General features: G+C 41.3%; 1 protein-coding gene across 4 annotated transcripts; it reads right to left on the reverse strand.

Annotated features, from left to right (window-relative positions):
- Positions 1-2,177: 2,177 nt before the first annotated feature.
- On the reverse strand, positions 2,178-55,586 carry ACSM1 (acyl-CoA synthetase medium chain family member 1). Of its 4 annotated transcripts, none has more exons than XM_046665857.1 (16): positions 55,504-55,586; positions 50,849-52,678; positions 45,773-46,015; positions 38,148-38,358; positions 35,632-35,839; positions 33,649-33,789; positions 31,246-31,405; positions 27,813-27,892; positions 25,369-25,492; positions 22,965-23,045; positions 22,350-22,451; positions 10,055-10,182; positions 8,883-8,982; positions 7,888-8,007; positions 6,309-6,429; positions 2,178-2,328 (listed from the first exon to the last, which is right to left on the reverse strand). In XM_046665857.1, the coding sequence occupies exons 3-15, from the start codon at positions 45,962-45,964 to the stop codon at positions 6,343-6,345; spliced, it is 1,734 nt and encodes a 577-aa protein (XP_046521813.1). In that variant the 5' UTR covers positions 45,965-46,015; positions 50,849-52,678; positions 55,504-55,586; the 3' UTR covers positions 2,178-2,328; positions 6,309-6,342. The 4 variants fall into 4 exon arrangements, with proteins under 4 accessions (XP_046521813.1, XP_046521812.1, XP_046521810.1 ...); XM_046665856.1 differs by lacking the exon at positions 2,178-2,328 and adding an exon at positions 6,083-6,190; XM_046665854.1 differs by lacking the exon at positions 2,178-2,328 and having other exon boundaries at positions 6,083-6,429; positions 45,773-46,011; positions 55,504-55,585.
- Positions 55,587-71,166: the final 15,580 nt, after the last annotated feature.

Raw genomic sequence — 71,166 nt, forward strand, 5'->3', positions numbered from 1 at the left:
AAAAGAACAAATCTGAAAGGATAAGAGACTGTATTTGAACTGAATGAGAAGAGGTCAATAAAATATGTCTCTGTCTGGCCTAGGCATTCCATTTTGTGGGACAAGATGGTATGGTCTCAGAAACACCCCTTAGAATCTAGAAATTTGAATACCTTAAACAAGAGTGGATAAATCTTCTCTCTGCCACTCTACTACCTGCTTCTGTGGGCTTAAAATTATGTACATAAAAGGGAACAAAAGACAAGTTGACTTTCATGATTGATCTCCCAGGGATCTCTAAGAAACCCATAAATTTTGAGAGAAATTTCTTCAGCTTCTCTCCTGTTAGACTCAGGGACAATACCTACAGTTCTTGGCGGGACCAGGAGTTACAAGTGGTTGGGTCCCTCATAAGGTGACTCTGAGACCAGGATGTGAGGGCAAGTAGTTTATCTGGGAAAGGCCTTCAGGAGGCATCTGTTGGAGTTGGGGACATGAGGCAGAGGAAGAGCCAACACCTGATACAGGGTGTTAGTGGGAAGGTCACTGCTGTCGGCAACCGTGGCTCAGTCCCACGGGGAACCTCCCCAAGACTGTGCAGAACAGCCTTAGAGTCAGCCCCTCCAAGTGTGGGAAGTGACACCAATTCCTGTCCTTCACAAATTGAGGGCTCCCATGGACATTAATTCCCTGACAGGAGAGCTCACTGCCAGGGCCAGAGGAAGCCCTCAGGTAGAGAGCTGCAGATGGTTGCAGGAAAGTCACTGTAAAACAGCAGGGAGTGCCAAGGAGAAGACCAGGGTACCAAGACAATCCTCCCCCACCTCAATTCTAATAACACGGCCCAAGATATCTAGATCATTGAGAAACTGGTGTAGTACTGAGACATCAGAAGTAAAGAGACTGACATGTTTCCTAGCCTAAGACATTATCATTCACAGTCCAACACTGTCACCTTTTAAATACAATGTCTTCCTTCCAGTGACCACCCCAATCACAGTTTCACTCTGGAGGCTTCAATTCAAGCCAACTCCAATGTAAGCACTCTTCAAAACTCGCCAGGGACAAAGACCCACTCCTTTATGGCACTGCCTAGGGTGCACGACTTGTACATAGAGGAATGAAGAGTTTCTTCCCTCAGGAAAAAAATGCCCACTCCTTGGAGTTTCAGAAACCACTGGATCTAAAGCTTAGAAGTGCTGAATGTCCTCGAAGTCAGTGTTAATGAGTCCACTTCTTCAAACTTCACAGTAATTGAGAATTTGTTTCAAAGACAGTACATTAACTCTAAGACAGTACATTAAACAAACAGAAGTATTCATTCAAAAGAACATAGTCAGCAGGTCAGTGGGACACAGGACAGGTGAAGTGGACTCTCAGGAGCAGCTGGAGGAGACGAGCCTCCTCTGAGCCTTCTCCTGTTGGGTGCGGCCTTAGCAACACAGATGCTTTATACAGTAGTGCCCCTTATCCACGGTTTCACTTTCCTCGGTTTCAGTTACTTGTGGCCCAAAAATATTAAATAGTAGATTCCAGAAATAAACAATTCATAGGTTGTAAATTGTGCACTGTTTCGAGTGGCGTGATGAACTCTCTCAACATCCTAATCTGTCTTGCCCAGGACATGAATCATCCCTTTGTTGGATCCCCAACCATCAACATAGTCTGCTCCTGACATCAAACCATTGATATGGTCATGGCTTAATGATCCTCCTCCTGAGTATGATCAGAAGGTCAATACAGCCTAACGTCATGTCACAATGCCTATGGCATTCACCTCACTTCATCTCATCAGGTAGGCATTGTATCATCTCACATCATCACAAGAAGAAGAAGGGCGAGTGCAGTACAATAAGATACTTTGAGGGAGAAACCACATTCACATAACTTTTATTACAGTACACTGTTGTAATCATTCTATTTTATTATTAGTGATGGTTGTTAATCTCTTACTGGCCCCAATTTATAAATTAAACTTTATCACAGGTATGCATGCATAGGAAAGAACATAGAGTATATAGGGTTTGGTACTATCCACAGTTTCAGGCATCCCCTGGGGGTCTTAGAACGTCTCCCCCTCAGATAAGTGGGGACTGTGGTACTCTCTCTTGACCAATCTCCTGCCTTCCCCCGTTCCATCACAGTGGACCCCATGTGACCTCATTTTTAGAACACCCCTCCCTGACCTGATGCCCCACCATACCCGAGCCTAACGACAGTTCCTCTCTGGAACCTTCCAAGACCTTGTGATTCTGGTCCTTCCCACTCAACCTCCTTCTTTCTGGAACACTGCAGGTTTCCCCATAGTCAGTCTCGGCTGCAAACCATATAAAACAAACGATGGCGGAACTGCAAAAAGAATCAAATACACAAGCAGAGTAGGAGATTGTTACCCTCCCTCTCAGCAATTCACAGACTAAGCAGATAGAACATCAGTAGGGATGGAGAAGATTAGAACAGCAAAGCATCTTAGCCTGATAGAAATATATACAGAGAGAAATTATTACACCAAACAACTGTGGAGTATACATTATTTTCAAGCGCATGTGGTACATTTACAAAAATTAAATAAAAATTAAACCCATTTGGATATAAAGCAAATCTCAGTATATTTCAGAGGAATGAAATGACACAGAGCATGTTCTGAGATCATAAAGTAATTGTGCTGGAAATCCATGATAAAAACATAGACTAGAAATTTCCGTAAGTTTGGGAATTGAAAAGTAACCCTAAGAATAAGAGTCAAAGACTATATTAGTACTGAATGATAATGATCATAATAATATAGCAATAAAATACATCTCCATCTGCCCTGGGAATTCCACTCTGTGACAAGAGTGTATGGTCTCAAAATCACCCCCAATTAAACAGACAGGTTCACACCTGAAACAGTGGTGAACATGTCACTTATCTGTCACCCTGCTGCCTGTTAGCATGGGCTTTACATTATGAACCTCAGTGGGGAAAATCCAAGCTCACTCTCTCATAATTGATCTCTGGGGATCTCCAGAAAAGTGAGAATTTTAAGAGAGAACGGTCACCAGCTTCTCTCCTGGGGGGACCTGGGGACAACACCCAGGGAGCTTGGCAGCACCAGGAGTGTTGGGTGTGAAAAGCCAAGCAGGTAGAAGGGGCCCAAGGACCCAGGTGACTAGGACAAACCCCACTGGAGATCATCTCTCCTGGGCCCCGTCCTGAGGCGCTGTTCCCTAAAGCACTGTTCTGCATGATTGCACACAGTGTTTCCCCAACTTGTTCAGGCCCATGGCAGCTTAAAATCATTGCTTTAAATCCCACCACTTTTTATTATTATGTAAATCTATAGCAAACAGGAAACATTCCATCACTGTTATAATGGAAAATCAATGTCTAATACCATAAATATAAGGAAACCATAAAAACAAGCAAAACACAAACAAAACAAGGACAACAAAACAACAGTGTGTATGAAATTCCGTTTAGATGCTGTTGGCTGCCTAAAGAGCCCCAGAGGTGGGCCGTCTTGGTTATACAAGGAGGCACCAGTACAGAAGGCGTGGAAGTCGGACCAGCCCAGAAGAGAACAGGAGAGAGGTCCAGTCTGTAAGGGACCGGGGAATTCCATTAAGGATGCCAAGGTCATCCTCATCAGCGCTGCAGTAGGGTTGAGGGGGAGAAGGAGAAGTGACAGAGGTTTGGGGCCTGGAACAGGGGAGATCATTCCTGCAACTGAGGAAGCGCTCGCTCCCCAAAGCCAGTGTCAGCCTCCCATGGAGGGGAGCCCTTCGTGGCCCCTGGAAGGCAGGCCAGGAGCCTTGGGCTCGAGACCCAGCTGTGCTGCTTTCCAGCTGTGTGACCCTGAGCAGGTTTCCTTCATTAAAATGGAAGCGTCCATGCCTGCATCCAAAGACTGTTATAAGGACAAGAAGAAGTCACGTTCTGAACCCCTGTGCACATCAGCAGCATCATCTCCCAGGGGAATCTGTCCTCCCAGAACTGGTGCCTTGAAGGTGTGCAGCCATTAAAGGCATCAGTGACAACCAAAGGCCCCTCTTGTGGGCCTGTGCTAAGCACTGCACTGTGCAGGCGTCATCTCATGGGATCCGGAGGTCGGTACCATCTCTATCCACCTTGCACACATGGGGAATCAGGTTGAGTGCGGGCAGGGAAAGGGCTGTACCCAGACTGAGAAAAGGGTCAGAGGGGACTTTGGTCTGGGAGGTGATTTTGGGAGAGGGGGAGGCTGAGGCCTGGAGACCACAGAGGGAGAAGGGGCCAATGAGAAGCTTTGCCCAGGGCCCAGCTTTGCTTGGGGTCTGCCCTGCTCAGACGATGAGGCCAAACCAGCCAGCTATGGTCACACCCCTTGCTCTTCGACCTGAGACTGACTGGTGGTGATGATAATATTGTCATATAATAGTCCTGATGATGGCATTATTGTTATTGTCAATATCGTCAATATTGTGGGAGAGTCCACTCTGAGGCATGGCAGGGTCCTGGGGAGGTTTGCCTCTCTTCCTCTCTTCTCCTTGGGATCTGCTAAGCCCCATCCAAAACACTGTGCACACTGTCAGGGTCCCTGTCCCTACCCTGGGCCCCTGTCCCCAGAGCAACCCTGCCCTGGTCACTACTCTCTGGCATCTCAGGACGCAGGCACAGCCATCCAGAAGGCCCTGGCGTGAGGCAGATCCCCAGCCCTTGCTTTGGAATCAGGAAAACGCCCCCTTTCATGACAGCTTAGGTGGGGCAGGTCATGCCGGGGTCTATTCATCCTGTCTGCCTGCGGTGGCCTCCATTGAGTGCCAGGGTTGTCTGTCTGTCTTGTGGGCTGGGATAGGGGATGAGGGTCGGGAGTGTGTGTGTGTTTGTGCATGTGTGTTTGGCTGTGTAATTCTGCATTATGGACCTGAGAGTCTGAGTTTCTGTGTCTGTGAGTATATTGACTGTGGACATGAGTTTTCTGCTGTGTGACACTCTCTGTGTCTCTGTGTATTTCTTTATGCATTTGTGTGTCTGTATCTCTAAATGAGTGTGTGTCAGTTGTGCAAATCTCTGTGTGTGTCTCTGGGCATGTGTGTCCCTGCTGGAGCATCTGTGTCTGTATTTTATATCTGTGTGTGTTGGTTGTGTGTGTGAATTTGCTGCCCCTTTGGGTGTTCTTGATTGTATCTAAGTGTGTGTCTGTGTTCTCTGTGTGTGTGTCCAATGTGTGTAGGGTTTGCCCTATAGGGCTGTCTCATGTGGCCCTAAGTGTGTGTGTCTGTGCGTGCATATGTTCTCCTCAAGGGTTGTTGCCTGTGTCTGCAGTGTGGGTCTGTGTGTGAGCCTGTCCCTGAGCCCTATGCCTGAGTCCCCAGGTGAGGATGGAGGTGATTCCATGCCTGTGCTTGTGATGTCTTATTTCCCTAGGAGTGTGTGTGTCTGTGCACCCCAGAAAAGGGCAGCTGCAGAGGGGATTTCTCCAAGGGTGACCCTAATGGTGGGTGAGAAGGAGACAGTATGTGCTTCTCCCACCCGCAGCCTCGGCCCCTTCTGCCTCTGCTCCTCCCAGCCTCTGCTTTTCCCCCTAGTGGTCCCATCTCAGTCTCCAAGGATGGACAGAGTGAAGGATCAGTTCACAGAACCACAGGCCAGGGGGGCAGGAGGGCTCTGAATGTCAGGAGGGTGTTATAGAGTGTGAGGGGAAGGATGTGGGGGAGGATACTGGACCCCTGGGAAGGGCTGGGGGATACCTGGGCCTTTGGAAGAGATGAGTGGGTGGGTACATATCGGGGAAAGCTGAGGGGCAAAAGCTCCTGGGTATGACTGAAGGACTGGGTACCTCTGGAGAGGTCTGGAAGAGTCCTACAGGACTCCTGGGTTCCCAGAGAGCAGGTCCCTCACTCACCCATGTGGGACCTAGGCTGGGACCTAGGAGAGACTGGTGTCTGGGGCTCTTCGGAGCATCTCTCCTGGACCTCTGTGTCCTGGACATCTGCTGGGTGCACAGGGCCACCCAGGAAGCTGGGGCCAGCAGGGAGAATCAGGCCCCGGGCTCTCTCTGATGGGGATTGGGGCCAATTACAGAGGGACCAGATTTAGCATAAGTTCATCAATAGAATGAATGCACAACACAGGGGCACCGTTGATGTTCATATTCATATTTTATTACCTCCAGCCCCAATCTGTGTGCTCATCTGGGCAATCCAGAAGGAAGAGGAGACTTGGAGGAAAAAGAGTGACTGATATTAATCTGAAAGAAACAAAAATGCTGAAATATTGGCACTCCTGATACTCTTCCAAGTCAACTCTCTCAACACCCCCATCCTCACCCTCGCCATATGGGGAAACTGAGGTGGCCAGGGATTTACCCAGTCACGCAGTGGTTTCTGAGTTTATTGACGATTACAGCTGACCAAACTCCTTTTTCCGAAGTTCATTCCTTTTAATCTTGCCAGTGATGGTTTTGGGCAGCTCTGGGACAAACTCCACCTGGTTGAGGAGAAAGCAAATCCACCCTGACTTAGTCCCGCTGTCATTTCCTACCAATCCCCCCTCCCCTCCTTTGCTCCTGCATAGTGCCCCAGACTGCACAGTCCCCCTGAAGGGGGATGCAGCCCTGGGACAGGCTTTGATCGAAGAAACGTGAGTGGGAGTGAAGTGTGCCACCTCTAACAGAAGAGTTGGGAACCACTGAGCCTGGCCACCCTCTCTGTCCATCTCTTATAGCACCTGGCAGATACCTGCATGGTGGCTGCTCCTTTATCCTGGTCCCAGGAGAGCCTGGACATGGTGGACATGTGACATGAGCAAGGAAGATGCCTTCCTTGTTATAAGCCACTGAGACTTTGGGGGCTATTTGTTCCCCACAATAACATCTAGCCCATCCTGCCTGCTTTGTGCCCTCTGTTCTCTCTGGGAGGCAGCAGAGCCTGATGTTAGAAGCATGAACTCTGTTGTCAGGTACACACGGGTCTGAGTTCAGCTCTGCTTTTTATTAACTCTAATCTCTGGCAACGTACTGTGAGTCTCTGAGCCTCAGTTTCCTCTCTGTGAAGCAGTATGATTAGAACATCTCGGGTTGTGGAGATGATTAAATAAAATAGCAATGCATGTGAAGCACTGAGTCCAGGGCCTGGCCCACATGCTACACGTTCAATAGATGTTAGCTCTTTATTTCTAGTCTGTATTGTCAACATTCAGACAATGAAGCGAAGTACGATTACAGAGGAAGAAAATGTGAACTTTTGGCATATGTATCCTTTCAAACTTTGCTTTTAAAGCAAATAAATAGGATAATATCATGTATATTCTTTCATTTCCTGCTTTTTTCTCTTAATAATATATTGTTGTGATATTTTAATATTAAAAATAAAAGATTTGCAATATCATTTTGAATTACAGGATAATATTAAACTTCATGAATAACTTAATCGTTTCTCTATTGTTGGACATTTTTGGAGTTTGCATGCAGCATTTAAAACAAAAGAAGTAGAATAAAGAATATCAGAATACATTGCATGTTGTAAGGATAAACATTATTTTGTTAATTTTTGTTATGTACGTATATATGTATTGAGCTGCAATATAGAATGTATTTCTTAGCATGAATTATGTTTAAAAACAGTTTGGAAGCTGCTGATTTGGATTTCTTTCTGAAATTTTGAAAGATTTTAAACAACCTTCTTGGATAGCGTTGGGCACTTGTCTGATTTTTTCCTTTAGGTTAACGTGCCAGTGATGGATTCTTCTTTGGTTTCTGACACAGGATAGAGGTTCCATTGGATTAAGTTGACTCCACCCCACCCCTACGCCAATTGTCTCTTCTGAAGAGAAAAATGCTAGTCCCATTGGCTGTTTAAGGTTCACCCCAGCCACCCTCTGAGACTTGGGGCAGCGAAGCGGCAGGAACGGCTCGGGGGACCAGCCCGTCCGTCTGCCCTCACTCACCTTCCTCGGGTACTTGTACGGAGCCGTCACTGACTTCACGTGCTCCTGCAGCTCCTTGGTGAGCTGGTCCCTGTCCCGGGACAGAAACTGTGGGGTCAGGACAACAAACGCCTTCACCACCTGCAGTGCAGAACCAGATGGGAGGCTCAAGGTGAGTGCCAACCAACTGAATAGTTTAAAAAAGTAAATATTTACTTAATGAACAAAAAAACCAAGTTGACATTTGAGCCTTTGGAACAGGACAGGACCAGGTTCTACTGCCAATACTTCCAGTCTCCACTCTACGCCTCGCAAAGTTACTTAACCTCTGGTACCCTCACTTTCCTTCTCCGTGGAATGGGGACAGTACAGGTTCATTCCTCGCTGGGTTTATGTAAAGATTCCACAAGATAATACATGTAAAACATGAAGCTAGTTTAACTTTATTATTATTCCTATCAGCATTATCATCCTCATCATTTTTGCTATTGTTGTATGTATACTTCTGTGCCTGGAACCTTGTGGGCATTTAATAATTGTGGTAATTTATTATTCTTATGTTATTATTTATGGACAGGGCCTTGTACATAGCAGGTGCTCAGTAAACACCTGCTGAATCAAGGAAGGCATGCTCTGGAGCCAGACTGCTTAGATTCTCATTCTGCTCCACCACTGTGTGATCTGGGCACGTTGTTTAACTTCTTTAGGCCTCTGTCTCCTTATGTATAAAAAGGGTATAATAAGTGTCCTGAACTCACTAGGTTGTTGTGAGGAATAGATGAGTGAGCACATAATAAGAGCTCATTAAAATATTAGACGTCAGCAGCAGTGGCAGCATTTTCAGTCACACATGAGGCCACAGTGCCCCCGGTGACCACACAGTGTAAGTGCACACGCACACCAACTGCGCCCTCCCTCCAGCCTAGGTCCTGGGTAGATATGGCCTGGAAGTTTCCCCTGCACCTGCTTTCCCAGCGCCCACACAGACACGATGCCCTCCGTGTCCTCTTCCTCACCTCCCCTCGAATCGGGTCCGGGCTGCTCACCACAGCTGCCTCAGCCACTGCTGGATGCTCGGCCAGGGCATTCTCCACCTCTGCTGGCCCGATGCGATACCTGCAGGATCGATGGTTCCTTCTCTGGTTCTGAGCAGACACCAGGGCTGGGGTGACCCAGGCCCTCGAATCTCATGTTCTGGGGGCTCATATCTCCCCTTGGCACAGAGGGTAACTGTCACAGGGAGTCAGAGGCCTGCGAAAGGCTGTGTAGCGGGACCACTACAGGAGACCTGGACGTTCCATGCTAAGAAACACGAGGCACAGATGCTCTTCAGGGCGTCTGACCTCGCTGCTTCTGAGAGGGAGGAGAGTGGAAGCTCCGTCCTCCTAGAGCTCTGCAGCTCGGCTTAAGGAGCCTCCTCCAGCATGGAACCTCTTGGAAGCCTCAAACTTTATCTTAAACATTCATGAAAGTTCTCCATCCCATTCCCCACTACATCAGCATTTGTTTTAGAAATTAAAAAATAAAACAATCTCAATTTCCGTGAAATAATCAAGAGAGCTTTTTACTTGTGTCATTTTCCCCCCTAGATCACGTAAGGGTTGGGACAACACGTTGGGAGACACCCTACCTTGGTTTGAATCTGGTCTGCAAACTGTACTGTCTTTGAAACTTTAGACAACTTACTTCACTGGTCAGTGACTCAGTTTTCTCATGTGTAAAATGAGCATAATAATTGCATCTACTGGGTTATACAAAACACTGAGGAGAGTGCTTTCACATAGTAAGTACTCCATAATGCTTAGCTGCGATGATGATGATGATGATGATGATGATGATGATTTTCTGTGACATGTGCCCATCAGAGGAGCACGGAGAACAATCTCCTCCCACCAATAGGAGCCAAAACAAGTCTCTCTTCCCGTGCCATCCCTTCTCTTTAAATTGCGTGATGTCTTATTATGGTTTTTCTTCCAGACCTTCTTGAACTTCGTTTTGATTGATTCTTCTGGATGCAGGGGTTGGGGGAAGTGCACAGATACCCCAGGGCCAGGGCCCCATAGAGGTGGCTCTGTTCAGAATTAGGCTGAGGGTCCCATGCCCAATGCATGGAGGAATGTCTGGGAAAGCTAGACCCCACCAGGCATGTGAGGGTGATCCCTCCTGGCTCAGGGTCAGCCACACCTACCCAGAGGCATTGATGACATCATCACTCCTCCCCAGGAACCAGATGTAGCCCTCTGCATCCATGGTCGCTCTGTCCCCAGTGTTGTAAAAGTCCCCACACTCCGTTTCTGCTGTCTTCACAGGGTCATCCTGTAAACAGAACAGCACCCCTTTATGGAGAAGGCAGCGAGTTTAGAGATGAAGAACTGCAACCTGGGGCTCAGATCTGGGTTCAAATCCTCTTTCTCGCTCTACCTGGCACCTGGTCAAGTCTCATCACCTTTCTGAGTCTATTTTCTTTACATGCAAACACTCAATGCATGCTACTGCTCCATTAGTGGGCAATATTAAGCCAATTTTAAAGATAATTTTTCAAAATAACACCTCACTTTTGTGTGGCACTCCAGTAGAAGACAATGTCCACTGGAACATGAACTTGTGTATTTGGTTCACTGTGAGAAGATCAGCCTTCACACAGGGCCTGGGCAGACAGGAGGTGTCAATAAACATTTGCTCAATGAGTTTTCTTCCCAAAACACTACCTCATCTGATCCTCACAGAAAGTCTATGAGGCTGGTATTATCTTAATTAAACTTTTAATTTTAAGACAATGGTAGATTTGCATGCAAGCTGTAAGAAATAATACAGAGAGTGCCTGTGTGCCCTTTATCGAGTTTCTCCCAATGGTAACATCTTGCAAAACTTAGTTTAATGTCACAACCAGGATATTGACATATATGCAATCCACTGAACTTATCCAGATTTCCCCAGATTCTTACTTGTACTCAATTGTGTGTGTCTGTTTGTGTGTGTGTGAGTGTATTTAGTACAATGCAATTTTATCACATGTCAGCTTGTGTGTCCACCACCAGAGTCAAGAGACAGAACAGTCCCGTCATCACTAGGAGCTCTCATGTGGCTTTTATATCCACGTCCACCTCCCTCCTCTTCCTTCTTCTACCTCACTCTCCATCGCTAACCCCTTGGTAATGACTAGTCTGTTCTCCATTTTTATAATTTTGTCATTTTAAGAATGTTCCCTAAGTGTGTAATATGGAAGCTTTGGGACTGGCTCTTCTTTATTTTCTCATTCAATGTAGTTCCCTAGAGATTCATCCAAGTTGTTGTATTCATCAGTATAGTTTGATCCTATTTATTGCTGAACAGTATTTCATGTTTTGAATGAACCACAGTTTGTTTAACCATTCACCCCTTGAAGGTCGTCTGGGGTGTTTCCAGTTTTTAGCTATTGTAAATAAAGCCGCTATGAACAGTTGTGTACAGGTTTTGTGTGAGGCTGGCATTTTTTATAGCCCACGTTACAGAAGAGGAAACATGCTCAGAGAGGCACAATCACTTGCTCAAAGTCACTCAGCTGGTCAGTGGAAGGGTTGGTATTTGAATTTAATTTTTGGTCTACAGACTGTGCACTTGGCCCCTGAGCCAGTGTGTTGGCATCTTCCTTGTTGTGGAACGTGACATGATTTTAAGAAGTTCCAGAAAAAAACATTTTAAAAACGTTGAATCACCCCTCTTTTTAGATTTCCTTGCAATTGTTCTGATTTGGCTCTGACATGTTTTTAAAAGCTCTGGAACTACCAAGAGGAAAGTATGTTTCAAGATTAGAACTTTTAGCAGGAACAGGATGTAGCTAAAATTTAAGAAAGTTATTTTGTTTGTATTATTGTTATGGTTATAATTGCCTTCTGCTTTTGGCAAGTGACGCTGTTTAACACTTGTGATACGAGATCAACTTTTTTTTAAAACAAATGTTTTAAAGTAAAATAATAAGTGGATTTAGAGGGAAAAATTAAGTGATAATATAGATGGTGCACAGACAAGGTAAAAAATAGTGGATGTGGACACAGATGACTGAAATTTAGAAAGCACTGCATCAGGGGGTACAGCAAAGTCCCACCCCCATTCATGTGCCACTTGAACTGCTGTCCAACTCAGTGTGCTGTGTTTTGATACAGCTGACCTGACACACCGCTGTGGACAGGTTTTCCATGGGAATGAACTTTCTTCATGCCGGTTATTGAGGTAGGGTCAGAGACTGAAATCTGGATGATGGGACTCACACATCCAGGGAAGGAATGATGCTCTTAAGGCCAAAGAAAAGCTCCTGAATGGTAGGGGGACAGTATCCCATCTACCACACAGATGTGGGCAGAGTCCACAAAGACACCCAAGTGGGTTCTTAACCGTGCCTGCTTTTAAAAAATGCTATGGGGAGTGATGTAAAAAAAATGGCCTACTAGGAAGCTCTAAGCTCTTAATCCCCAAAAAACATCAAAAACAAACAAACAAACAAACTATCAGGGTCTGTCTGAGCTGACTTTGTCCAGGAGCTCTGGAAAAGTGTCAAAGGTTTACAGCAACCATGCAAAGACTCAATCAAGAAAAAGCCATCTTCAAAATGATAGGAAAGTTTCATGCCATTTTTATTCAGTCTTGTCCCCCCTTTCCCCAGCATGGCAGATTTGGTCTTGAGTAGACAGTAGCCAGGTTCCCAGTCCCCCTGCTCCAACCAGAGAAAGCAGAGCAGATCTTATTTGAAAATTATTGTGTACATCTGTTCTAACTTGTCGGGGGGGACACCTGAAGGACTGATGCAAGGCACTCATTTCACACAATTCAGAATACAGATGGGAAGAGCAGCAGGAACTGCTCATAAAAGCTACAAGGCAGACTATGAAACTAAAGATGCCTGAGCTAAGAGATTATGGGTGGAGATATACAGTAGACCATCAAGATCTGGAGGAGAAGCTAGGGAGAGATTTTCTGGGAAATTAAGACATTCAAGACAGCTGTGAACATGGGGGAATTTTTAAGGTCATCACATCCCCAGGCAGGACGCATGCTCAGAAAGTCCTAAGAAGACATGAAGCTTTCACATCAGGCTGATCCCTAGGCTCAGAGCAAGCTTGGCTAAGTGGTGGAGGGGTGCCTCACACAGAGCGCACTGATCTTGGAAGAAGAATAGATGAACACAGTGAGAACTTCAACAGAGAACTGGAAAATATAAAAAAGAACCAATCAGAACTGAAGAATATTATACAATAATAGAAATGAAAAATTCACTAGAGGGAATCAACAGCAGAGTAGATGACACAGAAGGATGGATCAGTGACCTGGAGGAAAGAACAGAAGAAATCACTGAACAGAAAAAAGAAAAAATAATTTAAAAGATGAGGACAGTCTAAGGGCACTCTGGGCCAACATCAAGCATACTAACATCCATATCATCAGTGTCCCAGAGGAGAAGAGAGAGACAAAGGGGCAGAGAACCTATTTGAAGAAATAGTCACTGAAAACTTTCCTAACTTAAGGAAATAAACAGATATGCAGGTATAGGAAGCACAGAGAGCACCAAACAAGATGAACCCAAAGAGGCCAACACCAAGACACATTTTAATTAAAATGTCAAGAATTAAAGATAAAAAGAGAATCCTAAAAGCTGCAAGAGAAAGGCAACAAGTTACATGCAAAAGAAACCCTAAAAGGCTATTAGCTGACTTCTCAGCAGAAACCTTACAGGCTAGAAGGGAGTGCCATGACATTTCAAAGTGCTGAAAGGAAAAAACTGACAGCCAAGAATACTCTACCCAGCAAGGTTATCATTCAGAATGGAAGGAGTGATAAATAGTTTTCCAGAAAAGCACAAACTAAAGGAGGTTATCTCTAAGAAACCAGCCTTACAAGAAATGTTAAAGGAACTTATTTAAGTGGAAAAGAAAAGACCACAAATAGGAATAAGAAAATTATCAAGGAAAAACCGTCACTGGTAAAGGCAAATATGCAGTAAATGTAGCAGATCATATAAAGCTAATATGAAGGTCAAAAGACAAAAGTACTAAAATTATCTATTTCCATAAGAAGTTAAGGGATACACCCACACACAAAAAGAGGTTAAATATGATATCAAACACATAAAATGTGGGGGGAGTGAGTAAAAGTGTAGGGCTTTTAGTAAGACGTCAAACTTAAGAGACCATCAACTTAACATAGATTGCTATTTACGTATGTTATTATATATGAACCTCATGGTAATCACAAACCAGAAACCTATAATAAATACACAAAAAATTAAGAGAAATAAACCCAAACATAATACTAAAGAAAGCCACCAAATCACAAGGGAAGAGAGCAAGAGAAGAACAGAGAAAAACTACTAAAACACCTGGAAAAAAGTAACAAAATAGCAATAACTACGTACTTATCAACAGCTACTTTAAATTTCAATGGACTAAATGCTCTAATCAAAAGACATAGGGTGGCTGAATGGATAAAATAACAAGACCCATATGTGCTGCACACAAGAGACACACTTCAAACCTAAAGCACTCACAAACTGAAAGTCAAGGGATGGGAAGAGGTACTTCATGCAAATGGCAATGAAGAGAAAGCTGGGATACCAATACTTATATCAGACAAAATAGACTTTAAAACAAAAACTGTGACAAGAGACAAAGAAGGGCACTACATAATGATAAAGAGAACAATCCAACAGGAGGATATAATACATGTAAATATCCATGCATCCAACATAGGTGCACCTAAATATAGAAAGCAACTATTAACAGACATAAAAAGAGAAATAGACAGTAACATAATAATACTAGGGGACGTCAACTCTCCACTTACATCAATGGATAGATCATCCAAACAGAAGATCAATACAGAAACAATGGCCTTAAATGACACATTAAACCAGATAGACTTAGTAGATATGTGCAGAACACCATCCAAAAACCACAAAATACACATTATTTTCAAATGCACACAGAATATTCTCCAGGATAGATCACATATTAGGCCACAAAACACGTCTCAATAAACAGACAATACAAGAAGATTGAAATACTACCAAGCATCTTTTCTGATCACAATCATATGAAACTAGAAATCGACTACAAGAAGAAAACTAGAAACGTCAAAAATATGTGGAGATTAAACAAAATGCTACTGAACAACTATTGGGTCAATGAAGACACCAAAGAAGAAATCAAAAAATACCTGGAGACACATGACAATGAAAATATGACATACCAAAATTTATTGGATACAGCAAAAGCAGTACTAAGAGGGAAGTTTACAGTAACACAGACCTACCTCAAAAAACAAGCAAAATCTCAAATAAACAATCTAACAGTGCACCTACAGGAACTAGAAAAAGAAGAACAAACAGAGCCCAAAATCAGCAGAAGGAAGGAAATAATAAAAATCAGAAGGGAAATAAATGAAATAGAGACCCCAAAAAATAGAAAAAAAAATCAATGAAACTAAAAGCTGGTTCTTTGAAAAGATAAGCAAAATTGACGAACCTTTAGCTAGACTCACCAAGAAAAAAAGAGAACACTCAAATAAAATCAGAAACGAAAGAGGAGAAATTACAATGGACATTTCAGAAATACGAAAGATTATAAGAGAATACCACAAAAAGCTATATGCCAACAAATTGGACAATCTAGAAAACATGGACAAATTCTTAGAAAAATACAACCTTCCAAAAGTGAATCAAGAAGAAATAGAGAATTTGAATAGACCAATCACCAGTAAGGAGATCAAAACAGTAATCAAAAACCTCCCAAAAAACAAAAGTGCAGGACCAGACGGCTTCCCTGGCAAGTTCTACCAAATATTCAAAGAAGACTTAATACCTCTACTTCTCAAACTCTTCCAAAAAATTGAAGAGGAAGGGAAGCTTCCTAACTCATTCTACGAGGCCAACATTACCCTGATACCAAAACCAGGCAAGGACAACACACAAAAAAGAAAATTACAGGCCAATATTACTGATGAACATCAATGCAAAAATCCTCAACAAAATACAAGCCAATTGAATACAAAAATACATTAAAAAGATCATACAGCATGATCAAGTGGGATTTATTCCAGGGATGCAGGGATCATTCAACATCCACAAATCAATCAATATGATACACCACATTAACAAAATGAAGAATAAAAATCACACAATCATCTCAACAGATACAGAGAAAGAATTCAACAAGATAAGGCATCCATTTATGATAAAAACTCTGAATAAAACAGGTGTAGAAGGAAACTACCTTAACATAAGAAAGGCCACATATGACAAACTCACAGCTAATATACTCAATGGTGAAAAACTGAAAGCTATCCCTTAAAGACATGAAGCAGACAAGGATGCCCACTTTCACCATTCTTACTTAACATAGTATTGAGTATTGGAAGTCCTAGCCAGAGCAATCAGGCAAGAAAAAGAAATAAAAGGGATCCCAATTGGAAAAGAAGAAGTAAAACTGTCACTATTTGCAGATGAAATGATTTTATATAGAGAAAACTCTAAAAAAATACACAAAAAAACTATTAGAAATAATAAATGAATTCAGTAAAGTTGCAGAGTACAGAATCAACATAGAAAAATCAGTTGCATTTCTACACATTAACAATGAAATAGCAGAAAGAGAAATTAAGAATACAATCCCATTTACAATCACAACAAAAAGAATAAAATATCTTGGAATAAATTTAACTAAAGAGGTGAAAGAACTATACACTGAAAACTAGAAAATATTGTTGAGAGAAATCAAAGAAGACACTAAGATATGGAAAGATATTCCATGTTCTTGGCTTGGAAGAATCAAACAGTTAAAATGTGCGTACTTACTAAAGCAATCAACAGACTCAATGCAATCCCTATCAAAGTTCCAGTGACATTTTTCATAGAAATAGAACAAAAAATCCTAAAATTTATATGGAACAATAAAAGACCCCATATAGCCAAAGAAATCCGGAGAAAAAAGAACAAAGCTGGAAGTATCACACTCCCTGATTTCAAAATATACTACAAACCTATGGTGTTCGAAACTGCATGGTACTGGCACAAAAAGATACACGCAGATCAGTGGAACAGAATCAAGATCCTGGAAATAAACCCACACATCTATGGACAGGTCATTTTCGACGAGGGAGCCAGGAACATACAGTAGAGAAAGAAAACTCTCTTCAATAAACAGTGTTGGGAAAACTGGACAGCCACAAGCAAAAGAAGGAAAGTAGACCATTCTCTTACACCATATGCAAAAACTAACTCAAAGTGGATTAAAGACTTGAATGTAAGACCTGAAACCATAAAACTTCTAGAAGAAAACATAGGCAGTATGCTCTTTGACATCAGTCTTAGCAGCATCTTTTCAAATACTGTGTCTTACCAGACAAGGGAAACAAAAGAAAAAATAAACAAATGGGACTACATCAGACTAAAAGGTTTCTGCACAGCAAAGGAAACCATCAACAAAATGAAAAGACAACCTAACAATTGGGAGAAGATATTTGCAAACCATACGTCTGATAAGGGGTTAATATCCAAAATATATAAAGAACTCATACATCTCAACAACAAAGAAACAAACAACCCAATTAGAAAATGGGCAAATGATATGAACAGACATTTTTCCAAAGAAGATATACAGATGGCCAATAGGCACATGAAAAGATGTTCAACATCAGTAATTATTAGGGAAATGCAAATCAAAACCACAATGAGATACCACCTCATGCCCATTAGAATGGCTATAATTAACAAGACAAGAAATAAATAGTGTTGGAGAAGATGTAGGGAAAAGGGAACTCTCATACACTGTGGTAGGAATGTAAACTTGTGCAGCTACTATGGAAAGGAGTGTGGAGATTCCTCAAAAAATTAAGAATAGAACTGCTATATGATCCAGATATTCCACTTCTGGGTATTTATCCAAAAAACACAAAACCACAAAAGTGTAAAGATAGATGCAACCCTATGTTCATTGCAGCATTATTCACAATAGCTAAGACTTGGAAACAACCTAAGTGCTCATGAAGAGATGAATGGATAAAGAAGATGTGGTATATATACACCGTGGAATACTACTCTGCTATAAAAAAGATGAAATCTTACCATTTGCAGCAATATGCATGGACCTTGAGGGTATCATACTAAGCAAAATAAGTCAGATGGAGAAAGTCAAATACTGCACGGTTTCACTCGTAAGTAGAAGATAAAAACAACAACAAACACATAGACATGGAGATTAAATTGGTGGTTACCAGAGGGGAGGGGAGAGGAAGGGGGGCAAAAGAGGTGGTAGGGCACATGCGTATGATGATGGATGGCAATTAGTCTTTGGGTAGTGAACATGATGTAGTCCACACAGAAACCAAAATATAATGATGTACACCTGAAATTTATATAGTGTTATAAACCAATGTTACTCAATAAAAAAGAAATAAAGTAAATAGATATGAAGAACAAAGAAGCTACCTGCAAGCTTCTTTGAGAAGTGTTCTTTTTTTGAATGCTGGAAATATCTGTCTTGTAATATATGTAGTGAAGTGTTTACCAAGACTTGTAATAGCAAAGTTTCTAACAAGCTATATGAAAACTGCATTCAGGAAAGTGCTCTTTCAGTGAATGTAGTGCTACCCATTCTGTACTGCATGCAGGGAAGGGTTTAACAAGATGTAATAAAGATGTTTCTAACAAAGGTACTTGCAAACTGAGTTCAGGACACTTTTTTCAATAAATGGACATAATACTGGTTCTTGTAACACATATAGTGAGGTGACTAAGACTTGTAATACAGATTTTTCTAACAAACTGAAAACAAAACAAAAAACCAGTAACTGAATATAAGCTAAAAGAACAGAAACTTCAGTGATCACACATGACAAACAACAGTCTTTGCAAAAAAGAATTTGGAAAAATCTCAACACAAAGAACTACCATAGCCTTCAAGAGTTAAAAACAAAAAACTGAGCAACTTCTTCCCCTCGAGAAGTGGGAGAATCGGATTTCCAGAATTACCACATTATAATAGTGAAAGGCCCAGTTTTCAACTAAAAAATCACAAGGCAAAACATGGCTCATTCAAAGGAATGAAACTGATTGATAGAAACCATCCCTGAGAAAGCTCACACATCAGACCTACTAGGCAAATAATTTAATCAAATGTTTTAAATAATGTCAAATGGCTCAGGAAAAAAATGGACAAAACTAAAGGAAGTCAGGAAAATGACATGTGGACAAAATGAAAATATTAACAAAGAGAAAGAAACTATAAAAAGGAACCAAATAAAAATTCTGGAGCTGAAGAGTACAATAACTGAAATTAGAAATTCACAAGTGGGTTTCAACAACATATTTGAACTGGTGTAAGAAAGAATCAGAGAATATAAGATAGAACAATTGAAATTATTGAGTCTGAGGAGCAAAAAGAAGAAAAATGAATGGAGTCTAATGGACTTCTGTGACACTATCAAGCAGACCAACATATGCATTATGAGAGAAGGAAAAAGAGAGAGAGAAAGAGGCAGAAATATTATTTGAAAAAATAATGACCAAAAACTTCCTAAATGTGATGAAACTCTTGAACCTACAAATTCAAGAAACTCAAAAAAATCCAAGTATGATAAATCCGAGAGACCTACACCAAGACACATTATAATCAAACTCTTGGAAACCAGAGAAAGAGAGAATCTTGAAGGCAGCAAGAGAGGAGTGAGTCATCACACACAAGGAATTCTCAATAAGATTATCAGCTGATTCTCATCAGAAACTTTGAAGGCCAGAGGTGGCAAGATTACATACAGTTATATGTCCACTGGCAACAGGGATATGTTCTGAGAAATGTGTCATTAGGTGACTTCGTCATTGTGTGAACATCACAGAGTGTACTGAAGGGGAACAAAATTTGCCACCCCAAAATGTATCTCTTTAACATGAGGATTATTTTAGGCTGATTATTTTTAAGAAATAAAAGACTCAGAAAGTGTTTCTTGTTACCTTCTCTTTAACTGCATAAAAGAATTCAGGTTAAAAAACCTGTCTCAACAAGCAAACTATCACCTTAACATAATATGAACTAGGTGGTAGACAGAGAAGAATCTAGACAAGCCTGTTCGTTGGGCTCCCCTCTGTGTTATTCTGTTTCTGTGTGGTCAAACACTTGTTTTCCAAACATTTGCTCCTTTTCATCTACCTGTGAATTGCCTTCTTTCCCTTTGCAGACCCTGACTTTCCCCACCTGCAACATCTTCTTTTGTCTGTAGCTGAGGATGGTATTTAAGGTGAAGGCTTCAGCTATTTTGGTGAGTTACTCGGTTTTCCTGGGTTTCTTCCATCTAAATGTGTTATTAAAGTTTTGTTTGTTTTTTTTTTCCTGTTAATCTGTCTCATGTCAATTTAATTCTTAGACTAGCCAGAAGAACCTAGAAAGGTAGAGGAAAATTTCTTCCTCCCCTACTGTACTTACACAAACCTAGATGGTATAACCCACTACACATCTAGGCTATATGGTACTAATCTCATGTGACCACTGTCGTATATGAGGTCCATCATTGACAAAAACGTCATTATGTGGTGCATGACATTGAAGAGCTCCTATAACTCAACAACAACAACAAAAATCCAATTTAAAAATGAGCAAAAGACTTGAATAGACAATTCTCCAGAGAATATCTACAAATGGCCAATATGAACATGAAAAGATGCTCAACATCAGTAGTCATTAGGGAAAAGCAAATTAAAGCCACACTGAAATAGCACTTCACACCAGTTAAGATGGCTATTATCAAAAAATCAGAAAATAACAATCTTGGCGAGGATATGGAGAAGTTGAAACCCTCGTCCATTGCTGATGGGAATGTAAAATGGTGCAGCCACTTTGGGAAACAGTTCCTCAAAAAGTTAAACATAGAATTACCATAAGATCCCAAACAGCAGAAATAACCAAATGGCCATCAAGAAACTACTGAATATACCAAATGTGCTACATACATACAATGGAAAACTATTCAGTCTTTAAAAAGAATGACATTTTGTTACATGTTACAATGTGGACGAACCTTGAAAACATTGGGCTAAATGAAATAAGCCAGACACACAAAAGGGCAAATGTTGTATGATTCCCCTTATATGAGGTACCTAAAACAGGCAAATTCATAAAGACAAAAAGTAGATTAGAGGTTTCCAGGTGCTGGGGAGAGAAGGAGAGGGAAGTTCTTGTTTAATCAGATCTGAGTTTCTGTTTGAGATGCTGGAAATTTTCTGCAGATGCATAGTGGTGATGGTTGCACAATATTGTGAATTGACTCAGTGCCGCCGAATTGTATGCTCAAACGGTGAAAACAGTAAGTTTTATGTTATATATATTTTATGTCAATAAAAAGGAAAGAGGAAAGCAAACAAATCTCAATGGAACAGTATCATCATCTCATTGTCCTGAGAGCATTGTGAAATGGGAGACATAGGTGTGGGCATATGTGAGGACATCTTTGCAAAATAAAATATATCATGTCCAATAGAAAAAAGTCATTGCTCTATCACTCCAGTTCAATTTAACCAGAATCACTGTGGTTGGATCTAAGAACTAACATATTTTTTAAAAATCTCCTCAGATGATTCTAACATTGCAGGTATGGTTGGGAACCACTATCTATCCACATGTAACTCTGTGCTTATTTTCTCTTTTATACAAACAAAGTTGTGCTGCTGAGAATTAAGGCTAAGGCCTTCATGTTTGCTTTTGAAGAATAGTACCACAAGAGGCCCCATCAAGGCCATTGTGTGAGGACAACAGTGGCACCAAGAGAACCTCCAGTGGCTGTGACTTTGGAGAAAGGAGATGGAGTCTGAGATCAATTACAGGGTCTGTCCACCCTTCCATGGCCAATCTTGGGAGCTAAGAATTTCCTCTTACTGGTCAGTACTGACCTGGGAGGGCTAGGGTTTGTATGATTAAGAGTTTCAGCAGGATACCTTATAGCCTATAGCAGTTTCCTATACTGCCTGGATTTCTCATGTAGAGTTTGGAGCCAAAACCCCTAATTCATTGGTTTGAATCTTAGACCTGCCATTTACTTGACATGGGGAAGACACCACTTCCAATCTGCAGTTTCTTTCTCTGTAAAGTGGAGACAATGGCACCTCATGGAGGCTCAGTGAGGTTAACAGATTTGTTCACACCCTGTTGGTAAGTGGGATGATAGGATTTGAACCCAGTCAAAGCCTGCATTCTTAACCACAGGAGATCACTGGACCCCAAGTCTGGTGGTTCTGAAGCTGGTTTTCTTTCCACCCCATCAGTCAGCCCATAAGTGCCAGATGGGTTAGGAGAGAAGGAATGTGGGAACAGACTATGAACTTGGAGATTAACTAGAACAGTCTTCACTGAGTTAGAGCGAATAAAGAGGTAAAGTCTCAGGATGCAGAGTTGAGTCCACTCCCTTATCACCTGCACAGCTCCCTGCAGGGATTCTCTTGGCCTGGCTGAGGGCAGATGGGGTGCCCTTACCTGGTAGCACATGAAGAGGCCTATGGGCTTGGTGGGCTTGATCCTGATGCCAATGTTTCCTTCGGTGTTGGGCGGTAGGACGTCACCTTTGTCGTCAATGATCTAGAGCAATAGGCCTGTGAATACCAAGCTGCAGGGCTCCCCCAACACTCCTGCCCCACCCCAACATTCCTGGCTTATTCACTTGACACCAGTGGGGATAACTGTGGGAGAAGCCCTGTCAGAAAATAGAATAAAACTGTCAAAAGTTTTGAAATCAGCAAATGGTGAAACTCAAGTCATGGGTCTGTTTGTCTCATGGATATATAGACATAGCAAAAGTGCCTTCCAGTTAGAAAACGTGAGTAAGGAAAAACTAAAGCACCAGCTGGTGGAGAGAGCTGCCCGTGCTACCTCCAGGTACTTTTTTCCCACCCACTGTGTGGGGCTCTAGCTGTCATGGTGAGCTGCATTCATGCCCAGAATACCACAGTTCTCAAATGAGACACCCACAGGAAACTGGAGGAAAAAACAGGAGGAGAGGAGGAAGGACAACTGGTGGGCACCACTGGTGTCACATAACGGTCCAAGCTGAGCCCTAACTGCTCCCTGCCAACAATGCCTTTAGGATCAGACCTGGACGTCAAAGGGTGGGATGGCCTTCCCCATGGAACCCGGCTTGATCTTCATTCCCCGGAGAATGCCACAAGTTATTCCCTGTTCACAAAGGAAAGAGAACTGGGGTTGGCCAAAGAGTCCAGGCTGATCACAAGGTAGCAAGAATCACACGCAGCATCATCTTTGCTCACAGATATCATCTGATGCTGCACAAAGAGCCCCTGTGGGGAAACTAGAAGATCTGGATTCTAGACTCAAGGCACTGACCCAACTCTATTCAGCAGACATTCACTGTGCCCATCATGGGTTGGGCCTGTGCTAGGTGCTGGGGCTACAGAGTCCAGTAGGCGAGGCCAAGAGAGAAGCAAAGGGCTGAACCAGGGGTTGTGGGCATGGAATGTGGGGTCTGGAGTGCCTTCTCTTTGCCAGGCACGTGTCCATTTGCCAGGGGAAGGCCACAAGTCCACTTAACAAACATTTCCTTGGGACTGTTGAACAGTGATAGAATGTTGCCTCAACTACTCCTCAGAGCTGCGTTGAGATTATTCAGATTGTCATGGTGTCCCCTCTGCCCCCATAGCCCCATGCCCATTTATCCTCCCGATGAACGTTATTCCTCCTTTACGGTTCTTTGAAATATCATTCTTTCTAAAGCTAACTGATTTACAGTCAGACCGTGGTTTGAATCTTGACTCCAACACTCACCACCTATGTGCCAATCAAACTCCCTTGATCTCCCCCTCTGTCTAAGTGGGGTAATTATAACACTGACCTCTCAGAGTACTTGTGAGTGCATGGGAAATCCTTCACACAGTGCCGGGTGCACACCAAGTTAGTTCAGTAAATGACTACTACTAGCTATTACTCAGGCCCCAGAAAAGTCATTGGGAGATTCTCCTTCTGTAGTATTTCCCCCCATACTTCTATTGTAGCCAACCAGGACACTATATTTATTCTTGCTTGTCTGTTCCCTCTGTGGATAGCGAGCATTCTAAGAATAGAGATTGCCCCATCCATCTCTGCACTCCCAGCATCTAGCACAGCACCTACCTGAAAACAGCAAAGGCAACAGTAGCTGCAATGTGAGCATATACTAGGGGTTGGACACTATGGCCAGAGCTTTATATACTTCCTGTCAGTTACTTGATCACAACCCAGCAAGATTGGCACTGTGGTTTCCATTTTGGAGATAGGGACGCTAAGACTCTGGAAGGTTCAATGATACGCTACAGTCTTGAAGCCTGTAATTGACAAGGCTGAGACTTGAACTGGGGTCTAAGCTCCTGGGAGAGGAAGCTCTTGCCCCTCTGCTGTGTCACTGCTTAACAGACAGGAAAACGTTGCACAGATGAGTGAGTAGGTGTGAAAGTGCTTTGAGAAATAAAGCACCATCTGGGTATAAAGGAGTATTCTATTGTTGCAAATAGTTAATGCAAAGGGACTGGGGCCATGAACATAGTATAATTCATAGGTGAGTGTAATTCTCGCCCCACTCTCCTCCTTGTCCAACTATAAACTGTGAGCCATACAAGGACAGGCCCAGAGTCTTAATATATCTCAGGCCTGGAAGCAGACCAATTAACTGCTTACTTAAAATTTTTTTGCAGAAAAATTACAGACAGGTATGTGAATTGAAACTAAAACATCATTTTGCTACAGGTCCTGAGATGGCAGTCATCCCTCTGTCAGCCAAAGGGATGATGGGCAGGTGGGGAAAGTGGCTCTGTCCAGCTTCAGAAATGGATGGGGAATGTGTTGGAAGAGAGATACCCACCCACACTGTCACTGATAAAGTTCTTGAGGTTCAAGACACGCATGATTCTCTGGATGCCCCACCCACCTGGCTCTCAGTGATGCCCTTTGGGATCACACTCTGTGTGTGTCTGTGTGCGTGTGTGTGCACGCATGCACATGTGCACACACAGAAAGTTCCTGCTACCTCCTCCACTCCTGCTAGTGTCCTACAATCAAACCTGTGTGCTGTCCTCATAAGCACCCAGAAATGAACTTCTGGAGCCAGCTCTGCCTGCCCCTGTGGTTTATGCCTTAGGACAGGATGGTGAAGTACACAAGACTTGTGGGTGGTGGCTTCCAAGTTGCTAGAGAGACTCTTCTATCCTCTCACTCCTCCTGGGCTCCTCTGAGCTAATAATCACAGGGTCTGTGACACCAAGTCCTTAGATCCCTTTTTAAGTTTTTGTCCAATAGTTTTCAGCACATTGGTCTCCTGACAAATCGAGGAGCTGTGAATTGTCTCTCCACAGATCAATTTGGGGCAAATTAGCCTAGACCCCTGGAGTCTCCCACAGGCTTCCATCAATGCTGTGGGGCCTCTGCACACACTGGTGGTATGATTCAGCCCATCTGATGGGCTCCGTGGCTGAGCGCATCCTGCCTGGCCCGGAAGGGACCATCCACTTACCGTTTCTGACTGTCCATACACCTGGTAGAGCAGAACTCCTGTCTGTCTTCTCCACTGCTCTTGCTCTTCAGGCAGCAGGGCCTCCCCGCCAGCACAGGTGTGCTCCAGGGTGGGGAACCTGAGACTTAGGAGAAGGCAAGGTGTCAACAGAGCCTCAGGTCAGGCCTTGGACCCTCTGCCCCAGGCCCAGGGTGTTAAGAGCTCACAGCGTTGTCATCTGGATCATTCACGCTTCTGCTTCGTCACTTTCTTACTTGCCTTCTGGGCAGTTTACTGATGGTCAAGGCCATCGAGTGAGTGGAAGTCACTCACTTCCTGTTAACTCTTCTGGCAGGGGCTAGATGGTGTTGGTGAGGCTAATGGGTTAAATCAGGGAGTTTCAGATTAAATTTGGATATTGATGTAATAAGAGGGTGAAAAACATGTTTATCAGACCTTGTCTTAGAGAAATGTTCTATGTGGCTAAGAGGGATATTTTTATAAACCATAAAGGGGTGAGGAATAGGGCCCCAAGGACATGCTAGGATGGTAATAGAATGGTACTGCCTTCCATGGAGAGTGGGGTTATGTGAACTGAAGGGCTTTTGTATTCCTGAGTGGAGAATGCAAGTTAGGGGTTGGAAATGAATTGCTCAGGACATCAAGGAAGGTTGGGCTGAGTGGAGGTAAAGAGAGGAGGAGGAGGGACATTGGTAAGAGCCCTAAGGGAAGGAATTTTGGAGAGAACAGAAGGATCTGCTGTGAACATTCTAGCCCTTTGCTAGGTACCTTGTGTGATGTAAATCCTCTCCTGCATTTTCCCCATGAAATTTTCCAGAAACATTATAAAAACAATCACAAAATAATGATGAATTCCCTAAAGGAAATGGAGACAAGTAATTGAGGTCCGAGTAGTGCTGGCATGGGGCTGAGCTGGGCCAGCTCTTGGGGATGAGGGAGGTGGCAGATGTCTGGTTCACCTTTCCACACTTGTCACTCTTTCCTGGTACATACAGGTCAAGGGTGACCGACAGGAGGGCTGGTCTCATTGAGGGTGTCTTTCTTATTCTTCTGGAGCTTTATCCAAAGCAGATAAAGTGGCAGAGTCTCTGATGGAGTCATTAGTTATGCCCTGGGTGGATTTTTACTGAGTTTGGACAAAGGTCACCATCTGAGGAATGTTGCAAAAAGTGGCTGTAAGATGAGCTTTGAAATACAGATGGAAACAGAATCCAGCCAGTTTGAGGCTTCATAAATAAATCAAGTTGTGTTTCAGAGTTAGCTTCGTAAGGGTAATCATTGAACTCCTTGGTATTTTAACTCATGTCTAAAACACGCTAGCTCTGATTTTGGAAGTAGCCATTTCAATTTCACAGTCTCTATAAGATACATAAATTCCCATAAGTTTCAAAGAGCAGATTACAGTTTAGCTAAAAATTAATCCACAAACACAGGGAAATGCAAAAATAAAACCAGAGTAAGATAATACTATACACCCATCAGATTGGCAAAAATTAAAAACTCTGACAATGGCAAATATTGCCAACGATGTGAAACAATGGTAATTCTCCTACCTGCTAGTGAGAGCATAAATTGGTTGAATACTTTGGAAAATAGGGTGCTAGGGTGCAGTGCCAGTGTGACCTAGCAATTCCTCTCCCAGAAAAACTCTACAGAAATGTGTGCTTAGATGTCCCAGCGTGCATGTGCAAGAATTCAGTACAGCATCAATCACCAAAAGTCCAAACTGTAAACTGCACAATTGTCCATTAATGGTAGAAATGATTTAAAAAAAGGTGGTATGTTCATAAAGTGGAATATGATACAGCAATGAGAATTAATTACAGCAATATGCAGCAACAGGGACACATCTCAGAAACCGAATGTTGAAAAAAGAAGCCAGATATTATAGAATAATAAGATTAAATAAAGTTCAAAGGTAAGTAAAATAGAATAATTTGTTTAGGGATAGTTCCTTAGGAGGTTAACTATGAGGGAAGGTAGGGAAACAAACCCATTAAAAACCAAGATATTGGATTTCTTTAGGGGAGATGGAGAGGCGTGAGGAGGTCTCTGGGATGCTGGCAATGTTCTATTTTTGTGACTTGTGTGATTGGTTACATAGGTGTTTTATTTTAAATAATTAATCTGTAAATTTACGTCATGTATTTTTCTATATGTTTATTTCACAATAAAAATGTTTAAAAGAGAATACACCCACAATGATGCAAGCCTCACTGAGTGTTTCACTCAGATTTCTGAGTCTCAACTTAATGAACTAATTAAAATGATAATCCTGATAATTATCACCAACACTTACCACATATGAGCACACGCACACACACACACACGTACACACTACCCTCAAAGAATCAGAATCAAAAACAGTCAGACCACGGTGCACTGGATTCCTTAAAATCCTACCCAAAGATGGTCATTACCAGCTACAGCCACTTCTGCCATACCTGGTGAAATCCTGCTGCAGAATCATTCGAAATACGGATGGTGCAGCAAGGCATTGGGTGATGGGGTATTTGGAGAGTGTCTAAAAAGTGAAGAGAGAAGGAATTTTACTATTGTAGTTAAGATTAAAAATATCATCCAATTATTAGCATTTTAATTCTGATCCCTCCTCTAGGGAAACTCATTTATTCATTTGTTAATTCTTTCAATATACATATATTGAGCATGAATTTTGTACGTGGCATTTGTCAGGTACTCTTGGGGACACCAGGAGAGTAAGATAAAGTCCCAACTCCTATGGAGAGTAGGTAATAATAATAGAGCAGATAAAACAGGACTCAAATGATAAGGCAGAAGTTGGGAGATGTCATAAGAGAAATTTGGAGAAAGTCCTGGGAGAACGTAGGAGAGGGAAATATTCCTTCTGAAGAGGTGGTCCAGAAGCATCACTGGAACAGGTGGCATTTCGTTGGGGCATTTAACAAACGGCTACAGTGTCTACAGGCAAAGAATGGGGGAGATTCTTGAAGATAGAAGGAATAGTTTCAGAAGCTGAAGAAACATTGAAGTAAAGTTAAATAATATGATTTATTTAGACACATAGGTGAGAAATAAGAAGTAAATTTAAGAAGACTGGGGTTAGTTGGAGCCAGATTACTTAGGGTCTAAAATGTCTGGCTTTCAACATTGTTTAGCTGGAGGTGGGAGTCCTTCAGAATTTCAGATCAGGGTGCAGATCTGCTGGGAGAGCCAGGAACACTGAAGGGAAAAGAATGTGGCTTTGGGGGTCTGCCTGGCATGAATTCAAATCCTGTTACTTCATTTCTCTGCAATGCTGTTTCCTCATCTGTAAAGTGGGAGTATCCGTGTCTTCCATGTAGAACCATGATGAGGTATGATGGGCGCTTAGGAGAGCTCTGCCTCCACCCTCTGTCCCTCTCTTTATGAGTCTAATCAGCTTTTAATCTCTGGATTCTATCTCTGCAATATCTCACATTCACATTCTCTTTTCAAAAAATTTTACTTCTCTCCTCACCCCCAGTCTCACTGTTCCTCATGCAAAGAGCACCTCTCCATACTCTCGCTCTAGTCCACTCCAGCCACTGTAACTGGAGTCTCTAACTCCAACCTAGGCACGGAGCATTGGATCAGTATCCTGGTGACAGACAATTGACTTAAACTGGGCCACTCGGCTTCTAGTGGTCTGGCCTGGTCATCTGGACAGAGAGAATATCAACCCAGGAAGGCTGCGGCCACCATGTTTGGCTCCCTGCATGTCAAGAAGCAAAACTAGGTCTGCAGAGAGAAAGAAGGGAGCAGATATACAGAGAAAAGCAGAGGAGACGCAGAAGCTGCCTCTATTCCTGGTGTCTTTCTGGTTCCTATTCCAGACCCTTGTCAGGCTCAGCCTCTCCTCTTCTCTTCCAGCATCCTGGCATGTCTCAATGTCCTCTCTCCGTATAATCCCTTTTTCCATTAAGCTACTTTGAAGTGAGTTTCTGGTACTTGCACCCAAGGGAGCGTTGTTTAGTACATAAGAATTAGAGATAGTATGTGTCATGGGTCTTGCCCAGAGCCTGGTGCTTACTAAGTCCTCACCAAACGTTGGCTCTGGTCGTTATTGTCTAAGTTGTAATTTATGACTCATCTTGCTGCTTTGCAGCTTTTGGTAGGAGTGTGCAGCAGGCAACAGGGGGCTCTTGCAACAGATGTGGCAAGAAAGTGCAAGTTGAGGGGGTGGGCAGAGAGGAAATGGAGGGGAAGTTTTGTTTTGTGAGTTTAAATAGTAAATTTTTAATTTAACATTTTTTATTTTAGTTAATATTGCCCATCTTTCATAAGAGGGACTGAGTAAAATTAAACTAAATTAAAATTTTGTTATTAAAAATTCACAAAAGTAATGAGTGGAAAATAAATCAAAATAACTAAACTTTCAAATGCTGAGTTTGTTTTTCTTTTAGTAAATTAGTAGGATTAATACTTTGAAATAATTTAAGCTTAAAACACGCTAGCACTTTGGGGGCACTCTGTGTAGTGGAGGGAGGATTAGACCTGATAGGGTGGGGTGTGTGGAGGTGGACTCAGTGTTTTCTGTGCAGCTTTAAGCCTCAGGGACTGGCAGAATGTGGGAAGTAATGATGATGGAGAGGCAGATACTGATATGGGGGCAGGGAATGAGAAGTGGGAAGTGCGGTTTGAGGTGCTGCAGGAATGATCAGATGGACTTGACCAACCAGCAGATAAACATGGGAGAATTCGCATGGAGAGAGAAGACCAGACCCAAGGTGCCATTTTGAGAGCTACCTGAACTGATGTGCTTGCTGGAGAAATGGACGTGAAGGAAGAGGAGAAGTGAGAGGAATGGTGAGGGCAGACCCTTGAAGGACTGCAATGTTCTGGAGCAAGCTGGGTGAAGAGCAAGCAGCTGCAGCAAGTGGAGAATGTTCTATGGAGAAGTCCTTAGGTTGATCCAATGTGTACCAGGGTGAAGGGAAAGTATTTTTAGGATGGGAAACTTTGAATATGTTTATGGACTGAGGGAGTAGAGTTAACAAAAGGTGAGAGATTAAAAATACAGGAGAAAAGATTTACTAGATTAAAGATTAATAGGGAGGGGTCCCTAACAGAAGGGCAGGGAAAAGAGCAGAATCCCCAGTGGTTGTGGGGAGAGAGGTAGACTTTGAGAAGTGGAGGGGCAAATCTGCTTCTGAGCAAGGGTGCGAGTGGAGAGGCAAAGAGAATTTTTAGGTGAAGGGAAGTACATTGAAGGAGTTCATGCAGGTGACCTCAATTATCATCGTGATGTTTACCTAGCAATAACAGCAACTGCTACCACTTATTGAGTGTTTTTCTGTGCCAGCCTCAGGGCTAAGCACTTTATATACTTCGCCTGTATCATCTCATTAGTATTCCCAACAATTTTATGAGGTAGTAACTATTAACCAAAACTCCCATTTTACAGATAAGAAAACTGAGGCTGAGAGCGGCAAGTAAACCACTAATAAATGTCAAACGTGGGATAAGAAGCTAGATCTGTCACATTCCAAGGGCTCTGTTTTTAAACACTTCATTAAATAGAGTAAGCACACACACACACACACCCACACCCCAGCTGCCTGGCCCTGGCAAAGCCAGGATCCAGGAGACCTGAGCTTGTTCTGGTTGCTTTAAATTCTCAAAATGTATATTCTGGGTCCCAAGTCCACAAAATTTGATCCACAGGTCTGGGGAAGGGCTTGGAAATGTGTATTTTCTTCAAGGTTACGTCTTGATGTGATTCTGTTACAACAATTGATTCAGTGCTACATACTCTGAGAAACCCAGAATCAGGGTTATATTATGCCATTGGCTTCTTTGCAAAATAAAATATTTCTTAGCAAGGACTAGCTTTTGAGCTTGAAACATGAGTTTCTTCTGGGAGTTTAGTCTTCTTACCTGGACAATGACGTTGGGGTCAAACCGGGGCAAATGATGGATAAAGACCGTAGACCCTGCTGTCCATGCTTCAAACATGGACGCCAAGACAGCCAGAATCCAGCCTGGGTCTGACAGGCACCAGAAGACATCAGACGTCTTCAGCTGCAGCAATTTCCTGCTAACTCCAAAATACAGTGGCCTCAGCTATGTGATCATGGGAGGATGTGACCAAGGGATTCTGGTTTTCGGGGAGAAACCCACCCATTTCACTCTCAGTTCATGTGTTTGGCGTGGAGCTCCAGACCCACTCCTATCCCAGGTCCCCAAAATATGCCAAATCATATTTCCTAGTCACATGTGACTTCAGATGGTTCAGTCATAACGATTCTTAAGGCTTCTTCTGGAAATGCTGGAACAAAGTCTGTTGTTCTTTTCCTCGATTGGAATCTGTTACTGATATAGTCCTGGGTGATGCTGGCAGCCAGTATGGAAAAATAAGGGATGAGCCTTTCTGAGAACAATATCAAAACATAGCAGAAACAGAGCTGATAGATGGAGAGACAAAAACCTAATCCAGAGACTATCTTGCTATGTCTGAAGCCGAACTCTGGAGGGCCCTGCTTCATGATCCAATAAACTCCCTTATTCACTCTTTGGCTTAGTGATGTAGATTGGGCTTTCTGTCATTTGCAACAGAGAAACAGAGAAAGAGAGAGAGAGACGTAGACAGACCTAATTAATACTCCATCTTGGCAAAGGACTGGAAACAATTAGCCAAAAGGCAATAATTGAAAGGTGGAGTAGAGAAGGTCTCTCATTTCTCTACCTACTCTTACTGTTTCCGAGGGACCTCTGAAGGGATAACTCCTTGAGAAAACACAACTTAGCAGACTATGGCTTTGAGGAGCTTTTCTATTAGTAGGAAGTGACTTTGATAAGCCATCCACTCTCCTTCATCTCATCTCTCTTAGGATTGTAGCTCACCCACAGGAAATTACTAACTAGGAAGACCTCTCTTCTGAGCTTCAGACCCAACTACCCACTGACCACCTCTTCTGGGGTGTCTTTCAGGAACCGTCCCCCCTCCACCTGCCCACCCCTGCTGATCCTAATCTCTCCTGCCTCCCTTGTACTAATTCTTTCTCCTCCAGTGTTTCCTGTATTTCAGTGAACATCATTACTCTCCTTGAAATAGTCCAAGCCCAAAATCTGGGAGTCACTATGGACTTTGCGCCTCTTATCTCCCGCATCTAGCCAGAAGATTCTATCTCCTAAAAATCTCAAATGTATTAACTTTCTTCTTGTCTCTAGCATCTTGTCCAAGTCACCGTCATCTTAGATTATTCTAACACCCTCTTACTGGTCTTTATAACTCCATTTTAACTTTTTCTAATCCATTCTCCATCTTGCACGCACAGTGATCTTTTCAAAATACAAATCTGATCAGGTCTCTCACTTGCTAAAAATCTTTCAATACCTCATTGTTTTCTTAATAAACTCCAAATTCTACATCAAGGGCCACAAGCCCCTGAATGATCTGGGCCCTGCTCACTTTCCCAAATCCTTCCACCTGTCCCTCACCCGCCACCCTGAGCACCAGCTATTCCCAAGTCTCTGCAGTTCTACGAATGCTACTTTTGGTATCTTTGTGCCTTTGCCCTTATTTTTCAGACTGCACAGAAAGCCCTCCCCTTCTTTCCACCCCTATTCCTCCAGGGTTTTTCTACTCAATTGTTACCATTAGTGCAAATACCCACTGCCCACAAGAAGCCTTCTCTGCCCCTGGTCTGGTTAATAAGTTAGAAAATATATAGAACTTGGTCTAGTCTAATTATTACTAGTTGGGGGAGGGGCAGAGAAGGTGTTTGGTTTAAAGTTGATTAAATGATTAACCCAGGGCTACAGCTTCAGCCTGTATGATTCCTTGCTCTAGGTTAGGGGCAGGGGCTTGGTGTGGCTTGGTTCCAGGTATGATTTTCCCTAAGAGCTCATGATTGGGAAACTCCAAGTCTGATTTGTCCATAATGGGAGAAAAGAGAGGACCTGTCACCTCAGGTCACAGTGCTAGAACATTCCGTCTTTCCCCACCAAACCCTGCAACCACTGACAGGGACACAATGGCTTGTCATTTGTGTGGTTTGCAGAATTCCTACTGCCTCCACCCTCATTTCCTCCACATCTCCTGTGAACGTGCTCAGGCAGGACCCAAATGTGCGTCCTTTCATTCAGAGGCCTCTGTCAGCAAACACTTAGGATTCCCAGCCTTCACCTCTTAGGCCCTTGGTGGTCTGAACGAGAGCAGAAGGGAGAAACAGGATGGAGTCCATTCTACTTAGAGCCCCTTTCCCAGCACACACACACAGACACCCACACCACCCCAGGTCTGTGGCCCAGCCTCTAAGTCGGTGCCCTCTTTCCTACCATGAAGGGAAGGAGGATCGTAAGGCAAGTCCCTGGTTGTGTTTTGCCATCTTGGGCAAGCCCGAGGTCCCACTGGTGAAGAAGAAGGCCATTGGGTCCATGGTCTTTGACTTAACACAGGTGTGATCTGAGGATGCTGATCTGCAAAGGGATTCAAAAAAGGAGAGAAGTCATGTTTCCTGTTTTTCCATCCTCTAGGGGAGTAAAAGAAACAATATGAGCCTCAGAGTTGAAAACTGGGGGTTTGCAACACTGGAAGAAAGACTGGTTCTCCCAGTGTTAGGCAGCAAATGGAGTTTTTGAGCGACTTGGAAAAGAAGACTGAGATTTCTTCATTCAAAAAATGAGGAGGGGCTGGCCTGGTGGTGTAGTGGTTAAGTTTGTGTCTGTCCGCTTTGGTAGCCCAGGGTTCACAGGTCGGATCCCGGGCATGGACCTAGCACCGCTCATCAAGCCACACTGTGGCAGCATCCCACATAAAATAGAGGAAGACTGGTACAGATGTTAGCTTAGCAAAAATCTTCCTCAAGCAAAAGGTGGAAGATTGGCAACAGGTGTTAGCCCAGGGCCAGTCTTCCTCACACACACACAAAAGATGGGGACAATACATCAGATTATTTTTTAGTTGAGCAAACATTGAAATACCACCAACTATGTTTCAGATAATGCTCTAAATGATTTACAAATAAGAACCCAATCTTCAGAGCAACCCTGAGAAGTGGGTACTGCTCTTATCAAGCCCATTTTGTGGGTGAAGAAATGCAGGCTCAGAGAGCGTAGGTAACTTGCTTGAAGACATATAGTCAGAGAGTGGCAGAGCCAGGGTTCAAACCCAAACAGTCTGATCCCATGGACTGTGCTCTTTATCACACTGCTGTTTGTTTTTTACACAAACCAGCTTTACATGAATTTAACTCCATGACCATGGTGATGAGGGGTGGGGAAGAGAAAGTGAGGGAGAGTGAGAGTGAAAGAAACATATCCAGCACCTGCCCTGGTGTGAGCCTGAGATGACAGATAGAACCTGCAGTTCCCTCAGTCGGCCTGGACTCCTGGGAGCTTCTCCTAGACTGAAAGTCTCTTGGGGCTTCTATGATGGTAAATGTAGGTTTCCTATACTGTTCAATCAAAGAACTACAAATCATATCAGTGCTGGAGGGAACAATAGCTCTACTGGTCTTGCAGAGAAATGGTACCCTACTGACTCTGGGCAATTTAAGGGATTTTTAAAAAGCATTCTTTATTTAACTATTTCATTTAATTCTCTGACTTCAGAATCTAGCATAATTTTTGAATTCACTGTAATACTTGCCTTTTGGGGTTGAAGTAAAGAGCTTTAAAAATGAGAGGTTACCTCAAGAAAGCAGACCCAGAGTCATTTGTCTGCAGGATATGAAAAATGCCTGAAGACTCACAGAGTCAGAGTTTTGGAAGTGGAAGGGGATCTTCCTAACCTTCAATACTTCCCTAACTTTTCCTGCAACATGTCCCTAAAGGCACCCAGCCCCTGGGAGATAGGAAGTGTTCGCTCCCAAAGCTTCCTGCCAGCAACAGCCTCAATGTTTCTTGCAGTCTCCAATATCACCTTAAAAATTCATTTTAATCTTTCATCCAACTCCTTCATATATTTATTTATTATGTAAAAATAATATTTTAGATTTCTCACCTACAAAGAAGACATAACACAATAACCCTCTGACTTTAAACATCTCCTTTGCACAGTCCCAGGGTGATTATACTTTAGTGAGAGAAGCAGAGAAGTTCAATTTCCTTATATTACAGAGAAAGCAACCACAGCCAAGAGAGAGGAAGGAACCAGCCCAGGGTCACACAGCAAGGCAGTGGAATAGCCGAGAAGAGAAGTTTTTTGGTCTCAGACCTGGTGAGCTTCCCACCACTGGCTGCCTGTCTACCAGCACTTGGGAGTGGAGGGTCTTCCCCCACCATTCCTCAGAAAGCACATCTATCAGACCAGAAACTCACTTAATAAGTGATCGGAAGTCCAGCCACCCTTCACGGCTGTGGTCAGATACCAGGAACTTGATTTTCAGAGCAGGACACTCAGAAGCCACAGAGTCCACTTCTGGGGCAAGGGTATCTGTGGTTATGATCCCCTTGGCTTTAGACACCTGTAGTCGGTAGAGAATGTCCTTGGCCTTCATTAGGGTGGTCCCTGGCATGAAAACAATCCCTGGGGATAAGAAAGGAAATTTGTTTCAGTTTCTCTCTCACAACCATGGGCTTCAGGCATGGCTTATCAACATAGAAATCCCCTAACCTCTTGCTTGCAAAGTACAGTCTGCAGGCCAGCATCATCAGCACCGCCTGATACATAGAACATCATGCCCCACCTCAAACCTACTGAATCAGAATCTGCATTTTAACAAGCTGCCCAAGTGATCTCCATGCATGTTAAAATGTGAAAATGCTGCACTAATCTTTTCTACACTAGATGGATCCAGCCGGCAGACAGGTGGATCCTACTTTACACAACTTTACATGGGATCTGGGAATGTAGATGCAAGTAGGACAGTGTCCCTGCATCAGGACTAGCTGCATCACTGCCCCCACCTTTCTCTTCTCACTTCCCTCTCTGTCGGTTCCTTGTTGTAATCTTGAATCTCTTCTCTTTCCTTCATTCCTTATATCCAAATGTAACCTCATTGTCCTTTGAAGTTTCCTCCTTTCCTTTCCATCATCCAACACCAACACTTAGGTCAAGCCTCTGTGTGTTTCTCTCAGATTCTAATCTCTCCACAAGATGCCCTGCTCTGAATCTTCCTACCACCCATCTTTCATATTATCACCTGCTTAAGTTCCATAGAACACTGACTTTTCCCCTCCACATTTCTTCTCTGCACTAACACCTGTGGCCTCTCTCAGGAAAACGCTACATTCCCCATCCTGACATTGAAGGCAGTGCCCACTCTTCACCTTTCTCTCCCACAACTCTATTCTCTATTTCAAAATGACCATTCCTCATTATCTAGGCTGCTCCTGACTCTAAGTCTTTGCATGTGCTATACCCATTCATGGAATTCTCTTCCTTTGCTTCTACTCTTCTTTAATTCTACCCATCCCAGGGGGCTCTGCTCATGTCTTGGATTTCCCATGGGCCATCTCTTAGATCTACAGATGACACAGTTTCTCTATGCTCCCTCTGTCGTTGCTATTAGTTCTTGATTCTACATGATCTTGATGGATTAGCCATTTTATTTGTGAGAGAGTATGAGTCAGAGAGAGAAATATGAGCAGAAGCATGACAGCTTGTTGTATGAACATGCACAGAAGAACTGAAGTGATTAAAAAAAAAAATCCATGAATCCCAGACTGATTCTAAATTATATAGCTAAATAGATAGATAGTTATTTAAAAGGAGAAGGGAAATCTCTACAGAAAAATTCTAACTAATAAATTTAGAGAGAATGATATAAATAGAAAATCCTCATAAAAAACCACCATAATAATAGTAAATTTAGTGAAGAATCATCAATGGATACTCAAACCATAGGGTGAAAGGCTGTTGGGGAAAGGGATATTCACACAGCCTCATAAGTATTACACCACAGATTACGTGTTAATTACAAGGGGAAAAGGTACCTTTACAAAGGTGGATGCCACCTTGCTAGAGTGATAAAACAATATCACTGGTGATAGGACAAACCAACTCATATACCACCTGATGTGATGCACTGAGAAAGACACAACATCGCCCATCTACTACTCCTGCCAAAAATGTTTAACCTGAATATAATCAAAAGCAAGAGTCAGAATTGGAAATTCTGAGGGATGTTCTATAAAACAACTGGTTTAGATACTTCAAAAATGTCATTTTCATCCAGAAAAGCCTAGGAACCATTCTAGATTAGAGACTGAAGAGACATGACAACAAAATGCAATGCATGACCCTTGATTAGATTTTGAATTTAAAGGGAAAAAAAGGCTATAAAGGACATTATCAGGACAATTGAGGAATTTTGACTATGGATGTATATTGGGTAACTATATTGTATCAGTGTTAGATTTCTTGTATGTTAACTCTGTTGTGGTTCTGTGAGGAGAATGTTTTGGATCTTAGCAGATGCATATTCCAGTGTTTATGGGTATTTATCTGGTATTTATGGGTCTCACAATGTCTGCAACCGATTCTTAAATTATTCAGTGGGGAAGGAGGGCTTAAATATGGTAAAATTTGATGAATAACAATTAATTAATATTTTTTAAAAGTAATAGTACCTGAGACGGTGCAAGAGAAAATGTGTGTGTGTATGTTTGTGTATGTGTATGAATGGGAAAGAATTATGATATTGGTTTTGAGAGTGAGTGAGCATGAGGGAGAGAGTGAGTGACAAAGAATAAAAGAATATATGAGGGAATCTGAGAAAGAGAAAGACTGTGAAGAAGAAAGAAGGCAGGGTAAGAGAAAAAACCTAATATTGCAGGACCAATTGACTCTAGGTCAGCCCTAAGGTCTATTGTGGTCTTTCTGAGTCACTGACCTGTTCGGATGCAGCCCACAGTCACCAGCCACCACTCAGGCACTCGAGGCAGAATCAAGGCCAGATGGTCTCCCTGTCGCAGGCCACCGGTTTGCGTAAAGACGTTGGCTGCACGTCGGGTTAAGTCTGTCATCTCTCTGAAACTCCACTTCACTTCATCCCCTTGGTCATTCACCCACCACAGGGCTGGGTTTGGACCTCTCTTGCCCTCCTGGTCAAGATCATACACCATGTTACTTCCTGCTTTGAAGGAAAAGGGCGCTTATCCACTGCCATAGTCATATTCCAGTGTGAGCATAGCTCAAGGACTGAGACCCCATTTTAAAGCATTCAAGAGCCAAGAGAAGTTAGGAGTGGGTGTGATGCAGCCAACTTCTTCTGGCCTAGTGTAGCCACCTTCTCTCAAGTCACATAAAACCATGAATAGCCTTCGTGTCTTCTATTGAAGATTTAAAGCTCCTTTCTCCCAGGAGTCTGAGCTCCATATAGACAGTGGGTTCCCCTCTATGCCTCAGTTTTCTCATCTATGAAATGGCAACAATAATACTACCTAGAAGGTAGTGAATTTTAAATGAGTTATTTAAGTGAATTTAAGTTTATTTAACAGTGTATTTAAATTTATTTAACAGTGTCTGGCCCAAGTAGGTGCTCAATAAATATTACTATTGTTATTATTGCTACATCATAAAATAAAGAAGCTAATTTAGTTCCTGAAGATTTTGGGGAATTTATTTTTAAATAAATTACTTCTAGGGGTGAAATCAGCAAGAAGACAACTCCAGGCCCTCGTTCCTTCAGAGAAACATCAAGTAAGTAAACAACAGATCAAAATGGTTTCGTGGGAGCTCTTAAAATAATCAAGGATCTGCAGCAACCCACAAATGCCCAAACAATAAAAGTCATACTCAAAATGGAAGGAAATTTTGTGATGTTTTTCTCTCTTGCACTACCCCTTCTCTGATGTGGTGCAGCATGGTCAGGAGGAAGCCACCCATTTCCCATCCCCTTTATGGGACAGAAGGAAAAAGAGTGTAACTTATTTGCAACATTCTGGCTTGTCTGGGGGCTGCTTAAGGGATTGGATTCTGTCTCATCTGACTTGGTGCTCAGATGGGAGTGGTGGCATAGTTTGAATATCAGGTTGAAAGCATCTGAAAGCAGTCACAGATGCCATGGTGTGTGAAGACTGTAGCCACTTAGGGGCAAGAAACTACAGACAGAGGAATACAACAGAACATCTAAGGCCCCAAGAAGATGCAAGGATAAGAATTTTATGGAAATTAAGGCATAAACATCAGCCATGTGCATGGGAAAATTGGGGGAAAAAGAACATGCGTGGGCCCAGGAAAGAAACATGGCAGGAAAGACCTGAGAAGGCCTTAAGTTTTCACACTGAGAAAATTCGTAATGGTCTTCTCCTGCATGGAGCCAATCTGCAAAGACTGAGCAGGATGGCTGCTTTTTTTCAAATGTTGAGTTTTCCACAAAAGATCACAAGGTCTACAAATAAACAGGAAAATATGGCCCATTCAAAGGAACAGAATAAATCTCTAGAAACTGACCCTAGAGAAACCCAGGCTTCAGCTACTAGACGAAGACTTTTAAATGACTGTCTTAAATATGCTGAAAGACCTAAAGGAAAACATGAACAAATAACTAACACAAATCAGGAAAATAACATATGAACAAAGTGAGATGATGAACAAAGAGAGAGAAATTACAAAAAAGAACCAAATAGAAATTCTGGAGCTGAAAGATACAACAGCTGAATCAAAAACCTTGCTAGAGGGGTTCCACAGTAGACTCAAATAGGCAGAAGAAAAGATCAGGAAACTAGAAGACAAGTCATTTGAAATTCTTGAGTCTGAGGAGCAAAAAGAGAAAAATGAAGAAAAGTGAATAGAGCCTAAGGGACTTAAGGAACATCAGAAAGTAGACAAATATACATATTATGGGAGTCCTCAAAGAAAAAGAAAGAAAGAAAAAGGGACTGAGAGCTTATTTGAAGAAATAATGGCTGAAAACATCCAAAATTTGAGTAAAGACACGGATATACACATACAAGAGGCTCAATTAACTCTAAGTAGGAAAATCCAAAGAGATCTACACAGAGACACATTATAATCAAATAACAGAAGCCAAAGCGAGACTCTTGAAACAGCAAGAGAAAAGTGATTCATCATGCATAAGAAATGCTTATTAGGATTATCAGTGGATTGCAGGCCATAAGGCAGTGGGATGATATATTTTAAAGTGCTGAGGGGGAAAAAACCTATTAACCAAGAATTCTATATCCAGCAAAATTATCTTTTGAAAATGAGGGAGAAATTAGGACATTCCCAGATAAACAAGTTGAGGGAGCTTATCTCCACTAGACTTTCACTGTAAGAAATGCTATGAGTCCTCAAGTTGAAGTGAAAGGACAGTACAGAGTAACTGAAAGATGAAAATATGAAGCTCTTTGATAAAAGTAAATACATGGACAAATATAAAAACCAGTATTATTGCAATTTTGATTCATAACTCTGCTTTTTATTCTTTCAGAAAATTTAAAAGACAAAGCATAAAAAATAATTATAAATCTATGTTAATGGATACATAATACATAAAGATGTAATTTGTGACATCAATAACATGAAGTGGAGAGGTGAGATGGAACTGAAAAGGAACAGATTTTTGTATGTGAATGAAGCTAAGGTGTTATTAGTTTACAATAGATTGTTGTAGCTTTAGGATATTATATGTAATATACACAATATACAGAATATACAAAAGGAAATGAGAATAACACCAAAACGCATCACTAAAAAAAAATCCAGCAAGCACAAAGGAAGGCAGTAAAAGAAGGAATAAGGGACCAAAAGCTATGACATCAAGAAAACAATTAACAATATGGCAATAGTAAGTTCTTCCCTATCAATAACTACTTTAAATGTAAGTGGACTAAATATCCCAATCAAAAGACAAATATTGGAAGAATTGATTAAAAAACAGGATCAAACTATATAGTGTCTATAAAATGAAAGAATATGATAAAACCAATTTAAAAAACTCTCAGAAATTTTCTTGCAATAAAAATTGCTCACAATATAATATCAATTTTAAAAAGCAAAATCATATTTACATTATAATCCAAATTTATATTAGTAATATTCACTCATTCATTCAATATTTCCAAGTTCTCATTTTTTCTAAGGCCAAATGTTTTTAGAAGCCATTACATTCTTAGACCAAAACGATACAAGGATGAACAAGACACACATATATGCACATATGTAAATGGTTTTAAATATTTATGGCCAATTTTTGTTTTCTTGTTTAAATCAACTTTCTATTTTACTATAATTAGCATGCTTTTTTTGAAGATTTATTTATTTTTATTCCCCAAACAAACATATTCAGACTAAAATTCAGGCAAGGCAGAAGCTTATGAAAGAAAAGATTCTTATAAACAGAAAAATTTCTTCAGATTTCTCATCACATTTTCACTCCCTGAATGTTAACACTGATAATTGTTTGGTGTATATTCTTCCAGGAATTTTTTTCCACTCGTGAAAACATGATCCTACTACCTTTGACTCAGATGATTGGGACAAAGAATGTATCTCATCTGTAGTAAGATTATATATATATATATATATATATATATATATATATATATTCACATCTATGAAAAAATCACTGCTATGAAAAATATTCTTGCCCAATAGATTAAAGAATATTAGCAAATATAAATCACTGGTGTGCACTGCTTATACAAGGTGAGAAGAGCATGTAATATTCCTCTAGGAGTTTTTAAAATGATGGAAAAGCTGGTGTATCAAGGTAGAAAACAACTGTTGTTGCTTAGAATTCAGACAGTATTTTAGCCCTTCACTTTCGCAACTTAGAGAAGACATTGCTTAAGCAGTTATGGATTTTTGCACTAAGGATTAAGCTGATAACGTGATATTAAGGGAAGGCTGGAAGAAAACACACAACTCTTAAACTGTATTTGAACTTTAAAGTTTTATGCAGTGATGTTTGAAGCCGAGGGAAATTGAGAAATAGTTTTAAAAGATAAAATGCTGAGTAAGCAACTCAGCAACAAAAAGAAATGACCAATTAATACACAGGGCAACATGATGAATCTCAAAAACATTATGCTGAGTTGCTCAGTAAAAGAAACCAAACACAAAAGGGTGCCTACTGTATTATTTCATTTCTGAGAAACCCTAGGAGAGAACTATAATTTCTAGTGACAGCAGATCAGTGGTTGCCTGGGGCTCAGGGTGAAGAAGGGTGGCGATTGACTGGGAAAGGACAAAAGGAAACTTTTGAGGTGATAGAAATGTTCTAAAACTTATTAAACTTTATTCTTAAAATGTGTGCATTTTATTCTATGTAAGTTATACATCAATATAGTTGACTTAAATAAACAAAAACCTACATAGCTACTCCCTGCCAATCTCTAACTAAAATATACTTTGAAAAAAGAAAATTGGAAAGGCTTATCAATTACTTAGGTGACTCATGAGTAATAAGATTATTTCTGAATATTAAAACACATGAGAGTTTATTATCTATAGAAAGGGTTTGCCTCAGAATTAATTAAAATGAAATACAAGTAGAAATTTAATGATTTCTCTAAATTAATGATAGAATATGATAGACTGAGAAAATTTAAATCCTAATTGACATAGATAAAACACTTTCCCAACAGTAATATAATTCACACTATTTTCCATTGCATTTGGAAAATTCCAATCTCAAGAAATTTCAAAAGTTTAAAATAGAGTATGTTTTCTGACCATAATGGAATTAAGCTAGAAATCATTAACAATGAGACCATTAAAAACCCACACCAACTATCTGGAAACTAATCAATACACTTCTGTATAATCTATGGGTCAGAGAAGAATCAAAAAGGCAAATATAAATATTTTAAACTGAATGATAAAATATGACATATCATAATTTGTATAATGCACCTTAAAAGTGCATTTAAAATTTTCAATGCATATATTATAAAAGAAGGAAGGCTGAAGAGTAAGGACTTAAGCTTCCATCTCAAGAAGCTAAAAAAAAGACCAGCAAATCAAATCAAAGGAAAATAGAAGAAAAGAAATAATAAAGATAACAGCATGCATCAATGAAATGGAAAACAAATACACAATAGAGAATATCAGTAAAGCCAAAGCTGGTTTTAAAAGATTAATAAAATTGATAAACTCTTAGAAAGACTTATCAAGAAAAAAAGAAGGACTAAACATATTAACAATATCAGGAATGAAAAAGCATACATTATTACAATTCTTACAGATTTAAAACAGCAATAAGAGAAAATTATAAATAACTTTATGCCAAATCTGACAATTTGGATGAAATGGACAAATTGCTCAAGAAAAAAAATACAACTTGCCAAAGCTGATAAAATCACAATCTTAATAACCTAGTATCTATTAAAGAAATTAAGTCCTTTACTAAAAGCTTTCTCATAATGAAAATCCCAGACTTTTATGTCTAAAATTTTGGGTACGCATACTAGTGTGTTAAGAGTTTGACTTGAAAAACTGATGCTTTTCTGTTTTTTTAAAGAAAATAGTGATAGCTGTATGTCAATTATATCTCAATAAAACAACAACAAAAGAAAACAGTAATAAACTTTAAAATTCTTTATGAAAGCACTTAGAAGAGCACCTGGCACACTGTAAATGTTCAGTAAATATTTATTGAATTAATAAATAAAAAACAACTCTGGGATATAAATAAGGAATGAAAACGAACTTCAGGGTTAAATTAAATCTAAAGATGGGATTAGGCTTTTATTTCTTTGGATGAAGAGGATGATTTGTTTCTCTAAACTGGGCAATGATCAAATTTTCTGGATGTAGATTATGACCAAACTATTCACTTTAAAAATAAGATTGATTGTAATTTAACTTACAAAGAAAGTAGTTTAAATGTAATTTAACATGACAAATGGGCTGCTATTCCTTTGTAGATTGCCATTGATTAAAAAAATGGATGTACTCCTTGTAGGCTCACCAAATGACCAATATACAGTATGATATGTCAAACTGGGAGACGCAGTCATGGATCAATTCACATGGATGAACTAGTAATTGATTGATACCTAGACTTTAAAAGAATTTACCAAGGAAGATTACTTTAAAGGTCTGGGAGTTAAAAATTTTTGCTTTATATTTAATTGGGAAATAATATGTATTATTCGATTAATATTTAGATGAGTTGGGATAATCTTGTTTTTATACCAGAGGTTGCAAACCCAGAGCCTATGGAGACCAGGCAAGTAACAAATGAGAGAAGCCTTGGGGGCAAACTGGTGAGCCACGGACCTCCCAAGAGGGCAGCAACCATTTACCTCTACCAATTGTTGCCATATGGAAATGAATGTTTAGTTACTTTGAGACATGATTTTTACATAAGAAGCCCCAAAGCCCAATCCTGGTTTCTGAACTCTGTTGCCTTCTTTGCATGATGCCTGCCTGTGCCAAAGATTCCTGTATTCCCCTGTACATGTTTACAACACGTCCATGAGGAAGTAAACAGCCCCTTGCTAAAATAGAACCAAGTCACAGCCAAGAACCAACGCTGTTTATCTTGCGCTGGTTGTGTTGCTGTCCAGGGTGCTGCATGCATTTAGATTCGTTCAACAAATAGTTAATGTGCCAGGCATGTTCTACATGCTGGGGATACAACAGTGATCAAAACAGCAAAAAATTCCACAACCTCGTGGAACTTACATTCTAGTGCCAGTAACACTACATGTGTATAAGAATTACAAAACATTTAGACTCTCTGTGAATACCATGGAGGAGTCCTTTATGGGATGCTGGGACAAAAGTCTAATAGTTTCAGAGAAACATGAGGACCCTTTAGAATTGTATTGGTCCTAGGACTGTTACTAATTATTCATGTTAAATTATGGAATTAAATTCAGGAGCCACAAAACACAGACCCATCGGCTCAAAGAAATCTAGGCAGACATGACTATTGGATAGTAAGGAATTTGGAATATTTGGCAGCACATAAATTAATTTCCTTGGGCAACAGTACAGGACAAAGAGCTATTACATGGCAATGACATTCAGCTGTTTTTTTAAAAATCTTTGTGTTTAATACATATTTGACTATATTTATTGAGCAATGTTTAATGTTAAATTGCATCAGAGATTGATAGGAAGAACTTGCTCATGTCATGATTTTTTTGCCAAAACAAACAGAAGTTAATGTATCAGATGCTGTACTCATCTCTTCTAAGACAGATAGTTAGACTCACAATCCCATTCATTGAAGATTAACAGACTCAGACTAACATCAATTTGTTGACTTTGTGATTAGAACTTTGCACTTGTTCACAATTATGGAGCACTGATTGTGCATCTGCTGTCTTGTTTCTTAAATGAGATTATTCCTATTTTATAGATGAAACCACTGAGGCTTGGAGAAGTGAGGAAGTGGCTAGGCTGAGAATTGAACCCCAAAACATAAGTTTTTTCTGTGACACTGGTAAGCTGAGGCAGCAGCTGTTCTTGTTTCTGCTCCCCTCAGCCTACTACGAGCAAGATAAGGGCAGTAAGGCCACTGCTGTTCTCACCCTCCCATCACAGAGCCCTCCTCACCTTCTCCATTTGAGTCCAATAGTCCAATACACCACTTGCAAAGTTAAATTCCTCAGGTGTATCATGGTCATTCCATCTTGGGGCTTCAGCTCCTGATAAAAACTGGCAGCGCAGGTGTTGAGGTGCAGGGAGGAAGCCATGGCAGGATTTGTGGATGCCCCAGAGGACCCGGAACTTCATCAGCCACTGCATGGTGGGGCAGTCCTCAGGAAGCAGGCGCAGAATTCTCAGGTCACCGCCTGCCTTGGGAAGAGATGGCTAACAGATTGGTCAGGGAGCAGGAATTTCCTCCACAAAATGGAGGCACTCCTGGTTAACTGCTAGGGTTACAGCTTTGTTTCAGCTCACTGAACTTTGGAGGGCCCTATTTATTGATTTAGGTGGGGATGTCTCTTACCGGCTAAGGAAGCACAAGGCAGAAAACAACAGGGAGAAGCTGTAGATACTAGATGAGGTTGGGACCCATTCCTGAGGGTCTTCTCCTTCTCCTTTACCCCCTTGGATTTAAGCTCAGGATGGTAGCCATGTGGACAACCCCTTTGTGGTAGAAACTCACTATTTTGAAAGTCTTATATTCCATGCTATCCTTGCTCTGGAGACCTATCTTCCTGCTGAGCCCAAATGTGTGGTTCTGATGGAAGCTGTCATATTTTTAGGTGATTCCAACTTCTGTCTAAAGTTGATTGGTCCAGGGTTGAGCAGTCATTCCCCATGATTTTTAAATCCAAAGTGGGCTAATCATAATCCCTCCCCAAAATGTGTGTGTGTGCTTGTTACCAAAGAGTATATAAGGCAGTCTCTCTCTGTTGGACTCTGCAAAATGCACATTTTTGGAACTGTCTGTAGTTATGCTTTCTGTCATGTGGAGGTATCCATTCTATATGAGAGAACAAAAATGATATTGAGAGATGTGGAGGTGAGGGGCAGAGAGTATCTCAGAGGAGTTCAAGTCACTGGTTCATATTGTGCCTGAGGCCCATCCACATCTCTACTCCATTCTTGTTAATATCCTATCCTGAATTTTTATGAGCCAACCATTTTTCTTGCCTAAGATTAGATTTCTGTCACTTGAGACTACGAGGATATTGACAAATATACACCACCATACTCAGGACAGATGAAGTAAATATCACAGCACCGTCTTTACTGGACTGGGGCCTGGCTTCAGGGTCTTCCCCAGGACAGCTTCCGGGCAGCTGTTACCAATCCATTGGAGTTGACACGTGAAATGAACCTCTGCACCACTCCAGACCCCAACAAATGCCACAAACATGGGAACAGAACTCTCATTTATTAGGGTCCTTCTTGAAATTTGATTGTGAAAATTGGCTTAAGCTGTAACTATCTATCCATGAGAATGTTGCCTGAAGAAAGCCACTTTGCACACAGCTTTGAGATTCAAGCACTTTATCACTGCAAACAATTAAGCCCCTCCTCCTCAGTTTCAGCAGCAAAATAATCCTGTTTGACAACAGACACATAGAACAGAGCAATAAAACTTGACTCAATTTATTTTTAGACAGTCTAGACACAAAATACCTAACCCCAACTAATTTGGATTCTGCCCCCAGAACCCCGCTAAGTATTTCTAGTAGAGGCGGCAGTGCTAAATATGCAATTGGGTTACTGTTGCAGAAAAGAGGATAGATATATGAAAAGTTCATCCCTTCGAGTTTGCTTGTCAGCACAGATCCTTGGGCCACGTGAACTGAAGAATGTTCTCTTCTCTTTTAGTGCCCGTCGATCAATCAACAGTACCATCTTTGGTTTCATCAGAGCACTTTTGGGCAAGAAGACCCGAGATATCAGCTGGCCCAGACCTGGACCTTGGCCATATTCCTTTTGACTCTCAGTCCTTGGAGGTAAAATTTGAATTGCCAACATGTAAAATTTGTGAGATCTCATTTAAAAGTCTTGAATGAAGTTTTCTCTTGAAAACTTAGAAGGGCTAGCAATACAGGGCCTTCATTTCAAGCTAGCACCAACTGACTGGACCTGAGAATTTTCTGCTTAACTTAAACGGGATGTTCTCCAATTTGACACTGTTTCCACCACTCTCTTTTGTCACACCTATCTACTTCTCCACTTACTGCTCCTGTCTAGCTCCTATGGACATTTGAGCTTAAAATCCCTGATCTAAGCCAACATCCCAAGAGAGACAGGGATTTCCCCAAGGTTGCAAGGCAAGTTTAGTAGCAGAGCTGGTTTCTAGAAGCCCACCTTCTCTGCTATTTTTTTCCAATGCATACCTCCCTTCACAGGCTGGAGCTGATTTAGAGCAAGAATGCCAGACTCAGTTGCCATTTTTATACATAGGTGTATAAATGACCTCAGGGTCTTCCTTAAAATCCCCAAAGACAATGCAAACAACCCCTTAATAAGTGGCTAAAGACCAAAAGAAGAGGGAGAGAAATAGCGAGGAAACTAATTAAGCCTTTATTATGGGCTGAATTATGTCCCCTCAAAATTCATATGTTGAAGTCCTAACGCCCCAGTACCTCAGAATCTGACTGCATGTGGAGCTAGGATCTTCAAAGAGGTAATTAAGTTAAAATAAGATCATTAGATGGATCTTAATCCACTATAACAGGGGTCCTTATAAGAGAAGATCAGGACAGAGGGAGAGGGAGAATGCCATGTGAACATGAAGACAACTATCCATAAGCCAAGGAGCAGGGCCTCAGAAGAAACCAGCCCTGCCAACATCTTCATCTCAGTCTTCTCACCTATAGAACTGTGAGAAAACAAATTCCTCTTGGTTAAGCCTCCCAGTCTGCAGTGTTTTGTTACTGCAGCTCTAGCAAACTAATGCATCCCTCTTTTTTAAAAATTTATTTTATTGAGATCATATTGGTTTAATCAAATAAAAGAGAAATGACTTCAGCATCATCTTACAAATGTGTTTGCAATTCTAATTTAATCTTAATCACATGAAAGGGCCAAACACAGTGTCCAGCTGAGAACTGTGGTAGCTGAGAGCATGTCCATAGGAGTTACACAGCACAGGTTCAAATTCCAACCTCTTCACTCACCACTCATGTAACTTTGGGCAATTTTATTAACCTCTCTCTAAAATATGAAAATATTGGCAGCACCTATTTCCTAGAGTTGTGGTGATGAATGAATGACATCCTGTATAAAGCATGTAGCACAGACTCAGCAAAAGTAAGTACTCCATAAATGGGAGCTATTGTTTGTTAGCACTCTCTCTGGGGAAACTCTCATTGAACAATCAGGCCTCACAAAAAGAAATGGCTGTCTAACCTTTGAAATTAGAGTTTGAAGAGAAGGAATGGGAATAAATTCCTGAACACAGATACTTCAGGGTCCAGCTACTGCATCAATAAGTAAGAACCTAATCTCACAGTGTGTTAAGAGGACGAAAGGCCAGAGATATCTATATCTATATGTCTATCTCTGTGTATATCTGTCTTTATAACTATATCTGTTTCTGTATCTATATCTACAAATATGCCAATACCTATGGCTATATCAATATCTGTTACTATCTATATCTACAACTAGATCTACATCTATACCTGCATTTATATATTTATGACTATATCAATATCTGTATATCTACCACTATATATACTATATTGATATTTATAACTTTATAACTACATCTGTAACTACATCTATTCCTCACAATACCTGACACATGATAGGTACTCAACTAAATGTTACATTCTTCCCTTTTGGCTGTTATTCAGAAAACTAGAAGATGAAAGTTGGAGAGAGAAAAGCAGTGTGCCTACAGAATGTGAGAATTACAGAAAAATATATTTTTCATTCATCAGCTATTTATCGAGGATGTGCCATTTGTGGTTTTAGATAACCAGAGATTAATTAGACTGCAAGAGTTTCTACCCTTTTGGAGTTCATAGTCTAAGGACATCCTATGAAATAGTTTTAAAGAACAATCTTTTCATGTGCTTTAGAGTGTATTTTGTAATCATTTTGGCAATGTGGCTTTGAGAGGTGGCCAGGCTCGCCACTATGTGCCTAGGTGGACAGTGCCTTGAAGGGTTCCTGCAACAGAGCTTGGATTTCACAAGAATTTGCACTAAAAAAGCTGTTTGTTTTATGACACAACATACTTGTGTGCTACAGAGGATCCAAGAGTTACAGAGCCAGGTTAGGCTCCATTGCCTAGCAGCTAGGTGATCTTGGCCACTGTCTATGTCTCTGAACTTGAGAGCACAGTAATGATACCTACTACCCCACTTTCCACAAAGGATTAGTGAGATAATCTACAGAAATCACTTTGCCAACCCTGGGTCTAATTCACAGTAAGGGCTCAATAAATGTTGAGGTGCTCTCTAACTCCCAGACAATTCCGAATCCAAAATCCCACAGTTAGATAATAAAAAAAAAAAAAATTTTTTTTGAGGAAGATTAGTCCTGAGCTAACATCTGCTGCCAATCCTCCTCTTTTTGCTGAGGAAGACTGGCCCTGAGCTAACATCCGTGCCCATCCTCCTCCACTTTATATGTGGGAGGCCCACCCCAGCATGGCTTGACAAGCAGTGCATATGTCCGCATCCCAGGATCCGGGCTGGCAAACCGTGGACCGCCGAAACGGAACATGTGAACTTAATCGCTGTGCCACCAAGCCGGCCCTCCCCACCCCCAAATTTTTTTGAATGAAAGCATTCACTTTATATAATGTGAACCAACGTCAACATAATGGAGTTTACTTTCAAATGTTCACCTTCTGGGTCTCTTTTTCTCCCCTGTGCACCCTCCTCCCACAGCCCACCATATTCAAAGTTGCCTAACATGAAACCAATCACCTTCTATGTGCCAGCCACTGTCCTGGGCATATCACATGTATATTCCAATTTTTCCTCTCATTCACTATCACCATCCTCATTTTGCAATTACAGAAATGAAGTGTCAGAGAAGTTGAGAGACTTGCCCAAGGTCAGCCAACCTATAAGCAGCATTGCCAGAATCTGAAAGAAGGTCTTCATATTTTAAGTTCAGGGCTCTGTATATACTTTACTGCCCTGTGGCAGATACACATACAAACACACACACACCCATACACAACTCACAGAAGTTGTCACTCACCTCAGTCTTACGTGGTACTGTCTAGGAAACAGTCGGGCTAGGTCTTGGATTCATATAGAACAGGGGATTTTGCATGTTCAGCTCTCTCTGATCAGAAGTTCCCAGGAATGTGCACACAGTGGAACTTGCCTCCTGGCCCCAGCTGGGGTTGAGAACTTGGAAGCAATTGGATGATCCCAAAGTGGGAGGAGATGCTCAGTTAGGAAAAGACAGAAAGCAATCACAGGCCTCCATGGAAAGACAGTTGGTTAGAAAACCTATAAACTTAACTTCAACTATAAGTAACTATAAACTTCAACTATATGAAGTCACTTCCAATTCTTGGAGGATGACTTTCAGGGTGAATCAACAAATAAAGTCAAAAAGGAGCACTTTCACTAGTTCTCTGTGGCTAAGCTGCTCCCCTTTCCCAGCTCTGTACCTCCAATGTTTTCATTTAAATGACAGCCAAGTGGCAGTGTGGCTTAGTAGTTAAAGCCTGTGCTCTGGAGGGAGAAAGATTTGGGTTTCAGCCTCAAGTCTGCTACTTACCATCTCTTTGACCTTCATTGACCTTCTTTCTCTATGCTTCAGTTTCCTTATTTGCAATAGGGGAATGATAATAGTAATGCCAATCTCCTTGGTTATTTTGTTGTTGCTGTCATTGTTAGGCTTAGATGAAATAATTCATGAAAAGCATATAGCATAGCACTTGGCATAACCAATGTTGGCTGCTTCTATTAATTTGGGATTCTAAGAGAAACAGTTCAGTGTACTAGTAAAACACAAGGTCTTTGGAATCCCAAATTCTTGAGTTTAAATCTTGGCCCAGCCACTTACAAGATGGCCATGCGCAAGTCACTTACCTCTTCTAACCTTGGTCTTCTCATCTGAAAAATGGAGGAGTTGGGGGTTCTTAATAAGATTTGTCCCATGGAATCTTTGGAAGGATTGCATGATGTAAAAAGTCCGTAGAGTGCCTGGCCCAGGCATGTGTATGCTGGGTTGATGATGTTGCATTGGAAAAGCCCAGATTGTCATAGATGGTGGCTTGTACTGATAGTTTTCTACTAGAGCCATTATGGGGGTGTTGTTGGGTGATGGGGAATCTCCAGTATCCTGGTCCAACTTTCCTAGCACCTTTTCCCTCCTAACCTCCGTGGAACCAGGGAGAAAAATGCCTTTGCTCCAAGTCACCACCGGAGCTTGCTGGAGACACCCAGAACGTCCCTGCCAGGACTGAGGGGCATGCCTGGCTTCTGAGAAGTGGGTTTTGCTTTTCCTGGCCAATTCACTCATGATGAACTTTCAGCTCAGGCCAGGCTTTTATTTTATGGAGTGGAGTGAGGACTAGTTGACTGGCCTCAGTAAGTTAAAGATTAAACATCCAAAGTATCAAAGTACAAAAAACACTTTTACTCGAACAGAAGAGGCAGTCACTTTGAGAAGACAATGGGAACAGGAGGAAGAGTCCATGAGACACTCTCTGGATCTCAGTAGATCTTCCACATGGATCTCAGTAGATCTCTCATGTAAACTGTGACACCAGTGTTGTGGTCAAGAAGACAGGCTCTGAGGCCAGGCAGCCTGGGTTTCAGTCTAGCTTTTGTCAGTTACCAGTTCTGTGACATTGAGCAGGTTTCTTATCCCATTGCACCTCAGTTTTCTCATCTCCAGTAGAACTCTCTGAAGATTCCATGCACACTTCTCTTTCATTTCTTGTAGTTAGGGTGAGGCTATTGAATTCCAGTTCTGGACAATGAACTCCAGGTGGAAGTGACACAAGTCACTTCTGGTCTCGGGCACTTAAGGACAGGTATGAGTTCTCTCTTTTCCCCTGACTCAGTAGTCCTGGAAACCATATGGAGATAGTAACATCAAAATCTGGCAAAGATTCTCTCAGCCTAGTTCTCTGAGTGACACTGTATAGCCATGTATCCTGTCAATTTGAGTATTTTACACCCATTATCCTCCTTAATCTTTTTTTTTTTTAAAGATTGGCACCTGAGCTAACAACTGTTGCCAATCTTCTTTTTTTTTTTCTGCTTTTTTCTCCCCAAATCCCCCCAGCACATAGCTGTGTATTTTTAGTTGTGGGTCCTCCTAGTTGTGGCCTGTGGGACGCCACCTCAGCATGGCTTGACGAGTAGTGCCATGTCTGCACCTAGGATCCAAACTGGCAAAACCCTGGGCCATCGAAGCGGAGCGCGGGAACTTAACCACTCGGCCACGGGGCCAGCCCCGTATCCTCCTTAATCTTATAACAAACCTGTAGTACATTCATTCATTCAATAGATATTTAATGAGCACCCTCTATGTGTAAATATAACTTTGTTCATGTCAGACAAGGTTACTGCTCTCAAGGAGTTTACGTTCCCATGACAGAGAGGCAAAAGACAACACATAAAAGATCAATTAAGTAGACAAAAGGATAAAACAATATGTGGAAAGTACTATTATCACCACCACTTTACTAATGAGAATACTGATGCTCAGAGAATTTAAGCTACTTGCCCACCGGCACAGAGCCAGGAAATAGCAGAAATACTATTTGAATCTAGATCCACTTGGCTCTAATCTTTGACTCTTAGTCACCAAGTTCATTCACCAGTGTAGGTTGATCCTGGCAATAATTTCTAACTGAAAGAACACACAGTTCTTTGCTTTGTTTTGAGTTTCAGAATTAACCTGTTCTTGATTCCAAGTGAAAACACCCTGAGACAGAACAAAGCTGAGCTTTAAGCTTGTATACTGATTACAATCCACAACGCTCTCCCACACTGTCCTGGGAACTCCTAATGCATATTATCATAAAATAGCATTTTGGGGGGGTTAATGTTTCTAATTGAATTAAAATGTACACACAATGAGTTTGGGTGGGAGGCAGAGATTAATCGAATTATTCTCAACTAGGAACATAATTGCAGAATTTGCAATATGGAGTAGTATCTCCCATAAGACTAACTTTCTGAAAGATACTAAATATAAACCTGGGACAAAATATGAAAAACAATACCAGAATGTACTAAAGAGCAACCAAAAGCAGGCAGAAAACGGAGGGAGGAGATTGGAGGAAATGAATGGCCCTGGGCAAGTTTCCCATTTTTATGGGGAAAATTCAAGAAGGAGAGAACCAGGGAAGGAGATCCCCCAATTCTGTCTATACATTTTGCCCAAATTTCTCAGGGATCCCTGAACTACACAGAATCCTTTCAGTCTCAGGTTAAAAGAACTGAACAGAGTTTTCAGTTGCTGGACCCTGCAGGGAGTTTGGAGTATGGCTAAGTTAACTGCCTGCTAAAACAAACAAATAAAATAACCACACTTCAGAAAAATATAACAAAATCCAGAATCTCTACAACATATGATAGACGATGTTCAGCATAAAATCCAAAATTTTACTAGACATACAAAGAAACAGAAAAATATGACCCATTCTCAAGAGAAAAAGGACATCAATAGAGAAAACTGATGACCCAGATATTAGAATTAGTAGACATGGATTTTCATAACTATGCTATAGCTTTAGTGACTATGCTCAAGAATTAAAGTAAAATATACTCATGATGAACAAATTTAAAAATTTAGGAGAGAGATTATTTTTTTAAATTGAGAATCTCTAACTGAAAAATACATTACCTTAAATTAAAAATTCACTGAATGGCCTTTAAAGTAGATTGGAGATCACCGAAGAAAGTCAGTGAACTAAAGGTAGATCAAAAGAAATTATCCAGGGGCCGGCCCCGTGGCTGAGTGGTTAAGTTCCCATGCTCCGCTGCAGCCACCCACGGTTTTGCTGGTTCGGATCCTGGGCACGGACATGGCACCACTCATCAGGCCACGCTGAGGTGGTGCCCCACGTGCCACAACTAGAAGGACCCACAACTAAAATATATACAACTATGTACAGGGGTGATTTGGGGAGAAAAAGCAGGAGAAAAAAAAAGATTGGCAACAGTTGTTAGCTCAGGTGACAATCTTTTAGAAAAAGAAATTATCCAGTCTGAAGAACTGAGAGAAGAATATTGAAAAAGAATGAACAGAGCCTCAGTATATATATATAATATATTATACATGGCATATATAATATATATGTACATTAATATACTAGAATTGTATGTACATTATATGTACATACATGCACACATACACACAGCTACACCTTGGCTGAATGCTTTTTCTATTGGAGTTTCCTGTCCAAACTGACCTGAAATCCAAGTTCCTTTAAAAACAGAGTAAGTTTTTTTCAACTTCTAGGCTCCCTGAACTGGAATTTTACTGCTAACACAGTGCGTTAATGAAAATTCCAAATACTGCGACACCCAGGTCTTGCCTGCAAGAGCATGCACAGCCTTTGCTGACAACCCAGCTGCTCAAGTAAATATGGGACTGAGCCGGAGAAGCTTGCCCTGGAGTGAGGAGGAAGGAAGGCAGGAGCCCACATCGGTGTTAACTTAGAACAGGCTTCTCAACTTTGGCACTGTTGACATTTTGGACTTGGTAATTCTTTGTTGAAGGGGTGCTGTCCTGTGTACTGTAGGATGTTCAGCAGCATCCCTGTCCTCCATCTACTAAATTCCAGCAGCAACTCCCCAGTTGTGACAATTAAGAATGTCCCCAGACATTACCAAATGTCCCCTGGAGGGTAAAATCACCCCTGTTTTGGTACCACTGACCTAGAGTCTAGGTGCAGACACTTCTTTCCTTCGGCAGCTGTAATTCCTTCCCGCAGCTGCAGCTGAATCCAGGCTGCACTTCTCCCAGCACTTGCAGACCCAGCGGCAAGTCATGCCTGAATTAGGACACACTAGCACCAGCTGGCCTGTGCCCATCCTCAGAAGTCTGGGCCAGCCCACGGAGCCCCTCCTCTGAGCTCAGAGACATCAGCCCAGCTGAGTAGTGCCCCTCCTTGTAGATCGGAGTTTCACACCACCACCCACCAATGGGCTTCCTCCTCTGAGTTTCTAAGTTTTCCCCTTGTTTCTTCAGCTGTAGGAGTGGTAGCTGCTTCTTGCAACTGCTACCTTCATGATGCCTTAGAGTGCCTTTTAATCTCTCAGTCACTTAGTGAGTGATTTTGTAACTAAACAGCTTTTTTATGTTAAAGTCTCTATGTTAAAATAACTGAGGTGATTTTCTCCTGACTGGACTGATTGATGTAATGTTCTCCCTCTCTCCCGTCCCCTCCCTTCTCTTCCTTTCCCCTCGCTTCTTTTCTTGTTCTCTGGTAAACTTATACTCCCTTTAGAGCCCTGACAAATATCATCCTTTTCTGGAGCTTTCCTGGACTCTGCTGGGCAGAACCAACCACCCTCCTCTGGTCCCTGGCACTTGGTATAGTGCTTCTCACCTGTGGTAGAGCCCTGTGTATATATCTCTGTTGCTCCTACTAGACTGTAAATTCCTAAGAGCAGGAACCATATAACATCATTTCTGCATTCCTGGTACAGTGCTGTGCACGTATTCAGGCTTGGTAAATGTCTGTTGAATGAATGAATGAATGAATGAATGAAGAACTGCGTGCCACAGGACTTCTGATTGTTTCAAGTCCAGTCTGGTGCTGTTTTCTCCCTCCTGTCTTTCTGCCTAGATGGCAGTCTCAGTGAGCATTGGCATGGACTCTCTTTGCATTCCCTCCAATGGCTGGCCCACTGCTTGGCAATGACACCATTCCAGCACCCTTATTGTGTTGAGTTTCTCTTAGCTGGGTCTCTTTTCCTCAGTAGATATTAAGCTCCTTGAGGATAGGGTTTGTTTGGCATTAAAGGAGATTCTTACTATATATTTTGCTGAATGAATTGCTGAAGGGATCTAGGGGAGGTTTCGAGGGAAAACCCTTGAAGGATGGGGAGGGTGTCTAGAAGTGGAGCCTTCATCCTTGGTAGCAGAGATGGTGGGAGGAAATTCAGAGAAATTGTTTAGGAAATCATTGACTATTCTGGTCTGGTAGAACGCAGGGCACATGGAGAGGAAATTTGGGAGACAAGGCAGCATAGCTGAGTAGGACACAGATTTTGGGTGCTGAGAACCAGATTAAGCAATATGTGCAGTATTTTACGGGGAGGTCCAGGGGTCCTGGTGTAAGGGACTGGCATCATCAGACCTTCATTTTTGAGAAGAGCCCACAGAGTGCTAGAGGAGAAACTAGTGGAGGAGGCCATTCAGGAAAAGCTGTGTGCTGTAAAACCCAACAGGAGGGTTAACTCAGAGAGCAAGGATCCCACTGGCCTGATGGTTCTATTCTGTAAGAAGCGGATTCTCTTCGTGGAGGAAGATGATGAATACTCCATGCTATAGACAATGGAGACCAAAAGGAAGTGAGAAAGGGAAAGAATCAGAATGTAACAATTATCCCAGGTTGAATGGTTTAGCTTCATCTTTTTTAATCTAATTAGCGTAGAGTTTTTCAGAATTTGATGTATTTTGTAAGACATGAAAGATAACAAAGAAGTGTCTGTCTTGGCTTTTAAGTAGATGTGTGTGGCTGGGCAACAGCAGTGTGTGGAATTCAGCTGGGTTCTGTTTCAACAGGGAATATGAGTCCCTTATAATTCTTAAAGAAAGAAAACGACAGCAATTTGAGTATGACCTGCATTATCATCATCTTTTAAATGCAGTTAATGATATCAGCTTTCCTTTATGTTCTAGGGCTTTTTGGAAAATTAAATAAGATGAAGGATGTAGAAGTACTTTGTAAATCATCAAGTGCTTACAAAATCCATCCATTCTTCCAGCAGATATGTACTAAGGTTGTCGGATCTGACATGAACGAGGGCAGGCCCTTGGGGTTGCAGGCTTGAATAAGCCCTGGTCTCTGTCCTTCAAATCTCTACATGAACTGATGAGCTTTCATAAAGATACTCTCCATGCCACAGGAGAAGGTTAGCATACTTTATAAGGGATTGTTACTAATATTACATTTAGTAAGGTGGGCTTTGTTGCTACTGGCTGCCAAGTTGATGTCTTCGGTTTTTCTAGAAGAGTACTCAGGGAGGCAGTAATACCATGTGATTAAAAGGAACTGGGCTTTGGAGACAAAGGATGAGCTGCAAGCTTATCCTCACTGGTGACACTGGCATAACTCCTATCTAACTCAGAAGGTTACTGAGATCACTATATCGACCACATTAGAATCTCTTGTTCACATCCATTTATTCATAAAACTTGTAACTCTAGGTGTTTCCTACCTGCTGGCCAGAGAAAGACAGAGAATAAGTAAGTAGACAAATAGACAAGATACTTTTAGTTGACGAGAAGTGCTATGAAGAAAATGAAAGGGGTGATGTAATGGGGAGTGATGGGGTGAGGGCTGCTGCTACTGTAGGGCTATCAGGGAAGAACTGTTTGTGACAGGGACATTTGAGCCCGGACCTAAATGACAAGAAGCAGCAGCCAGGTGAAGAAGTTGGGGGAGGAGCATGCCAAGAAGTGGAGCACCTGGCACCCTGAGACAGGAATGAGCCAGATCCATTTGATGATCAGAAGGAAGGTTAGCGATCTAAGTGTCAAGCACAAGGGAGAAAGATGTAGCACATGAAGTCAGAGAGGCAGGTAGGGGCCAAATCATGTAGGACTTTGAAGGCCATGATGAAGAGTTCAGAATTTATTCTGAGAGTGGGAAGCCACTGGCAGGTTGAAGCAAGGGAATAGTGTCAGTTGATGTACATTTTGAGAAGATCAGCCAGGCTGCTGTGTGGGGAATACTCTATGGAGGTGACAGAATGGGAAAGGAGAGCAGGTAGGAAACAGATAGCTGTCCTGGCAACAGGCAATTGCCAGCTGGACTAAGGCAATTGTAGTAGTGGTAGTGGCAGGGGGGTTGCAGATGGTAGGTCAGACAGCAGACAAGCTTGGCCCTAGCATCACGAGTCTTACCCGCGCTGGTAAGGTCATTTCATTCATCTGATGACTCCATAATGCTTTCCCTGGCTTCTTGAACTTTGAACTCTACTCGTCATTGGAGCAAAAGTAGTGGTGGCTTTCTTTCTTCAGCACTTCAGACTTGGCTTTTTTGTCTCCAGCTCCAGTTCTTCTTAGATCAGGGGCTTTGAAGTGAGACAGACCTGGATTGGAATCCCTGCTCCAACACTTACTACATAGTTGAATGGATAACTTTTTAATTTAATATCTCCAATCCTCAATTTCCTAGCAGCAAAATGAACTTAATAATAATGCCTGCTTCTTGCAAACTTATGCTGAAGCATCAAGTGAGATAATATTTGTGGAAAGCTTCTCAATGAAAGTCACTTGACTTTCACTCTGAATTATCTCCTTCAACCTCCCACCTTAGACTGGGATGGGAGGCCACATGTTTCTGCTGAAACTCCAGCACCAGCCTGGCAGCCAAGTCAAATTTCAACCTCAGCAGAAAGACAAATTCCCACTTGAAAAGCAAAGTCTTTGCTAATCCTTATGGTTCCCTGGTGAGAATTTTTAAAAGGTGCCCCCGGGAAGATGCACTTCTGCTGGGGATGGTCTGCGCAACTCTGAGCAACAGCCTCAATGAGAAAAACTGTGGGCAGATCAAAAAAAGGAGAAAACTTCCAATGTGAATATTAATTGTGAATGTCAGGTACCTTCTGGATCATCACCTGTGCGTTTTGGCAAAAAGAAAGGAAACTAGAGAGTAAGTCTAACAGAGACACCCCTTTGTCACTGTGGGCAGACAAGAAACGAGCCCCTTTCTGTGCCTCTCAATGACCTGACATGGCATCCCAGTGGCCCACTCAACAGTGTTTAAGGAGGGAGGAGTGGCTGTGGAATTTTGTTGTAAGTCTGTCAGAGACAAAAAATCTGCCAAAAGTATACAGTTCTATTTATTTCACTCCAGGTATTTTCTATCCATAAAAATGGAAAAAAAATGCAATCACTCTCTTTGATTCTTACCTGCTTAATTTTCTCCATACCAATTACCACTACTCATCCTAATCCACATTTTGCTTATTTGTCTTAAATTTTGTCTGTTTCTCCCTTCCCCCTCCCACAACAACTAGAATGTGAATTCCACGAGGGAGGGAACTTTCCTTTTAAAGCTGCATCCTCCCTGGGGAGGACAACACCAGCACTAATAATCACTTACTGGCTGTTAGTTGAGTAAACGAGTGCAAGGCTTTGGGAGTCACCTGGTGGAGAGACCAGCTGTTACCCACATGCAACAGAGCTCTGCCTGTTTTCCCTTTGCATCCTTCTTCGTTTGGTGTGCCCAGGAATCTTGGGGGATGGTGGCGGTAAGAACCAGGCCACATCCATGCCCTGACAACTGTGCCACACTTACCAGGCCTGGCTCTGCCCAAGAAGCTCAGTCTTGCTGGTGCCATCCCCAGAAGGAAATGGAGAACTTGGAAATCAGCTAGGCCAATGCAAACAAGAAGCCCTATAGTGACAGGGAACTCACTACCTCCTAAGGCTATCTGCCTTCATGCCTTGTACCCTCACTGTTCCTAGATTGATCCGGGAGCCACGTAGAACCAGCTTGCTGTCCAGGCTCTTCTGAACCCATCCTAGGCTCCTTGGGAAGCGAATGCCCCTGGGCCTTTGCCCTCCCAAGTGACCATGCCTAGGCAGGAGGACCAGACCCTGAACACCAGCACAGCATCCAGCTTCTAGGGTAATTTTGGCTGAAATGCTGACCCACGTGCACAAGTCAAGACCACAGTGATGGAGGTTCCTGAGGCTTTTCCTGTTCCACCCACACTGCTGGGGAGGTGAAAGGATCTGAGAGACAGTGAGTTCTCTCTTGTAGGGGGAGGCCAGAGGGGACTCCAATGGAGTGCAAATCACAGGATAATCTGAGTAAAGAGGGAGAAAACCAGCTAAGCTCTCTACCGTCTGTCTCCCTCCAAATTTTCCCCCAGTTGTTGTTGGAAGGATTCACAAAAAACTGACATCATTTACTTCTAGGGAGGAGAACTGTGATGGAAGTAGGGGGTGGTTTTTATTGGATACCCTTTAATAGCTTTCAGAACATCTTTCAGGTATTACCTGAACATTAAATAATAAAATTAAAATGATAAAACATCAAAGCTTCTTTCACCTCTGTAGCGCCCTTTCTGCATGACAGGTTTCGGATATCACGTTCTCTCATCTTCTGTGCAGCTTACTGGGATATCAGGACCTGCCAAACCAGTTGCAGGATGGACTCTATCCAGCTCAAAGCCCCAGGGGTCTCTGTTTGTCTTATCCCAGCATCCTCTTCTTTTTAGAGCACTCGGACCTTGGAAGGACCAAAAAAAGTCATGACTCCATCAAAAAGCTGGATCTTAGTTTCCATAAATACCCTGCTCTTCCAAGCAAATGCCCTTTCTTTGCACACTCCTCCCCCTATCTCTCCTTCTGTGGGCAGACTGGCTTTCTAGGTGGGCTGAAGTTTTACTTAAGGGTAACAAAAATTAAATAAGAGGTTACTTCTGATCAGAACTCACACAGCTGGGTTGCTGTGCCCAGCCTGACTGCACCTTTGCTTGCTGAGGCAGCATTCATTCTCTGGGCTCCACCTCTGCCCTTCACACATGTACCTCTCAAACATCAATCCCTGCCTGGTGGTTTACCTGAATCCTATGAGGTGCTTCCTCACACATGAACTCCATGAATCTCTACTGCATCCTTGTGGTGATGTTGGATCCCTCCCAATTTTCAGATGAGGAGACTGAGGTTCAGAGTGGGCAGGGCACTCCACTAACAGAATCAGAACTCCACCTCGCAGCCTTTAGCTCTACAAGTTAGCTACACTCCCCATTCATCCTTGGCTACTTCCTTTTAAGTAAGATGACACTACTTGCACTTCCTTTTGAGTTTTCATTTTGGTCCCATCCCTACCCTTCTCCTCTGTAACTTTGTTCCATTCTTACTTGAATGTTTCTCAAACGTCAGTCATTCATGCCTCACCTTCATTTTCTTTTTCTTTTTCTTTTTTGCTATAAATAGGCACTATTGCCTCTAGTCTTATTTACTCAATATTTTCCTTTACATTGATTCTCTCAAAAAATTAAATAAAAACCAAAAAATATATCAATCCAAATGAAACTCTGTACTACTACTATCGTTAAGAAATTAATTCTATCTGCCACAACAGAACTAAAAAGAAATACAAAGAAAGCACATATTATTATTGTTATTAAATCCCATTTGGATATAGTTCCTGCCAAATATTTGAGACTAGTGTGTTCTGTTTTTGTTAAAAAGAGGAATTAAGGTTTTATCAATTGTTTATTTCTATGATAATGTCACCTAACAAACAATCCTCAAATCTCAATGGCTTACAGCAACACACATTTATTTCTCACAAGTCACCAGGCTGTCTTGGAGGCTCAGTTTCAGGCTGTGGGTTGGGGTATGTCTGCCCTACAAGTCTTTCACTCTGAGACCAGTGGCTATCTAGGGCATGCTCTTCTCATGGTGAATGGCAGATGAACCAAAAATCAAGGCAAACCATGAAAGCACATATAAAACCTCTGCTTGCATCATGCTCGCTTGTATTCCATTGACCAAAGCAAGCTACACCACCAAGCTCAACCTCATGGAGCAGAGAACTGTATTCCTCCCTGGAGTACAGGTGGAGAGGGATGAGTAGAGAGTGAATATTTGCTGAATCATGAATAAACTCCACCACAAAGGAGTGGAAGACACAGAAGGAGCAAACTGAAACTTTCTAACTGACTTAATTCAAGAGAACTGGAAAGGACTTAACCCAACTGTAATGCATGTCCTAGTGGTGAGCTCACTCTGATTCTGAACAAAATCAGGGTTCTTTTAGCAAGGAACAAGATGGTGTGGAGGTGGTGGTGGAGAATGGCCACTGGTCAAGTGTATTTGTCTGCTAAGGCTGTTATAACAAAATACTACACACCAGGGGGTTTTAACCAACAGAAATTAATTTTCTCCAAGTTCTGGAGGCTGGAAGTCCAAGATCAAGGTGCTGGCAGTGTTGGTTTCCTCTTGGCTTGCATATGGCCATCCTCTTGCAGCCTCTTCATATGATTGACCCTCTGTGCACACACCCCTAGTGTCTCTCTGTGTGTCTAATCTCCTCTTCTTATCAGGACACCATGATATTGGATTAGGGCCCACCCTAATGGCCTCATTTTAACTTAATCATCTCTTTAAATGCCCTATCTTCAAATATAGTCACATTTTGAGGTCCTGGGAGTTAGGGCTTCAACATATGAAATTTGGGGGACACAATTCAGTCCATGACCATAGGAGAAAAGCAATGTTTGTCACACATGTTCAAGTCCCTCCCTCCTTCAAAAATTGTTTCCTTGATTCTATATCTTTTCTTCTATTCCTTCCCCTTCCAATTAATGTTTATTAAAAAGAGTAGACTACATTAGCTATTTCCATTGCTGTCCATCCCTCACTAATAATCCACAGCCATCAGTTTTCTACTCTTAATTACTCTATTGAATTTTTTTGGAAACAAGTTCTCTAATGTTCTTGCTGCCAAATACAATGGATTCTTGGCCATTCTTGTCAATGATAATCAATTCTTGAATTGCTCTCTTTCATCTTTCTGTTATCACACCCTGCCTTTTCTGAGTCTTCTTTCTCAACATTGTCCATGGAATTCTCTTCCTCTTTCTTCTCTTTAAATATTATTGTACTTCAAGGACTCATCCTCAGCCAACAATTCCTCTCATTCCATATGCACTCTGTCCATCTCTCTCTCTCTCTCACCTCTCTCTCTCTTTCTCTCAATAACTTACTAAACCACATTTAAAATCTTGACCTCTCCCCTGAATTCACACTTAAATATCCAACTGATTACTAAATATATGCTAACCTTGGTCAGAGAGGGTGATGTCAGCATCATGGCTGACTGAGCTCTCCCTGTAAACTCTCCCTTTTAAGATACAATGAAAACGACATTCATATTCCAACAGAGAACATCCACACAACACAAAAGACATCTGAGAGACCCATGCAGCCATGTGGCAGAAATGTAGGAGCTGGAGCCTCCTCCAAGGAAGTGGAAAGAGGTAAGAGAATTCTTCTCTTCCTCCCCAAAGGGCAGTAACCCAGGCATTGCGTATAGCTCTGAGAGAAAAGGGAGAGGGGAGGCCCTCCACGGGAACACCAGTGCTCTCCAAGGTCCCTCACAGCCCAGGGTAAAGCCCCACACAGAGGTCACTAGCTATTGTGGAGATGTCTTCATTAAGCTAACACTCCAAGAGAACATATAGTGAGGTCAGAGTGAGAAGCCCCTGAGATCATGCAAGAGAAAGAAATTGCCTCTCCCCCAACCCTCTGTGCCCATTCAACACATAGGAGCTGTGCTGCAGATTATGATGGGCTCAGAATACACATCTCTTGACCCCCACCCAGTGGCGGCAGGTGGAAGTGGTGATCAAATACTACCGCAATGAGGAAACACAAATCCATGCTGTCTAGCAGTATGAAAAAATATTAAATCTCCAGACCCAAAGGAAAATGACAAGTACCCAGAAATCAATTCTGAATGCACATAAATCTGTAATCTAAATCACAGAGAATTCAAAATAGCTATCATAAAAAACTCAACAAGTTACAAGAAAATGCAGATAGAAGTTCTAGGAATTCAGGACCTACTTCATAAAAGAGATTGAAACTATAAAAAAAAAATCAGAAATATTGGAGATGAAAAACACAATAAATGAGATTAAGAAAAACATTGATTCCCTGAACAATAGAGCTGATATTATGGAGGAGTGAATCGGGAATCTTGAGGACAGAAATATAGAAATGCTTCCGATGGAGGAGGAAAGAGTACTAAGACTAAAAAAGAATGAAGAAATTCTCTGAGAAATATCCGGCTCAATTAGGAAATGTACCATAAGAATTATAGGTATTACAGAGGGAGAAGAGAAGGAGAATGGAGCAGAAAGCTTGTTCAAAGAAATAATGTCTGAGAACTTCCAAAACCTAGGGAAGGAGCTGGAAATACAAGTGAAAAAAGGCAATAGATCTCCTAACTATAACAATGTAAAAAGACCTTTTCCAAGGCATATAGAAGTAAAGCCGGCAAAAGTAAATGACAAGGAAAAAATATTAAGGGCAGCAAGGCAGAAGAAAAGAACTTCAAAGGAACCCCTATCAGGCTTTCAGTGCATTTCTCAGCAGAAATCTTACAGGCTAGGAGAGAGTGGAATGATACATTCAAAATTCTGAAGGACAAAATCTTACAGCCAAAAATACTCTATCCATCAAAATATCCTTCAGATATGATGGAGAAATAAAAACTTCCCCAGATAAACAAAAGCTAAGGAAGTGCATCACCACAAGACCCCCACACACAATAAATCCCCAAGAAGGCCCTTATACCTGAAAAAAAAAATAAAGGAGTTACAAAGTCCTGAGTCAGGAGATAAACAGGTAGACAAAATGAGAAAATTGTAGCTATCCATCAGAACAGGTTAGCAAACACTCAAGTATAACGTTAAAGGTAAAGGTAAGAAAGACACCACAAATAAATATAATCTTTTCATTTTAACCACAAACTCACAATACAAGATGGCATAAGATGTGACAAAAACAACTTAGGAGAGGAAGAGGGAAGGGATGGAATCAGCTTAGTCTAAGGAAATAAGGGGTTATCAGAAAATGGACTATCTTATTTATGAGACTATTCATACAAACCTTATGGTAACCACTAAACAAATAAGTAAAACAGAGATACAAATAATAAATAAGAAGAAAATCAGCACAGAAAACTACCTAATAGAATGGGTGGTTTGAATTACACAGGACAAGAAACAAAGGAAATGCAGGAGAACTGGAAAATGAGTGATAAAATGGCAGCATTAAGCCCTCATATATCAATAATCACTCTAAATGTAAACGGACTGAATTCTCTAGTAAAAAGACACAGAGTTGTGGGATGGATCAAAAACAAGATCCAACAATATGCTGTCTCCAAGAAACACATTCAGCTCCAATGACAAACACAGGCTCAGAGTGAAAGGATGGAAGATGATACTACAAGCTAATGGCAAACAAAAGAAAGCAGATGTTGCCATACTTACATCAAACAAAATAGACTTCAAGATAAAACAGTTAAAGAAAGAGACAAAGAGGGGTAATATGTAATGATAAAAGTGACACTCCACCAAGAAGACATAACACTTATAGATATCTATGCATGCAACGCAGGAGCACCAAAGTACATAAGCAACTATTAACAAACCTAAAAGGAGATATTAACAACAACAAAATGATAGTAGGGGACCTCAACACTCCACTCACATCAATGGATAGATCATCCACACAGAAAGTCAAGAAGGAAACAGTGGAATTAAGTGAAAAACTAGACCAGATGGACTTAATAGATACACATAGAACACTCCATCCAAAAACAGCAGGTTACACATTCTTCTCAAGTGCACATGGAACATTCTCAAGGATAGACCATATGCTGGGAAACAAGGCAGACCTCAGTAAATTTAAGAAGATCGAAATAATAACAAGCATCTTTTCCAACCACAATGCTACAAAACTAGAAATTAACTACAAGAAAAAAGCTGAGAAAGGGACAAAGATGTGGAGACTAAACAACATGCTACTGAACAACCAATGTGTCATTGAAGAAATTAAAGGAGAAATCAAAAAATATCTGGAGACAAATGAAAATGAAAACATACCATACTAACTCATATAAGATGCAGCAAAAGTGGTCCTAAGAGGGAAATTCATTGCAATACAGACTCATCTTAACAAACAAGAAAAATCCTAAGTAAGCAACCTCAACCACACCTAAGAGAATTGGAAAAGAAGAACAAACAAAGCCCAAAGTCAGCATAAGGAGGGAAATAATAAAAATTAGAGCAGAAGTAAATGAAAATGAAACAAAAAAGATAGTAGAAATGATCAATGAAACAAAGAGCTGGTTCTTTATGAAAATAAACAAAATTGGCAAAGCCTTAGACAGACTCACAAAGAAAAAAAGATAGAAAGCTCAAATAAATAAAATTAGACATGAAAGAGAGGAAACTGCAACAGATACCACAGAAATACAAAAGATTATAAGAGAATACTATGAAAAACTATATGCCAATAAATTGGACTATCTAGAAGAAATGGATAAATTCTTAGATTCATACAACCTCCCAAAGCTGAATCAAGAAGAAATAGAGAATCCGAATAGATCAATCACAAGAAAAGAGATTGAAACAGTAATCAAAAACCTCCCAAAAAATAGAACTCTAGGACCAGACGGCTTCCCTGGAGAATTCCACCAAACATTCAAAGAAGAGTTAATACCTATCCTTCTCAAACTATTCCAAAAAATTGAGGAAAACGGAACACTTCCCAACACATTCTACAAGGCCAACACCACCTTGATACCAAAGCCTGACAAGGAAAACTACAGGCCAATATCATTGATGAACATAGACGCAAAAATCCTCAACAAAATATTGGCAACCCAAATACAGCAATACATCAAAAAGATCATACACCATGATCAAGTGGGATTTATACCAGGGACACAGGGATGGTTCCACATCCACAAATCAATCAATGTGATGCACCACATTAACAAAAGGAGGAATAAAAACCACATGATCATCTCAATAGACACAGAGAAAGCATTTGACAAGATCCAACATCCATTTATGATAATAACTCTTAAAAAAATGAGTATGGAAGGAAATTACCTCAACATAATATGGCCATATATGACAAACCCTCAGCCAACATCATACTCAATGGGGAAAAACTAAGCGTCATCCCTCTGAGAACAGGTACAAGACAAAGGTGCCCACTTTCACCACTCTTATTTGACATAGTACTGGAGGTTTTGGCCAGAGCAATTAGGCAAGGAAAACAAATAAAAGGAATCCAAATAGGAAATGAAGAAGAGAAACTCTCAGTGTTTGCAGATGACATGATTTTATATATAGAAAACCTTAAAGAGTCAATTGCAAAACTATTAGAAATAATCAACAACTACAGTAAAGTTGCAGGGTACAAATTCAACTTTAAAAAATCAGTTGCTTTTCTATACTCTAATAAAAAACTAACAGAAAGAGAACTCCAGAACACAATTCCATTTACAATCGCAACAAAAAGAATAAAATATCTAGGAATATTTAACCAAGGAGGTGAAAGACCTATACAGTGAAAATGATAAGACATTACTGAAAGAAATCAATGATGACATAAAGAAATGGAAAGATATTCCATGCACATGGATGAGAAGACTAAACATAGTTAAAATGTCCATACTACCCAAAGCAATCTACAGATTTGATGTAATCCCAATGAGAATCCTAATGACATGGAATTAGAACAAAGACTCCTAAAATTCACATAGGGCAACAAATACCCTGAATAGCTAAAGAAATCCTGAGAAAAAAGAACAAAGCTGTAGGCCTCACAAACCCTGACTTCAAAATGTACTACAAAGCTATAGTAATCAAAACAGCATGGTACTGGTACAGAAACAGGCACACAGCTCAGTGGAACAGAATTGAAAGCCCAGAAATAAAACCACAACTAATCTTCTACAAAGGTGCTAAGAAGATACAATGGAAAAAAGAAAGTCTCTTCAATAAATGGTGTTGGGAAAACTGGATAGCCACATGCAAAAGAATGAAAGTAGACCATTATCTTTCACCATACGCAAAAATAAACTCAAAGTGGACCAATGACCTGAAAGTAAGACCCAAAACCATAAAACTTCTAGAAGAAAATATAGGTGGTACACTCTTTGACATTGGTCTTAAAAGGATCTTTTCTAATACCATGTCCTCTAGGACAATGAAAGCAAAAGAAAAAATAAACAAGCGGGACTTCATCAGACTAAAGAGCTTCTGCAAGTCAAAGGAAACCAGGATCAACACAAAAAGACAACCCATCAATTGGGAGAAAATATTTGCAACTCTATATATGACAAGGGTTTAATCTCCATAATATATAAAGAACTCACACAAATCAACAAAAAAAACACCAAACAACCTGATCAAAACATGGGCAGAGGATATGAATAGACATTTCTCCAAAGAAGATATACAGATGACCAGTAGGCACATGAAAAGATGTTCAACATCACTAATCATTGGGGAAATGCAAATCAAAACTACACTAAGATATCACCTTACATCTGTTAAAATGTCTATAATCACCAAGACAAAAAATAACAAATGTTGGAGAGGTTGTAGAGAAAAGGGAACCCATGTACACTGCTTATGGGAATGCAAACTAATGCAGCCACTATGGAAAACACTACAGAGATTTCCCCAAAAGTAAAAATAGAAATACCATATGACCCAGCTATCCCACTATTGGGTATTTATCCAAAGAAAATGAAATCAACCATTCAAAGAGACTTATGCACCCTATGTTCACTGCAGCATTATTCACTATAGCTAAGACATGGAAGCAACCCAAGTTCCCATTGACTGATGATTGGATAACAAACATGTGGTGTATATATACAATGGAATACTACTCAGCCATAAAAGAAGATGAAATCATCCCATTCACAACAACATGGATGGACTTTAAGGGTATTATGTTAAGTGAAATAAACCAGACAGAGAAAGACAAACATCATATGATTTCACTCATACGTGGAAGATAAACAAATACACAGACAAAGAGAACAGTTCAGTGGTTACCAGGGAGAAAGGGGCTGGGGGGTAGGCACAAAGCACGAAGGGGAACACTTACATGGTGATAGACAAATAATAATATATAACTGAAATTTCACAATGTTGTAAACTATTACTTCAATAAAATAAATAAATACATGCTAACCTTGATATTCCATAGATAACATAGATAAATTAACATGACCACAACTGGATTCAATGTTCCTCCCTCCAAATCTGTTCCTCTCAGAAAATATTATAACCACCTACCCCAGTTTACCTGATCAAAAAAAACCTGAGACATCATCCTTCAGTGCCGCCTTTCCCTTAACCCCATCTACATAATTTAGTTGCTAAGTCATCAAGTTCCGGGGAGAAGGAATTCTTTTAAGTATTTCTCAATTTCTCCTGTAATACATTCGCCACTCAGCTACCAAGGTAATCGCTTAGAAATGCATTGTTGACTGAGTTCGTTACTCTCCAGATGAAGTCCAAACTCCCTATCATGTGATATAACGACCACCCCTCTGTCATTTCACAACTTGAACCTGATGTTGAAATAATAGTGAATGTCAGCTGAGGTGACTCCCCGTCTCCAGGGTAAGTTCCTCCTTTTATGTGTGGATAACTGCAGCCAGCCTGGGACTTTAATAGACTAGAAAGGCTTTTACCAGACAAGGACACGAAGGACGAGGTGGTCTATCTTTACCTCATCCTGAAAAAGACAAGAGAAGGTTATTTAACTGTAGTCACAGTAAGCAAACCTTTCAGCCAGTCTGAAAGGTACTGGCTGAATATCGTGATTGCTTTTACAAGCCATTTGGAGAAGGGGATGGAGCAGAGAAGAGCCAGATCCTTTTCTTTGGGTAGGTCATAGACTTCCCCTAAAGTTATGGGTTCCCAACACCAATCATTCCTGAGCCTGGAGAAAGTAAGGAGAGTGTGGACTGGGCACTGAGTAAAGGCATATGACTAAAAACAGTCTCGCTATAGGATAAAGATAGCAGTGAAAGTGTCAGGATGAGCAATCTGCTAGATTTTAAATTCTTGGAAGCCCTCAGTTAAATGATACTCCCTTAAACAATGATAAGTCCAGATTGTGAAAAACAAAGTATTCCTATTTGATTAGCAGATTGCATTTCTCTACTAGGCCAAACAAAACTCTGGCATATTTAGTGGACTCCAGGAGGAGTATATCACAGTATCTCCACATTCTAGTGGATGTTTTAAAAGACGGCTGTAAGAGAAGTGTTTTGTCAAGGGCCAGAAGAGCAGGAAAGCAGATTGAAGGGGTGCACGGGCATGGTAGGCAGACAGGCGTATGTGGGAACCTGACGCTGTGTGACTTTGGGGAATATCACGTAATCTTTTCAAGTCTTGGTTTCCTCCTCTGTCAAGGAGGAAAAATAATAGTACGTGAATCAAAGGGTGACTGTAGACATTAAGCAGGATATACATATACACGTGTTTTTTTGGCACAGTGCCTGATACATGGTACGCACTTGGTAAGTGACGGCTATTATTATTACCATTGTTGTTATTATTACTCAGTATTCTTAAGAAGAGTCATAGACCCTCAGAGATCCTTTGCTGTCTTCTCCAGCTCACTTGAATCTGCTAGGAAGTTTCACCTTCTGTCTCTGAGTTGTGGTGAAGCCCTAATGGTCCTCACCCCCCTGTGTCTCCTGGACTCCCGGCTTGGGGTCCCAGAGGCCCCAAGAACTGAGTCTGTGTTTTGTTTTTCACCAATTGCCACTCTCTCCTTCTTTGTTTTCC

The sequence above is a fragment of the Equus quagga genome, chromosome 7, assembly GCF_021613505.1.
Source record: "Equus quagga isolate Etosha38 chromosome 7, UCLA_HA_Equagga_1.0, whole genome shotgun sequence".
NCBI lineage: Eukaryota > Metazoa > Chordata > Mammalia > Perissodactyla > Equidae > Equus > Equus quagga.

Coding starts and splice junctions, on each gene's coding strand:
- ACSM1 (XM_046665857.1), bottom strand. CDS start 45,964: ATGCAGTGGCTGATGAAGTTCCGGGTCCTCTGGGGCATCCACAAATCC. Junction 25,493..27,812: donor CTGCAGCAGGATTTCACCAG/GTATGGCAGAAG, acceptor CCTTCTCCTAAG/TCTCAGGTTCCCCACCCTGG. Junction 8,008..8,882: donor CGGACCCGATTCGAGGGGAG/GTGAGGAAGAGG, acceptor TCTGCACTGCAG/GTGGTGAAGGCGTTTGTTGT.